Here is a 70601-nt window from a genome sequence, read left to right on the forward strand (position 1 = left end):
ATGACGACTAAATAAAAAAATGGCGGACTTCCTATTGAGTTGACTTCATGGTGCACTGGAACTTTTTTGTACATGTGATACACCTGTCCGAATTTCATGCATGGAGGTAAATGTAGCCGCCGGGGCCTCTGTTTAGGGGGCGATCAGTTTTTGAATATGATAAAGCCTCCAAAAATGCAGTTGTTTACGGAGAATAATAATAACGCTTAATAATAATTCCTTGAAAAGCAACAGGGCTTTCGCACCATCGGTGCTTGGGCCCTAATTACTTTCTGAATGTACAAATGTGTGTCTATAAATAACATTAGTATGGATAGAGTATTTCTGTGAAATAATATTGAATATATAGTAGATTTGTAGAATTTGTAGATGCATTTTTAAACACTGATTTAAAAAGAAAATGTATTTGTGGGGATGTAGCCTTAGTTATAGCCCATACCCTGGTCAGAAAAGGTCTTATGTTGGCTGCACCAGATTGAAGGGAATGACTGCTCAGCAGGAAGTAACTTCTGTTTCTTAGACCAGGATTACAGACAAAAAGTACATCCAGACTGACACAAATATACAACATGTAATTCACTTTAAGTAAAGGTTTCATCCTTGACAATGACTTTAAGGTCATTTTCTGAGTTATAAATATGTGGAATATGATTTCTGTGTTTGGCCCCTCACTGATCTGCTTTCTGTACAATGTCTATAAAAAAAAGTTTCAACCTCCATTTTCCTTCATGGATTGTTGTTTTATGTCTCTGTGGACACATTGAGAATTTCCTGGCAGTGATTATGGTGGTGTCAGACCAGGAGGGAAAGTGTTTGAGCTACTGACCACCACTAGATCTATGTATTGATCAGAGTAAAAATGATCTGTGCATATTGAGCTGATAATTGGTACAGTTTTAATGGCTGGGCTGCCTTCTTGAGTGACACAAATGTTAACCTGAACAGAATGAGGCAGAACTGGTTTGTGTAAAACTTGTGTACAGTCTCGGATCAAATTTCACATCTTCAGAACATTTATGAAAAAACATATTCATGAGGTTTATCCATTTTCCTGAATTTTTTTAGGCCCACCCCTGAAGATTATGAACAACAGTACATTGCCTTGACTCTGAAAACACAGCAATAATAAAACACAATAGGCTATAATTTAATCTACATGCTGCATTTTTTTTTTGTATTCTTTTGTCTTATGAAACTTGGACACAGTTAAAACCTGAAAACAGTAAAAACAAATCAAAACTGTCATATGGCTGTGATCTTAATCTGGGTACCAGGTTAATATTAGATGAATGGTCTCTCTAGGAGTAGGTCAGGTACAAAACCCAGTTCGGCCTGTAAAGCATTACTCCTGTGGATTAGACCACAGCCATAAATCTGAGGCGCTCCATATTTGACTTTACAGTAAGGTGGCAACTGTTAAAAGTTCTGGTAGTTGAGGAAAAATTCTTTTTCTTTTTGTTAAGAAGAATATACCGTTTGGATATTGGTTCGCACCCTTCACCTCTTTTTAAAGAAGCAATTAGTCTCTTGGTCATTAAATTGTCGCTATCTTTCTAATTTGGTGGTATGGTATTTACTTTATTAATCCCCGAGGGGAATATTTTTTTTAAATTTAATTTAATCTAGTCCATAAAACATGACTTCAGCTGCTTGTTGACGTAGAGATCAGTTTGCTCTCATCAAAAGACAACAGTACCAGAATTACTTTCCAGGACGACTCGGGACATTTCCCTCATTTTCCAGAGGGTATTTCCAGTTATGTTAATTCCAGGTTTTCCAGGAAGCGTGGGATCCCTGAGTGGCTCTCTATTCATGACGTCGCTGAATCCAGCTATACCACAAACCCAGCCGGTTTCTACGGCTGGGTTTTTATGAAGACGAAATTAGACCGAAGAAGTGAGACCTCTTCGCTGCTCTCGCGATCTTTGACTGCGATCAGGGTGGCCAAGTCGTGACGACAACAAAGCTCCACCCACTGATGATGCAGAGCATACCTCTCTTCCTCATGTCCGGTCATACCTGCAGCGTCAGGTGTGAGAAAGAGTCACCACTGAGGAAAGGTGCTTCGTCCTCTGTGAATGTCATCGTCAATTAAATGTAGATCACTCAGAAAGGTCCTGAACAGGTGAGTTCAACTACTCCTGCTTTTCTCTTTTGTTTTTGTGACACTTTTGGTTGTGATGTCCCGTTGACATAAATGCATCGCAGACTAGTTATTACATGAATCAATTTGTAAGGGATTCATTTGTTGTTGGGAGTTTCATGTTAAAGCACATGTATATGAAATGACATGTATGAAGGAGGTCTATCCTTGAGCAACTTGGCATATAATGTTTCATTTATAAAGGGTGTTTAGGCGCATTGTAAGCATTTTGTGTGGACATATGAACATTTTTATTTTATTGTAAAGTTTTTCTATTATTTTGTCCACAAGAACAGAAAAAAATTACCTAAAAAGGAAACTAATTTTTAGGCATCAATTTATTTTTCTGATAACAATTCAATAAAACTGTACAGAATAATTTACACTAAAAAGGTTGATTATTATCGCTTTGCTTTGTTGTGTGCTCACCTAAGCTATATTGCAGTGATATATTGCAGTGATGTATTATACAGCCAGACAACTTAACAGTAATTCAGCATGTGACAAAATCCTATTAGGCATGTCTTTTTCTGGTTTTGGACAAATCCTAATAATGTAGGATTAGCAGTTCAATGTTTTTCTCGGTATTAGATTTCAAGTTTAGTCAGCTTCACCCGTTCAGATATGTAATTTTCCTGTAAAACAATATTAAATATATAATGTAATACATATAAAATAGGTTAAGCTGCAGTAAATTGTATGTGTAGAGCTGAATATTTATAATGAGGTTTTGTTTTTGACGTGTAGTCCTGAATTTTCTTTTGCCAGAATTGAGGAATCAGCTCCATGTTCGAGTCAGTGATCCTGTTAAAACTCAGAGCGAATGTAGCAGTCTGAAACTGAGCTGCCCGTCATTTTGTTTTCTGTCCAAAATAGGAAAAACAAAAGTACAAAAAGGTGTTTAAGCCATTTATGGCATCCTGTAAATGACAGGCTGAAGGACGTTTCTTTACACCTTCCTCTGGTGACTAAACGCAGCAGACATTTCAAGGTTGTTACGCAGCAACTCACTACTGGAGTCTGAACAGGGGAGCATAAATCTACAGTGTTCACTCTCAACCAAGCGTAAGTCAATTTCCAGCGAGTCCTCAAACTTGCAGAAAACTGTCGGGGTAGAAGCTGTGTTTCCTTTAAACTCAGACATCCAACATAAATGCCGTTGTTTCAGAAGTCTTTGTGTGCGTAATCTTTGTCTGAGTCGGTGGATCTTAACTAAGATGATCTCCCTGGAGGCAGAAAATATACATAAACATAATGTGTTTGCCTTCGAAGAGACCAGTAAACCTTTCATAAACTATTTGAACGATGCTGCAATCCAACCAGTGGACTATCAGACGCAACCTCTCCCCTCCCCTCCCCTCACTCCTCTATTTTTTTTCTTTGTTTGTTGTTGTTTTGGGGATTTTTTTTTTTTGTGTCTTTGTTTGAACCTATCTTTACACCACACCTCTTCAGGGTGACTTGTTTGTTTGTTTGTTATATTTGTAATTTCTGCATTCAGTGGCAGTTTGTCACAGTGACATGACCTCCAAGTGACACAGCTGAATGTAATGTTTTGTATATCCCAACTTCCTAGGGGTAGTCCTGTTCTCTTTTTCTGTCTAAAGTATTTGCAAAATCAATAATGTGTTTGGTTCAGTCAGATGAATTAAAAAATGTCATGTTATAAAGTTTTTATCCCGAACAATGGAGATTTATGACTGAATTTAACAGAATTCCAACAGCCCAGTTATCCGGCTATAATTCCAGTAAATCCTATTTGAAAACAGAAACCTGTATAACTTCTCACCTTTGATGTGCTTTTTTTTTACACTAACTTTTAACTCTCACAGAATGTTTGTCAGATCCTTCCTCTGATGTCAAATGAGGATTTCATCAGTCAGATCATGAATTTCATATTACTTCTAACATATTTCTAATCTGACTCTCATGTTTCATCAACACGTGATAATCGTAGGTGGCCTGTTTGTGTCGACTTAAACATGAATGTAAAGCTGTTGGCTGTTCTCGCTGTTTTCCCTCCATAACTAATTGTTTTAAGTAAAAACACGACAGGCAGCCGAACCACGGGTTTATATATCGCCTCATTAACTGCATGCGGGTGATATAATTTCTTTATCAGGGCACAGAGTGCGAGAGAGAGTGCGTGCCAGGATGAGGAGAGGTCTTGGGTTGGCAGTGCTGTTGTTGCTGTCTGCAGCCAGAGAGTGCAACAGTAAGTTGACGTGCTTGATGAATTGATCTCTGACCTATGAGGGTAAATTCACTCCAGAGATTCACTTTCCTCAAAAGGTAGCGGTTTAAACCCACAGACATTAACACGCGGATAGTTTTGGCTTCATTTGTTCAGGTTTGGGAGATTTTTCCGTGCTCAGATTGTTGAAAAATGACTTTTTAAGAAAAGGTAGTATCTATCTCCAGAAACACCATCTCTGGTATGTTAAGGATTTATGTGACGTCTGAGAGAACGGAAAACAGCGGAGATAGTAAACACTGAATCCAGAACATGAAAGTTAATGTGCTGACTATATTCTCCCAGTAAGACATTGCTATTTTTGTAGTCTGTAGTAAAAGAAACTAAGTCGTCCATCCACTACCTTTATCCACTTTATCCTGAACACGGGGGGAGGGGGGCTGGAGCTTATCCCAGCTGACTTTGGGCGAAGGCAGGGTTCACTCTGGACAGGTCGCCAGTCCATCGCAGGGCCAACACAGAAAGACAGACAGAAACAGACATGCACGCTCGCATTCATACCTACTCATCCATCAGACTTCATGAGCTTTGTCTCATAAAAGGTGAAAAAAGAGAATACTGGAGGAAGAGATGCTGTTGGGTTTTGAGATCACATATTATAACACACTGTCATGCATTTGTAGCGAGCTAACATCTGTGCATCACTGACTGCCTTGTTTAAAGAATCTGAAATCATTTTAGCAAACCAAAAAGTTTGAGTGAAGAGTGAAGGAAACTCAAGACACATAACTCAAAATCTGAGCAAAACAATATGACCAAAAATGTCTGCATGGCTAGATACAGGTAGATAGTGTGTATTTTAAATCGCTGCCTCACCACAGTTTGTATTGTGTTAGCGCTACAGTAGGAACTGGGAGCTGATGCTTGCTTGTCATCGGTGTTGTCAGGTGAGTCTCTTCCAGGGAAACCAGCCCTGCTCGGCTGCAGGTCCCCTGAGAAGGAGACGTTTACGTGCTGGTGGACGTCAGGCTCAGATGGAGGGCTGCCGACCGAGCACCACTTCTACTACGAGACAGAACTGTAGGTCCGATCACCGGTTTGGTTTTACTCAACACTCATTTCAAGACTGTTTTGGACATTTTGCTTTTATTCAGCGGCCCATTACGTTTCAGATAAGTTAATCACCCACACTGAGAGCTTGTAAGAGTAAAAGTGTTGTGTTTAGTTGTGTTGTGCTCTAGACGAGCAAATGGAAAGCTACCAAACACCGTGTTCACACCCTCGCTCAGTCAACTGAGCACAAGCCTGCGGACTTCAAACACTTAGGTCAGCTGCAAGACCCTCAGTTGGCCTGGCCTCTGGGTAAGATGCCAACACTAGTAGTTCAGGACTCCTCAAGGATGAACTGCTACAGATCTAAGTGATGATCCCCAGAGGATGAATCCTAACAACACTGATGATGACTGATTTGACAGTCCGATCAGCTTCAGCTGTACTTTGTTACCTTATATACAGCGTTGTGAAGGCTATTTTTTAAATGCAATTAAAGATTACTATTTACCCTGTTAAAAATGATATATGTAACTTAAATAATTTAATTTGATAACTTTTTTTGACAAATGTTTTAAACTCGGCAATAAAGATGAAAAGTCCTAAAAAAAATGAAAGTAAACCAGCCAGAACTCCACACTGATTACTGTCAAACTTTTATTAAAAGTTCTTCAGTATAACTTGAATTAAGAATGATTTTTTATTTGTTTTTATTTTAAAGTACAACCACCAAAATAAATTACAAGTATTTAGATCACAACAGACAGCAGAAAAGGAAAAATGTTCCCAGAACCTCAAACCAAGTCTACATTCGGGTTGACGATACAATCAACCGGGCTGGAAATGGTTCACAACTCTTTCACTGTGGTTCCTGAATGATGTGTCTGATTATCAGTCCTGTGCTTCATTATTGAGCGCTAATATGTATTTACTGCCACCAGCTCAGTTTTAATTTACATTGCTGACTTAAGAAAACTATACTGATGAGTGTTCAAACATATCTGAGTCAGTAAACGTCTTTTTTTTTGGCTGTGCACAGATTGGAGGGAACGCACGAGTGTCCGGACTACCGCTCGGCAGGAAATAACTCCTGTTTCTTTGACAAGAACCACACTTCCATCTGGGTGGACTACTACATGACGGTGGTGGCCTCCAACGCCCTCGGGAACGCCTCCTCAGATCCGTTAAAGATCGACGTGATGGAAATCGGTAAGTTGTTACTCTCAAAGAAATGAGATGAATGAATCAAACTTCCCAAAGAAGTTGAGTGAGTATGTTCTCATTCTTGTTGACTGACACACACAAATATGTGTAAAATAAATTCTGTACTTAAATGAAAGCAAGTTAGAAAACAAAATGGCAGAAAACAGGTTATGATGATGAACATGGAGAATATACTTCCTGTGTTTGGGCCTTCACTGTTCTGCTTACTGTACAACATCTATAAAAAGTACTAACCTCCCTTTGCCTTCATGTATTGAACCACAGTGGATATAATTAGGATAATTTGGCCATAATTAACTGTGACTTTAAATTACTTACTCACACAGAACTAAAATTACTACTGTGTCAGACCTGGAAGGAAACTGTTTGAACTACTGACCACTTCCAGATGTGTATTCATCAGAGTAAAAGGTGATCTGTGCAGATTGACCTGATGATTGGTGCAGTTTTACTGGCTCGGCTGCCTTCTCGAGCTCCTCGAGGATACGTGGAAAAATACACAATGACACGAACGTAAACCTGAACAGAACGAGGCAGAACTGGTTTGTGCCCGCTGTAAAACTCGTGTACAGTCTTGGATCAAATTTCACATTTAGGCAAATTTAGGCAGTTGAGTGAGCCTTGTCCCACATAAGCAAACTTCAACACCACTGCATTCATCTTGTCCCAACGATCTAACCCTATTACTTACTGAAACATACAGTATTTTATTGAAATGAGATATTTTCTACGTTTTCTGTGGCCTCTAAAGACATATCGGTGTACAAGGACCCACTTTACGAGCCCCCATGTGTGAGACTAAGACCAACATGCAGGTTTCTGCCGATGGCACTCGTTGCTTAAAATATGGCAGTACTGGTCTGTTGAATGGTCGCGTCACTACTTTGCTTGAGAGCAAATGATATCAACTACTGTTGGATGGACGGAAGCAGACATCCATCCTCAGATATGAGCCCTAATGGCTTTTGAGACCCTCCATGCTTTTCTCTTGCACAACCAACAGGTCAGTTTACTCTCAAGTTGAGGAGTTTCTCAGGTACTGGATGGATCGCTGGGAAACTTGGTACCAACATCCATGTCGTCTTCAGGAAGAATTGTATTGACTTTAGGGGTGTTCAGGTAGCCTAATAGTTAAAGCACATACCATGGTTCAAGTCCAGACCCTTTTTTTCATATCATTACAAATCCTCCTACTCATTTCCTGTCTGTATCTACACTGATCCTATCAAATTAAGTCAAAACGATTTTGGTCATCCTCTAAATTTTCACCAATTGCCACCATTGGGTTGAAATTTTAACTTGTCCAATTAATTGATTTATGATCAAACACCTACAGAACTAATGCCATTCCCATCATCATCATCAGACCAAGAAAATAAACCAAGAAATTAAACATGGCAAACATTGTACCTGGAAAACATTATACATTTCGCTCAAAGCACCATTGTTCCATAATGTAGCCTCACAGACACACAGTGTGGCTGTAGACGTTTTAAGTCTTCTTCTATCTGTGCTCAACAGTGAAGCCCAATGCTCCTGAAAACGTTACACTGCTGGTGGAGAAGAGGAAGGACATTCCATATCTCCATGTCCGATGGGAGCGTCCCTCTAACACAGACACCAAGTCCGGCTGGGTCACCATCAAATATCAACTGAGAGTCAAACAAGAACACAACGACTGGAAGGTGAGTGGAGGGGCTGCCTCCAATCACTTTGACTCACACAACAGTATGCAGTATATAACAAAAAGCCTTTTTCAGGGTACTGTGTTTGCAGTTTGCATACATTAAAGGTCCTATTTTGTTTTCGTTCAGATTTCAGATATAAATACTCTGAAAGTGTCATAAAGCTCAGCCCACAGAGAAATGCACACAGCCTGGATTCAGGAACTGTGTCGTTTGGACTTCTGCGAATTTGTAATGTCACAAATGTTAGTTTACAGCTCTTCAGAAAAGAGTCAGCCAATCAGAGGACAGGATCACTGATATCACTGTTCCTTTAAGACGGTCACAAAACAGCCTGTCCTTTGCGCTACAGAGAAAAGCTTGACAAAAAATATCTCTTAATGGATATCTAGACTGCAAATGAAACACTGGAAAAGTGTCAAATACAGGATCTGTAAGTCTGAATATCAGTGTACTACAATGTAATCAGGATTATCAGATTCATGAATTCAGCTGGAACACATGCATTTTCAACAGCTGTTTGACCTAAAGGTCTCTCTCTCCCACTAGGATTATACATCCGGTACACAAACGTATTTCAGCCTGTACAGCATCACTCCTGGGGTGGTGTGCATGGTTCAAGTGCGCTGTAGACTCGACCACGGCTCCTGGAGCGAGTGGACCAACACCACCTACGTGAAAATCCCTGACTGTAAGTCTTTGAGGCGCTCTGCTCCCCCTTTGGCTTCTGTACAAGGCAGCAACTGAATAGTTGATACAAAAATGCTTTTTTTGTTTTTAGATGTTCAGAATGAGAGACTCTTTTGGATACTGGTTTTCATCCTCTCTGCTCTTTCACTCATTGCAGCATTATGTATCGTGGTCACGAAGAGGAAAGAGTATGTATCCGATATAAAACTCTCTTTATGACGGCAAAATGTTAAGAATAATCTGACTCGTGTCTGTTTCTATTGTGGTTCAGTGTGAAGCAGTGTATTCTGCCCCCTGTTCCTGGTCCAAAGATAAGAGGAGTCGATGTTCAGCGTCTCAAGGTAGAGCTGCAGCCGCATTGTATTTCCAGAATATCCAAAACGTTGCATTGACGCTGATAACAGTGTATTAAATCAACCCTTCCAGAGTGGGCAATCTGAAGATGTCGTTAAAGCCTTGATCGTCAACCAGACTTTTCCTCCCCTGATGGCCTGGAAGGACCAGATGGAGGAGTACCTCATCGTGTCCGACCACGACGACTCGCTTTTGCCAGATCCCTCCAGTTCTCAAAAAAGGAAAAGAAGCTTGATCATTCCCGCCGGATTCCACTTTGAGTCGGACATGAAATGCAAGGAGTCGATCCCAAGCCAAAGAGACTCGGAGAAGTTTGAGGAGCATGACATCGATCACTTTGTAAATAGCAGTGCGTCTCACCAAGAGAAGAACCCATCGAACATGGAGTCATCTCAGCGGCTTACTCAGAGACAACAGTGTCCAAGATTCCAACCGCTCGCCAACAACGGGTACGTGGACATTCATGGACACGAGGAGGTGGATGTGACACAGGTGGACTACAGCAGAGTGAAAGAGGTGAACGGGGACGGCGTTCTCGTCCTCAAGACAGAAAACGCCCCGCGTAGGTCAGACGTTCAGAGGCTAAAGGAGAACATGCCCGAGGACTACAGCAGGGTGGAAGAGGTGAATAGTGACAATGTGGTTTTCCTGCAGAAAGAAAGCGACTCAGTTGACTCTTCCTGTAAGGAGAAGGGTAATCAGTACACACACTTCACCAATCAAAAGCCAAGACATCCTCATGTGAGCGGACCAAGTAAAGTGGGAGTGTGTACAGAACTAAATGAGACAGGATATGTGGATACTATTCCTGCACCAACTTTAATCTAAAGTTTTTAGTGATATAAACTGTTCATGTATGACAACAGTCAACTGCACAGTTAAAGGATATTCTACATTTTTGCGTTGTTATCGGGTGGATCGCCATTGGAGACGTTCATTGGCACCAGAGGACGAAACCATCTGTGGTCTACAGAGGAATGTCTCAACAGCTGTTGGATTGATTTCCATGAAATTCACTGCAGATACTCAAAAGTCCACTGAGGATAAAATCAAATTACTTTATTCATCCTCCAATGTTTCCTGTAGCACCAACAGCAATTCAAATGTTGTCAACTGTAACTGCATTTAGCTCAAAGCACGATGTGTTGAAGTACAATCTCACTGCTTGCAAGTCCACTTTTAATTCTTGTTTGACAATAGTCGAGCTCTGACATTACCTATATCACGCTGTGATTTGTTGACTTCCAAGAAAAACTTTTCAAGTTTCATCCTTTAAAGGGCTGTTGGCAATGAAATGATTACGTAATGTTTTCTGCTGTTAATTTCTGAGGCTAAGGTCAATTTTGGTTTGTCTGGTTTACCTGGATCTGCAAGACAGAGACTTCACACGACAGCAGACGATCAGGAGTACAAACATTACAATGTGGTGACATAATCTAGTGTAAGAAAATCTGTATCTTATTCATTACACTGTTTTATTGTTGTTGCCTCAGGTTACAGATAATACCAATTAAAAGAGCTTGAAGAGTACACTTTCATATATTTTGTAGTGTTTTTTTTTTTTATCTCTGGACCATCTGTGAATTATACTTTGAAGTTATCTCATAGAAGACATTTCTTCTTTCTGAAACAAAGTGCTAAATTGTTGTTAGAAATGAACCTCATTTGATAAAAATGTCACTGTTATTCACTGCTGTATATTGTCAAATGGTAGTTGTTGAAAAATGACAAAAAAAAAAAAGTAAAATATTTTCTCAATTCATGTTTATTTGAGCAGATCCCAGGGGGTCAGATTTAGTCCCATCTGTAATATTGTGGTGCCTCAGGGAAGTATACTCGGTCCAGTACTTTTGTACATTAATGATTCCCTCAATTCAAGTGAACACTGCACTTGTCTTCTTTATTCAAATGAAACTTTAAATTGATATTTTACTTGAAGAAAATTAATTCACTCAAAACTGTCCTGATTGCAGTTAACTATTTTACGAGTCAACTAGTAGTGTATATCTATCAAAACAAAACAAAAAATCATGTATTATTGTTCACTCCATTGTTTTAGGCAGTTTCCCTTACACATGGTATCAGTATTCAAGGATTTATAAAAGAGCGGAATCAAAAAAATATATATATATCTGTACGACAACATCAGGACATCTCAACTTCTTCTGTGTCAAATACATACTTTATCCTAAAGCACTTCTAAATGACTATTAAACTTTCACAGTTTGGTCTCTCAGTACCACAGACATGACTGAACCACTTCAGAAGAGCATTTAAAGGAACAATTAGACATTTTGGGAAATATTTTGTTTGCTGTCCTGCAGAGGATTAGCAAATATAAGGCTACAGCTAGCAATTAGTCAGCTTAGCACACAAACAGGAAACAGGGAAAGCGTTTTATCTGTCTCTGTCCAAAGGGCAAATCTGCTGACTAAACAAAACGTTTTAAATCTTTTTTTTTTTTTTTAGAACTGAAGTATAAAAACGACCATTTGCATTTTACAGGGTGTTAAACTAATGTACAGAGCAAGTCTAAGTGTTTCCCCGTTTCCTGTCTTTGTGCTAATCAAAGCTCATTAACTGATATAAGACATGATATACAAGAGTTTCTCTTGACCGGTAAGTGAATTGGAATATTTCCTAAAATCTAGAACTTTTGCTCCAAGATTTGTAGAAAACTTAAGACTTTTTTTTTCCAAAACACATTTTGCCCAAGTGCTTCTGTAAAGATTAGCATTAATGACGTTTTCTTACCAATAAATGTCCCAATGTGCAGATGTGCAGACCCCCCCCCCCCGAGCTAAACATTCATCCTGTTAGTGATGCGTGCCTTTCAAAATATCTGCCATGAAAACTGAATATTTTTGTATCATCCCCATAAATCAATCACTTGATAATATTATTAGAGCCATCTTTCATGAACTGCAAACCAACATCCAACTATAACAGGATTCCCTGTGGCACCTTTTCTGCATTTAAGGTTTTCAATTATTTCTTAAACAACATTAGACATGACACGTCCGTATCATGAACTAAAATGTTCCTATTCATAATCTGATCTTCAAAATGTTAACTTCCAATTTTTGTATCGGTCATAATCTCTCCCCTAACAGATTTCACATATAATTTGTTGCTTCTTTTAACACGTGATTATCAACATAGACCTCAGATTACTGAAATTGATCCTGATTTATTATCTTGCTTTATTAACTTTATCCTTGCAATGTAGAACAACAGAAAACTGAGTCAGTTACCAGCTGTTGGTGTTTCTTAACATTAATTTACCCCATTTAAAAAAAAAAAAAAAAAGAAAGAAAAACCCAAGGCTACAATAACATGTAGCGCAATCAGACTCCTCTAACTTGAAAACAAGAAATATCTGAGCTCAATTTTTAACTATAAACTAAAGTGTGGGGCTCAAATGAGGCTCAATATTATTTGGATTACTTGGTTGTTAAATTTAGGTGAAATGTCACACCCTGTAGTTGTGTATCACCCAAAGTAAACCTGTAAAAAGTGAAGATTTGTAGCTGTAGAAAAAAAAATGGGGAATGTGTCAATACCATTTGAGCCCAAATTATATTAAGGTTACACAAATATTAGAAAATAAATGTGCTTTTGGAACATTTGATCACAGACTGAAAGTGGAAAACGTTGTGAAGCTCAGAGCTCGTTCTACATAGCGGCTCCGAGCTGTACGTCGCGCACCGAGTCTGGAAAAGTAACCAAAGAAAGCATTACAAAAAAAACCAACAGATTTATGACTGTGCTCTGTGCAAAGTATGTTCCTACTATGGAGTGAGTTTTTTTCTACAACAACAAATCTTTTGAACATAATCTTTTCCCCACACTTCACAACGGGTGATCTACAACTATTTCTTTAAGCTATAAATCATATTTTTTGTTAAAGTCTGTACATCCTGGGCTTTAAATCCTATCAGGGAATGTTGCTGCATGTCATCCCTTCTCTCGCACCTCACTTCCTGTCCCTTTCAAACAATAGCAGAAATGCCTGGAAAAACACAAGTAACTGAAGCTAATCAATAAGAGAAAACAAAACGCACTATCATGGTTCCAGATCATCACTGGTAATTTGTTAGCACTTTGAAATTGACTGAAATCAGACAACAACTGAAAATTCATATTGTGGGATCTTTTCAAGTGATTGGTTCATTCCTATTAAGTTAGTGAATACCCTCACCAAAGGAAATCATGATTCATTATCCGACAGTCCTGGGTGGTTGCGAGCCCCAGTTTGTAAACCACTTGCAGCAGAGCAGCCGTGCACGGCTCTTTTTTTTTTTGCTTGTGGGATGAAGTCCACTCTGTTAATCAGAACAAATGGATTATTATTTTTTTTTTTTTAGGCACGAAAGGCTTTCGCCACTGTCAACTCTTCTCATCTTCATCCATGTTTTGAATACATTCACTGTCCAAGTGCATGGAGCTCAGCTGCTCCTCAAAGTTCAGAAACGAGTGGCTGCATTCCTTCTCCAACATTTTCTTCCAGATTCTTACTGAGAAGGAAATGGAGACAACATGGGGTTATCTGAGTTGACTTTTAAAAGGTGAAATCTGTAAAAAAAAAAAAAAAAAAAAAAAAAATCGTGCTTCTCTAATCTCCATGATGAAATCTAATCTAAATTTGTCCGACTAATCCAGAGAAGAGCAGGTATCTCTGTCTGGTTTGCAGAATTTCAGCAGATCAGTAACTTACTATATTCAGGTTCTTCTGGCTGTGTGCTGTCAGGATCAGACTTCGGTTCCTCGGCCGGGCTGTTGATCTCCTCAGTGTTCGCTTCCTGCTCTTCCTCCGCCTGCCCTCTCTGCTCCAGGCCCAACACCATCTCCTCATATGCTCTCCTGGCCTCAGAGGACAACTCGATCATCTTATGATAGACGTCCTGGGAGTAAGAGAGGGTTTTTTTTTTAGCTCGTTTGAAAAAACCCCTGAAATACAGTACTTGCTGTGCCTGATTTTAGTGTGAACGCCTGCTGAACATAAACCTGACCTGTGCACCATCGTAGTTGAAGATGCCGACCAGGCTGACGGGCACGGCCTTGTTGACGGAGCGGCCCAAAGCTTTCCTGGAGAGTGCAAACACGAACGGCACCCTCTGTTCACGACACGTGTCGATGATGGTGTGGAGGGCCTCATCCAGGCCGCCTGTGACGGTGACATTTCATTAACATCAGTGCAACGTTTTAAAGTATTCTGTGGTTCAGTTGGTACGTGTCTGTATCTCGTAGTGTATTTATGGACAGTTATGACGCACGGTCTTTCTCTGAAAACAAATCTTAAACAAAGTTAATCATATGTCCAGACTAAGCTGCTAGTTTCCCATCCAAAACAGACCGGTTTTAAAATGCTCTCCAAGTTGGATGTAACAGAATCCAAGACTGTCAGTTGTCACGTGCAATTTTGAAAATGCAGTTGTTGCATTTTAATGTTAAAAGACCCACAAACATTCACTGATTCTTGTGTATTAAGTATGAGGATCTGCTGCTTTTTACTTTCTGGGCTTTGTTAAGGGCTCTTTTTACATATTTTGTTGAGCATTTCATCGACTAAACAGTTGAGAAAATAACACTGTCACTATTTAAGGAACAAAGCTTGGCGCAACACTACCTGCCTTGTGAACCATCTCAGAGAAACTACAATCTCTACTTTTGCTATCATGGATTTGTCCTTTGGCCACTTTTGAACTTCACTTGATTTTAAAATAAAAACACAAAACACTCAAACAAAAACTTGCACGTGCATTTGACAAATTATGCAAAGAACTTGGGCACAAATTTTGAGAAAATGATCACAACTCTTTCCCTCCATAAAATGACTTCCCTTATTTCAAACCTACTGAAAGTCATCTCTGACGTCGTACAGTACCTTTGGACTGGATGCGTTCACAGTTGGGTGAGATGATGACGCACTTGACCTTCCTAAGCTTGAGGTGCTTCAGGACCTCTCGGAGGCCCATCACGATGCGTCTCTTCATGCGGGCCTTCATGGGGTCCTTCTGGTACAGGCGGTCCTGGAATCGAACCAGCTCCTTCAGCAGATTCGTCACACACTCATCCACGTCTTTGCTCAGCATCTGGCTGCAATAGCTGACGTGCAAATTAACAGAAACGTGAGAAGAACGGTGATTTAATTCCGTGGCTGGTTTCTTATTTCTCACAGAAGAACATTGGACACAGAGCCGTCAACTCACGAGTCGCTCATGATTCAGTGAAACACGCAATCTTACTCTCTGAACTTCCTGCTGTGGATTTTAGGTGCATTGGGTGGGTTGGGCTCAGGTGAGGTGGTTTGTTGCTGTATGGTCTCATCTTTGTCAGTCTCTTCATCAGCCTCTCCCGCTATCTGGTCCGAGCTGTTTAACTCTGGCTGATCATCGGATCCCTCCGTCGGACTGACAAACTCATCTGAGGGTTGAGAAGCCAAACGTTTCCCTTCATAAAGCTGATCATCGCTCAGTAAAACAGGATTGGTTCTATTGTTTCACATGCTCGCTCTGACCTGTGGCATCTACATCAGCATCAGCATCAGCATCTACATCTGCATCTACATCAGCATCAGCATCAGCATCACCCTGCTCTTCTTCTTCTGTGGCCTCGTTGGCGAGTGTGGACTCGTCTTCAGGCAGCAGTCCTCGCTCCTCCAGCAAACGTCTCTGTTTCCTCTCCTCTCTTTCTTTCAAAATGACCTGAGGACGTGACGGATATAAAGTCCTAAAAACAAGGCCGCACTGCTGAGATGCATTTTTCATGAAACTCTTCCAGACTAAGCGGACTTGCCTTCTTGAGAGGAGTGGGTTTCTTGGCTTTGGGCACCTCTCTCTGCTTGCCCTTCTTCACCAGAGGGCTGGTGGAGTCCAGGGGATTGTGGGCGATTTTATCCTGCTGCCAGGGCGGCTTCTTCTGGAGCGCCGGTTGCTTCTGGCCGACAGGCAGTCCTCCACCAACTACAACAAACAAGGAGGACGTATTCTTGATCAGGTTTTGAAAGCCTGCACCAACAGGTTTGGATCACAAGGCAAGTCCTTATTAAATTAGTATTATTGTTCAAAATATGTTTTCAAATTAAATGTATGGAGTTGAGTGAGGACAAAGGCCGAGATGTCGACACAACCAACCTGAGAGGATGAGCGGCTTGGCGTCCTGCTTGGCTTTCTGAGACTGTTGCTTCTTTTCCAGGGCAGCCAACATGTTTCCGATGTCCAGCTGGACGGGAGCTTTGCTCTTCTTCCCAGACACTTTCTCAGCTTTCTAGAAATCAGGTGACCAAAAACATGGCTACTTATTCAAAACATACAGTCTTGATAGATCCCGTTTTGTTCAGGATAATTTCAACAGAGGAAAAACACAAACCTGTCCTTTCTTAGTGGTTTCAGTGGGCTGCGTTTTTGCTGATGATGATCTTTCCTTGTTCTGATCAGCACACTGATGCTGACTTCTTTCTCTTTGGTTTTCCTTCAAAATGAAACGTGATTTTCACATAAACCTCACTGTCAATTTAATTTGTGTTTCACTACACACGACACTCTAACGACATATACCTGATTGCATAGCTTTGTACTGCTGCTGGTTATCAACCTGTCTGTCCCAGTGAAAGATGGAGTCAAGCCGGGGAACTCCTCTTCATCCTTGAACAAAAGCAGACGACGACGTCATCCATCCTGCCGTGTTTCTAAAACCATGTGTTGAATGACAAAACGTAACCCAGACTTTGTTCACCTCAAATTTCGGAGGCTGTTGAACAATCGCCGGTTCCTCTGACTCAGCTTCTGCATCTTCTCCGGTGCCTTTAGCCTTCTTCTTTTTCTTTCGTTTTTTCTTGCCTGGGGCTCCTTCTTCCTGCCGTGCAGTCATGTCCTCCAACTGGTAACGTGTACAAATCACAAAATACAATGTTGAAAGAGTCCTGCAGAGCCCAGAGCTTCACCTGAACACTTTACTACTTTAGACAGTAGCTGATTTCACTTATCAACATTTGACTGATGGTCGAGGGTTAATAATGTAAAGACTATTACAATTAAATTTGTTGATTGAATGCATACAATCTATACAGATCTGAGAATGTGGTCAAGTTATTAATTGCTGGTTAATTAATTTAATAAATTCATGGTAAAAATGGTATAACATTGACAGAGATAGATTTATCAAATTCATATACCAGCAAAACTGTCCATGGCTATGCTATACTATACTATACTACTGTTCTAAATGCATTTTCAGCCAGAGAACTCAGCTCACCCTTTTGTTCATCTTGGTTTGATTTGAATAAAGAGCAGATTTCTACGGCTCTCCTCTGAAACTCTCCCATGTTACAAGTTAAAAAATAATTCATTAATTTATGAACTTTCAAGACCTGCAGATTCCCTACAGAAAATGAAGTATCTTTGTTGAAAATCAAAATCAAACCCTCATCACACCTGCATGTGGTTGCTGTTGATCATCTTTTCTTTTGGGGCAGGTTTCTTGGGAGGCTGAGAGGCGATGTTAGCCCACGAGGCCACCGGTGGCTGACCTGTCTCACACACACACACACACACACACACACACATACACACACACACACACACACACACACACACAGAAAAAAAAAAAACACAAACACAAACACACACAATAAAAGGATGATCAGTGTGTGATTTATTATTGATGTTGCCTTCTCGTCTTTGAAAGACTGACAACAGGAAGTGTCCCCCTACCTGCTGGGATAACAGGGGTGTCTGGCTTAGCCTCAGTGACACGCTGTTGGGCGTCGAGTCGTGTCGGGGATCCTCTCCTTCCAGACTACTCAACAGAAAAAACACACACCGCAACAGATTCACGAGAGTAACTTTGTGTTATTGAAGTACAAAAATAAAAAGCAGCCCCAACTTTTACATGATCATCACATCTGATAGTTTCATGAGCTGACCTTCCAGGAAGATGCCAGTTTTGGAGTTTGGGGGTCTGTAGATGGAGGACTTGGACCCCAGCACTCTTTCTGAGCGACAGGAGGAGCTGCTTTTCTCAGAGAAATACCAGCTAACTCCGGGAAATCAGCCATCTTCACTTCAAATGGCACCAAGTTTGTCGGTGCTGGTTTAGACTTCCCTGCGGAGTTTGGGGCAGACCTGGTACCTCTAAAACCTGTGGATGAATTCAAGTTCAAACAGGTATTTACCTCAAGTATGTAACAAAATGCACGTCCAATGACTGAAGTAAGGAAAACTAGGTCTGCGCTGAAAATGATAGGATCCACTGGCTGTAGTATCGGGGCATCAGTTCATGTAAAAGTTAATAATGCCACGTATGATAATTACCTTTTTTCTGTGTATCCATTGAGTTCTTGCCCATGAGTCTGCCTTGAGAGTCATTGTTGCTTTTTGATGTCTGTGAGAAAACAAATCATTGAACTGAATACATGAATAGAGTTTGTTCATATCTTGTTTTTGGCTGCTCAAAATGTAACCAACCTTTGCTTGTGGGTCCCTTGCAGACTTGTCTCTCTGTGGGAAATCATCCCTGCTCTCTCTAACATGCCGGCTGCTGCTGTAACCATGATTCCTCGACACATCTCCTGCTTTTCCAGCTGGCTTTGGGCTCAGATCTGACAGGTTCCTTAAAAAAAGTCCAGACAGAGATTAGCAGTTGAATATTTCAGGTGAAGGGTCCAGTGACTGACTTAAAGTGAATATCCCTGTTGTTCTCTTCCTACCTTCTTGAACTCTGGTCTGACACATATGGATTTGGTAACACAAGAGGTGCTGTGAGGGCTGCGTCAGGCTCGGCAGTTCTCCGTCTCCTCCGGTGCTGATGGTCCAAAGCCTGGACAGCAGATGACTGTTTGCTCTCCTGCAGAAAGTAAAGACCGTCATCAACAGTGTTGTGTTTGTGTTTGACCTTCAACAACCGTCTTATTGACTCCACTTCAAGTAAACCAACCATATTTATCTCAACACTAATCACCACCACCATTACTACTACTACCACTATACTACTATCACTATACTACTACTACTATACTACTACTGCACTACTACTACTACTAGTACTAACACCACCACCACCATTACTACTACTACTACTACTACTACTACTACTACTACTACTACACTAATACTAGTACTACCACTACAGCTACTGTTACTACTAAAGTACTACTACCACTATACTACTATATATTACTATACTGGTAATATACTACTACTATTACTATACTAGCACAACTATACTACAATACAATTATACTACAACTGCTACAATACTACTACTACTATACTAATATAGTACTACTATAATACTACTACTATAGTACTAGTACTACTACTACTATAGTACTACTATAATACTAGTACTATACTATAATACTACTACCACTACTACTATAGTACTACTATAATACTACTACTATACTACTACAGCTACTGTTACTACTACCATAGTACTAGTACTACTATACTACTAATACACTACTACAGCTACTGTTACTACTATAGTACTACTATAATACCACTACTATAGTACTAGTGCTACTATAATACTACTATAGAACTACTACTATAGTACTAGTACTACTATAATACTCCTACTATAGTACTACTATAATACTACTACTACTACTATAATACTACTATAGTACTACTACTAGTACTACTGCTATAGTACTAGTACTACTGCTATAGTACTAGTACTACTAATACTCCTACTATACTACTACAGCTACTGTTACTACTATAGTACTACTACTACTAATACTCCTACTATACTACTACAGCTACTGTTACTACTAGTACTATTAATACTCCTACTATACTACTACAGCTACTGTTACTACTAGTACTATTAATACTCCTACTATACTACTACAGCTACTGTTACTACTAGTACTAGTACTACTAATACTCCTACTATACTACTACAGCTACTGTTACTACTACAGTACTAATACTACTACTAATACTCCTACTATACTACTACAGCTACTGTTACTACTACAGTACTAATACTACTACTAATATTCCTACAGCTACTGTTACTACTACAGTACTAATACTACTATAATACTCCTACAATACTCCTACAGCTACTGTTACTACTACAGTACTAATACTACTATAATACTCCTACTATACTACTACAGCTACTGTTACTACTACAGTACTAATACTACTACTAATACTCCTACAGTACTAATACTACTACTAATACTCCTACAGCTACTGTTACTACTACAGTACTAATACTACTATAATACTCCTACTATACTACTACAGCTACTGTTACTACTAGTACTAGTACTACTAATACTCCTACTATACTACTACAGCTACTGTTACTACTACTACAGTACTAATACTACTACTAATACTCCTACTATACTACTACAGCTACTGTTACTACTACAGTACTAATACTACTACTAATATTCCTACAGCTACTGTTACTACTACAGTACTAATACTACTATAATACTCCTACAATACTCCTACAGCTACTGTTACTACTACAGTACTAATACTACTATAATACTCCTACTATACTACTACAGCTACTGTTACTACTACAGTACTAATACTACTATAATACTCCTACTATACTACTACAGCTACTGTTACTACTAGTACTACTAATACTCCTACTATACTACTACAGCTACTGTTACTACTACAGTACTAATACTACTACTAATACTCCTACAGCTACTGTTACTACTACAGTACTAATACTACTATAATACTCCTACTATACTACTACAGCTACTGTTACTACTACAGTACTAATACTACTATAATACTCCTACTATACTACTACAGCTACTGTTACTACTAGTACTAGTACTACTAATACTCCTACTATACTACTACAGCTACTGTTACTACTACAGTACTAATAGTACTATAATACTCCTACTATACTACTACAGCTACTGTTACTACTAGTACTAGTACTACTAATACTCCTACTATACTACTACAGCTACTGTTACTACTACAGTACTAATACTACTATAATACTCCTACTATACTACTACAGCTACTGTTACTACTACAGTACTAATACTACTATAATACTCCTACTATACTACTACAGCTACTGTTACTACTAGTACTAGTACTACTAATACTCCTACTATACTACTACAGCTACTGTTACTACTACAGTACTAATAGTACTATAATACTCCTACTATACTACTACAGCTACTGTTACTACTAGTACTAGTACTACTAATACTCCTACTATACTACTACAGCTACTGTTACTACTACAGTACTAATAGTACTATAATACTCCTACTATACTACTACAGCTACTGTTACTACTACAGTACTAATACTACTATAATACTCCTACTATACTACTACAGCTACTGTTACTACTAGTACTAGTACTACTAATACTCCTACTATACTACTACAGCTACTGTTACTACTACAGTACTAATACTACTATAATACTCCTACTATACTACTACAGCTACTGTTACTACTACAGTACTAATACTACTATAATACTCCTACTATACTACTACAGCTACTGTTACTACTAGTACTACTAATACTCCTACTATACTACTACAGCTACTGTTACTACTACAGTACTAATACTACTACTAATACTCCTACAGCTACTGTTACTACTACAGTACTAATACTACTATAATACTCCTACTATACTACTACAGCTACTGTTACTACTAGTACTAGTACTACTAATACTCCTACTATACTACTACAGCTACTGTTACTACTACTACAGTACTAATACTACTACTAATACTCCTACTATACTACTACAGCTACTGTTACTACTACAGTACTAATACTACTACTAATATTCCTACAGCTACTGTTACTACTACAGTACTAATACTACTATAATACTCCTACAATACTCCTACAGCTACTGTTACTACTACAGTACTAATACTACTATAATACTCCTACTATACTACTACAGCTACTGTTACTACTACAGTACTAATACTACTATAATACTCCTACTATACTACTACAGCTACTGTTACTACTAGTACTACTAATACTCCTACTATACTACTACAGCTACTGTTACTACTACAGTACTAATACTACTACTAATACTCCTACAGCTACTGTTACTACTACAGTACTAATACTACTATAATACTCCTACTATACTACTACAGCTACTGTTACTACTACAGTACTAATACTACTATAATACTCCTACTATACTACTACAGCTACTGTTACTACTAGTACTAGTACTACTAATACTCCTACTATACTACTACAGCTACTGTTACTACTACAGTACTAATAGTACTATAATACTCCTACTATACTACTACAGCTACTGTTACTACTAGTACTAGTACTACTAATACTCCTACTATACTACTACAGCTACTGTTACTACTACAGTACTAATACTACTATAATACTCCTACTATACTACTACAGCTACTGTTACTACTACAGTACTAATACTACTATAATACTCCTACTATACTACTACAGCTACTGTTACTACTAGTACTAGTACTACTAATACTCCTACTATACTACTACAGCTACTGTTACTACTACAGTACTAATAGTACTATAATACTCCTACTATACTACTACAGCTACTGTTACTACTAGTACTAGTACTACTAATACTCCTACTATACTACTACAGCTACTGTTACTACTACAGTACTAATAGTACTATAATACTCCTACTATACTACTACAGCTACTGTTACTACTACAGTACTAATACTACTATAATACTCCTACTATACTACTACAGCTACTGTTACTACTAGTACTAGTACTACTAATACTCCTACTATACTACTACAGCTACTGTTACTACTACAGTACTAATACTACTACTAATACTCCTACTATACTACTACAGCTACTGTTACTACTTCTCATTCGAGGGTAGCTTGTGTAGCTTGTGTAGCTCGAAGTTAGCTGAAACTGACAACTCGCTAACGTTTCCTAATTGTAACTTTTGGGGAGCCACTCAAAACTAATGTCTTAATATACGAGTTAACTAACAATTTATTAGTACAGCCACACCAGCCGTTCACTTATTAGCATGTTCTGCACTTGTTTTTAAACGGATAAAGTTCGCTAAAAGTTAGCCTAAGCTCAAACACATGCTGGCTAGCGAGCTAAAAACAACCGTAACGCTACTTTTCATCAAATACCTTGTCCATCTTTGGGTTTTCCTAGATGCAGTCACATCTTCGCATGTTCACTCGAGCCACCATCAGTGGTCAAACTCCTTCCTCGTTACAGCGGTGCCACATGTATCAGCGCCAACAGGCTAACCCAGTTTAGCAACCTGTTTGATAGCATCAGCAGGAGCAGCTAGTTGATTGAAACAGCTGATGATGACGTCAGAGGACCGACAGCGACCTCTGCTGGCACCTCTGACTAGTGACACCCGTAAACTGGATATAAACACGAGATTTATTCTTTAAATTTAAAAAAAAAAAAAAATCAGTTTAACAAGCATCTCTAAAAAAAAAGTCACAGAATAAAACAATGATGTAAACCTGTCTGGATCCTGATGTTCGCTCTGTCATGTCACTTTTGATCATTTGAATAACTGAACTTTACTGCACACTTTGCATTATTGAGGTGGTGAGACTATGCATGGGCACGCTGCCAACATCTACCAGCACTTTCAACACGACCAACATATTTCTGCTCATTTTGTGCTCCCTTATTGAGCACTCCTAAATTAATTTGTGTGTAGCCCATGCGAAGCCCCGGCAGCAGTGTTTTGTCCAGTAAAGTCATTGGAAAAGATAGTTTATGTTAAATTAAAAAAGAATTATCAGAAAATTAAAAGTAAAACTTTGTCATTATTATCAATGATGCACTAATATGCAATCAATATTTCAGGGCTTGTTAAACCTAAGTTACCATTTACTTATTTGTATACTGTTGTGGTTTAATGTATAAAAATCACAACTCTACAATACCTTATTCTAGAGATGGATGGCATGTTTTTATGTAACATCCAAAAAAAAAAAAAAAAAAAAAAATGTTGTGTAGGAAAATGTATGTATTGGAGTAAGAGTATTATGGAGCATAACTAATACAACAGTACAAGTACCTCCAATACAAGCTGAGTACATTACTTAAATTGAAAAGTTTACTGCAAACCTTTTTGAACAATTATACTAATTACTTTTATGTAAGATTGTTATTTATTTGCATAGACACATGCTGTAGTGTTTGTTTGTTCTTTTTAATTAGAAGAAAATAGAATCTCAAAATGTATTGAAGTTAGTGAAAATAAAATGCTACTTTGTGAAATACAAAATCGGATTGATTGATAACAAAATACTGCACTATAAAATTATACAAATGATGTTTGAACACCACCGTATACCATGGAGTCTATAACATGCACAGGTCCGTGCAAATAAACAACATTATATCCATTTATTAACACAATAAAAAAAAAAAACTATATTCCCTCTGTTTGGCGAGCACATCGTCTTCTCGCATTGTTCTGTTTCATGTGATGATCTTTGGCCGACAGCACAGAAAGCAAATATGTCATCGTTATTGTAGAATGTGGCAAAGTAATACATCCGTGGTTGCTCACCCAGAAGATGTAAACATCATAACATTCATTGAGGCAACACAGTTATCAGCCTTTTAAAAGTCTTTTCAAGTCTCCGTGCTGCTCCTTTATTCCTCCTTTAGCCTTGTGGCTCTGCCCAGGAGCACTAGTGGTATCACGAAAGCGGCTGATGTGAGGAGAAAACAGGTCTGTGCACCCGCAATCCAGTAAACTGTGGAGCAAACACGAGAGTGGAAACAAAATGAATGGAGATATGCAACTGATTCAAATGGTATTGTTTCAGAAGGATCGACTGTTGGCTAACATTTCAAAATTCAACACATTTTAAGTCTACAAAGTTCAACTGGTCGTCGTGACACCGTTCTCTCCTATTCCCACAGCTCCCTCACCTGAGGAAGACACCACTGGTCCCAGTGCTCTTGCCAGGGCGCCCAGACTTCGCAGGATCCCCATCACTGTGCCTTTCTGACTGGCAGAACCTGGAGGAACAGCCACGGTGGACAATCAGCGACCAGTCTGCACATTATAGCATCATTAAAATGGTTTCATCGGTGAGCATTAACAAGAGGCTCACCGTGGTCAGAAACAAGTGTGGACAGGCAGGGAACGACTACTGCAGCCGCTGGAAGAACAGGAAGGACATAAATAATCAGTAAATCTTTTACATGATGTGTTTCACTTCATGTACATTTTCACGTCATACATCATAGCATATTATCCTGCTGTATACCAACTGTGATTTACATCTGTGTGATTGGTGATTTTTGTATTTTTATGTAACCTTCATTTAATCAGAAAAGTCACATTTATAAATTAATTTATTGGACCTCAGAGGTATAAAACAGAGTGCTTAGATATTTAAAACAGTTAGATAGTCAAGCTCTCAACTTTATTTATCTTGATTTGATCTTGTTCTGGTTTATTCCAAAATATATATTTCCAAATCCTCTGTGCAGATGCCTTTTCTAAATCTGTTCCACACCAATATTTCATAATGCAGGCAATGTTTTATCTTCTTAATTTCAAGGTTTAAATTCATCAGAATTTATATTAAATTATAAAACATGTTTAAGAAGCAAATAATAAACTCAATTTGCAGTACAAATAGTATGCAATTTAACCACTTATTATTTTTCTAATTAATCTTGAGAGACCCTGGCTCATGTGAAACAGTACAGCGATTCCTCTCCTGAGCTCTTGAAGGAGGGTGTTTGCAAAGCAAGATATGCAGTGTTCAGGATATTATTTGCATCATTTATAATGCAGAGTAGATAAATAAGTAAGATTTGCAATCTGATTTGTTACTAAAGTACAGTATTATCGTCCTGCTTGTTCATCTTGGAAATGTTCTCCTATTTAATCAGTTTAATTTGTATTTTCTTGGTTGTTTATCTTTTAATCCATTTGCACAGTCTGGAGATAAAATATGATAAAAGAATTTAGGCCTACTGTTATTTCATTTGGTTATTGTTCAAACACAGTAAATGTAAATATGACTCACCAAAGGAGTATAACGCCAAGCCGATGTACAGCATTGTTAAATTCCATGATAAACCAATGAGAATAAAGGCTGGGATCAATAGTATGATTGCCTAAAATCAAAGAAAGACGTTTCAGTATTTCTGCAGTTCATCTGGTCCCATCAGCACTGAACACATGTTATTGTGTCGTTATCTATCCAACATAAGCAGATGGTGCTTTTACCATTCGAACAGCCTTGATATGGTGCCCAGGTTTGATTCTGCGAGCGTAACCCCCCTGGATTAAAGCCATGATGACACCAATGAAGAAGAACATCTTTCCTTGCTGCATGCTGTTGAGAGGAAAATGGTAGGTTGCTGTTTGAGTTTTCTGACTACGTCTGTCTGACGGAGACACAATGCCTTATCTCTGAGTGCATACCTTGTAAACTGGAAGCGCTGGTGAGTCAGAAAACTCAGTGTGAATTCCAGACCGGAGAACAGGAAGAGGTAGCAGAAATAAACCACGCCCAACACTTGGAGCTTTTGCATTCCTATAAAAGACCAACCCACTTCATATCAGCATGCCATTTAAGTTCATTCAGCTTTATATTTGGGTCAATAGGGTATAAGCTGCTGCCTCACACTGCACTCACTTTCTTTTGAAGGCGGCTCTTTGGTCCTGGAAACAGCAGCAAAATGGAACAAAGATAACGGGTTGAGGAGGTCGCTAGAGTCCCCACACCCTGGAGATAAGGCCTAGGATCAAACCAGATATATATATATATATATATATATATATATATATATATAGATATATATATATATATAGATAGATAGATAGATAGATAGATAGATAGATAGATAGATAGATAGATAGATAGATAGATAGATAGATAGATAGATAGATAGATAGATAGATAGATAGATAGATAGATAGATAGATAGATAGATAGATAGATAGATAGATAGATAGATAGATAGATAGATAGATAGATAGATAGATAGATAGATAGATAGATAGATAGATAGATAGATAGATAGATAGATAGATAGATAGATAGATAGATACTTTATTAATACTTTATTAATACCCAAGGGGAAATTGTTTAAATCAGATAAATTATCTGCATTTCTGATAGATGATTATATCATAGAAAAAAAGGTTTGCTGTCATTGATGTACACTCTATTTTCTGGGAACTTGTGTGATGGCCATAGGAAGTGAAAACACCTGCGTAAGTGGACATATTTAATGTATCTGATGTTCAAGTGTGTTTTTGATTTCCCTGCTTGGAAAACTCCCTCCAGAACTTCTTTAAGTCAAATAAAAAATACTCGCTTTTATATATTATGGTGTGTCTGGTGTGGTTTTTCCACAAACAAATTAAATGACCATGTTCTTCTAAACATGCAATAAAAAATATGCAGGTATTGATAGTTATATCTGTATCAATGTAAACTGAAGTATTTCTATTCAATGCTACTTTTTACTTCCACTCCACTACACTGCATTTTACTCCCATAACTGTATTTTACAGCCATAGTTATCAGTTAGTTTTCAGATGAAGACAGCATATCATCAGCGTATAAAATATGATGAACTGCTACAGACTAAACAACAAAACAGTATGTAACATTTTTACATTTAAGTAGCCAGACTATTGCTCAGAGCTTCAGTTTTCTTTGCTGTGATTAAACTCTGAAGGGCAGACCAATCAGCAACCAGTGTGGAAGTGCGATGACATTTAATCCTAATGTTGCTGCTCCAATAGTTAACCTAAGATCTATTCACACAGTGAATTTGGATCTGTTAATACCAGGCTTACATTTTAGTGCCACTTTGATAATATTAAAATATGAATATAAGATTAATCTGAATCTCTGAATGGGGCCGTCCTGCATAACACGTTCTTTTATTTATGCTGCTAATGCTTATTCTTTTCTAGAAAATATTTAATGTGGATGTTTCACTTTTAATTAAGTATTACTACTTTTACTTAAGTAAAAGATCTGGATTGTTCTTTTAGGAGAGCTGCACAAGCACTACTGCCTGCTTCTTTAAAACTATGTGATTCAGTTCATCACGGAGGGAGTGCCTCCATAAACTAACCTTGACGTCCGGCGTTAGCGTCTCTGGTAGCATGAGCCAGATAAAGAGCAGATCGGCAGTACTGAAGGCCAAGGCGAGCAGAGCTGGAGTTTGGTAGAAAACATTTCCTGTTGTTCTGGAGCTGATGGCAAAGTAGGCCCCCATCAGAGGCCCCACAGTGAAGCCCAGGGAGAAGGCAATGCCGATCATAGCCTGGTCACAATGAAATCCGGCTGATTTTTTTTCCACACTTAAGACAGTCAGCTTACAATAACAAAGGCATAAACTGCTTGAATTATGTACAATTAAAAAACACGAGGGTGAGAGCCACAGAGTTATTATAATATATTTCCCTGTGATCCTCCAGTCTCTGCATCTGATCATATTAACATTTATTTAAGGTGTTTAACTTCAACTTTTCCTGTGCCTACCATTCCTCGGTTCCGTGTTTTTGGACAAGGCAGGTCGGCCACGATGGCGGTGCAGAGGCTGACGTTGCCCTTACAAATGCCCCCAATCATCCGAAACAAAAGGAACATGCTGAAGCTCTGGGAAACAGCCCAGACTGCGTAGGAGGCCATCAGCCCCATCTGAAACACAAAGCACCCGATCAGACCTGAATGAATCAGCGCTGGCGGCAGGACTGTACGGTTTCTAATGTGAGAGAACACTAAGGTTTACACTGTAAAGATGTAGTGTAGTATTTACTCACTGTGGTCAGTATGAGCAGAGGTCTTCTGCCATGACGGTCTGACAGAACCCCGGTTACAGGCGACGACAGGAACTGCAGCAGAGAGAACAGCGACCCAATCAGACCTGAAATTAAAAATGAAGGAGCATTAAACCAAAAAACCTGGAATTATCTCAGCTTGTCTGCATTATTAAAGTTACGTGTTTCAATAATCATAATGTCATGCAAAAGACAAAGCTCCAGATCAGCTGTATACAACCGGATATGAATCCAATGTACCTCCAAACAGCACACTGTTGTATTTCTTCTCCATAGGAATCCCAACAGCCTCCCTGAACCAGTCCACAACGCTCTGCAGAGACTGATACACCACATCCTGCACGGCAAGAACACACAGAGATACGACCTCAGACAGAGACGACAGTGAAGAGGCCACTTCAGCATGAGTCAGCATTCAGCCTCCATCGCCTACTGATCCAATCACTCATGGTTTTCATGGAACAGATTCTTCACACAAAACCCGTCTTTGTTTGAGGGAGCATCACAGGCTGCACAGAAGCTGTCCAGGAATTCACATAAAAATTCACCTTTTTTAACAGCTGAGGAATCATTTTATTCTTCTGGTAACGAACTAGCTCACTGTTTGATCAAAAAACACATTTCAAAACCGTGTGGTGAGAGTTTTCGAATTGCCAGGAAAAATACACTTTATCAGCTACCTAGTTTTCTAAATGTGTTGACTTGTATGATGCACCTGCTTTTCGCTCTGTGTCCATATATGACAATAATTCATTTCAAAAGTGCATTTAAGTCATTGTGCTGCTCTTATAGAAAGTAGTTTAAAAAAAAAAAAAAATCCAAAATCCAAAACCAACCCCTGTTTGTGCATAATGGTCCAAAATGGAGGGCAGCAGAGGGAGAATCAGAGTGAATCCCAGCAGGTCCAGCAGCAGGATGACAAACACGATCCTGATGACCGTCGATGAGAAGGAGCCTCTGTCCTCTGCAGCTTTGTTTACATCAGACATTCCTCCTGCTGAGTACGGTGTCTCCTCTGTTACTGTTCAGAAACATACAGCAGATGATTGAAGGGCGACACTGGCACGGAAATAAATGTGGGACGTTTTATGTACAGTGTAATAAAAGTGTCAGGCAATATGCTTGACCTCTTATCTTCAGGAAGAGCAACAAGTAATGCCCTAGTGCTACAGTTACAGGTCTGTATTTCCTTTCCAGTTTCCTGGAAAGAAATGTTCCAGTGATGACTAACTGTAAGATATTCAAGGTCAAAGTCTGCAGGCTTTGTTGGTAGTCACATACTTCCTCATTCATTCAAAAGATCTGCTCTTCTTAAACACCACACCCCAACATATTCCTTTATTATTAATGGAGTTTATGCTTCTAATTTATTGGAATTAACTGAACTGAGTTGTGTCTCCATTTTTCATTGTAATAATGCCACATACACATTCCAGTTACATCCTTGTTACTTTCTAGAAAGTTATAACAAAAAACACAAAAAACACCTGTTAACTAAAAGTTAGTAATCTGCAGGTTAATGGGCAAAGCTTTGTAGAAACATTAAATATAGGCGAGTATTTTAATGACACCTGCAGCTCAGTTAGTTGAAAATTTATTTCCACTGGGGAGAATTGGGAAAAGTAAAAGTGCTGAAACAACCATGTAATTATATTCAATTACAATTAAAACCTGCATTCAAAATTTTACTTGAATAAAAGTAAAGAACTATTGGCAACAAAATGTGCGTTAATTATCAATCATACGATATTCTTTTGCAAGAAATGAGTGATTATACGTGACATTGTCAGATTGCTAATACTTGGGTGTGTTGGCTCGTTTTAAATACTGAATGTACAGTAAAGTTTTCTTTATTACTCTGTGCTCTTCCAAAAGGGTTTCAAGATAAATCTAAGAGCTTGTAAATATACAAAGTTTGATTCATCTTTTGCACTTTTTGGGACTTTTCAACAGTTATATCATCTGACATTTAAAAGACGACAAGCAGACAACCCAATTATTCACTGCTTATATTTAATATACTCCAACTTATTTAAGAATTTGTCGTATTTTGTGTTATTGGTTCATCCTCTAAAATCTTAATTTCAACACTATGTTGTAACTGAGTGTTGCATACACGTAGCAGAGTGTGGTCAAACTAAAGTACGTCCCTTTGCAATGTACTGGAGTAGAAATATTAAGTAGCATTTAATGGTAAATACTCTAATAAGTACCTCAAAAGTGAGAAAATGTACTTTTTGCTACTGTAAAAATGTGAAAGTTATGGATTTGGAAAGATGCCTCTCCACCACAGGACAGATCTAAGCAAATAAAAACCAGATGTGTGTACTGTATTTTTTACCACATCTTCTGACAGTAAGACATCAGGAAGGAGAGAGAAAATGTGTCGTTCAAGGAAGGACGAAACAGTTCCTCTATGAACTCATTTCAGCAAATACACCCACATGACACCATTTCGGGATTACTTTTAAAACACGTCTCTCTAATAATAAAACACATTCCCTACAAATAGCCTAAATGCTTCAGAAGAGTCTATTATCGATCCAGTGAGACTGATCAATAGCACCTCTCAGCATCACCCCTTTTCGTTTGTTTTTTTTTGCTACTAAGTGAACAGAAACACTGGAAGACGTTTTACTTACACTGTTTCCGCAGAGTGTTGAAATCAGAGCAGCCGATCACACCGAGGTTTGATCACTTTTACCTTCTCCTCCTCCTCATCAGCCCATAATTATTGGTCCACACAAGGAAGCGGTGTCCTCTTACATTCAATGACAAGAATGTGGCGCAACCAACCAACACGCACACTAGAAAACGCTGCCTTCAGGTGATCCGCGGAAGCTCGTATTTTCGTGTTTCACCTTGTGCAGGTTTAATCGTCATATTTTTCGATTCAGGGTGACATTATCATCTCCATCGTCAATATTTCAGAGTTGTGATTTCTCATAAAACCGTTTAGAAATCGTGGAAGGTGCCTGTTAACCATCGGGTTTTTAAGTTTGCGTTGGTGTTAAAGTAATTTATAGATAGTTGTCAATACCGTAGTTCATAGAAAACGGGAACTACTGATAAATAATTCGGAGTGGTAAATTTCCTAAAATGTAGACTAAATATTGGCTAATGCTAGGCAAAATAAACCATAACAAACAAAACATAACGGACATCACTATGGAAACATTTGACTTAAGTGTATAGAAAAAAAAACATTTATTCATTGATATTTGCTGATATTTAAACACATACGCAAAGAGAAAGGATGCATCACTGCCCATTTGTGACCTGTTTTTTGCTTCATGATTTGGTCAGATAGCAGCCTGTGAGTAAACAGAGAGAGCAAAACTTAAAAACGTTTTTTTTTTTTTTATACTTGCTATTCAGGAACTGGTTGCATCTGACCCCACAAATGTCTACTATGTGTCAGGAACGATTAAATATCTGTCTGGGACTAAAGTTACTTCTATAGACTTACACTTCGTCCTTCTGTGGTCACTGCGCCAACTACATGCAGCATCAGGTGCATTCAGTGGGAATGATATGTTTAAGTACTGTACATCTGTAAGACCATGAATATCCCAATAAAAGTACAACCAGCCTCTGATTAAATATCAGGTGCTGCAATGACGTTCAATTTCAATTTATTTAAAACGTAGTTAGGTGTGAGTAAAAGGTTGAAACAGAAACAAAAGTTCTTTTACTGACATGAAATACTGACTTAAATATCGTTATTGTACTTGAGAGTAAATACGTGTTCAGCTGCCAAGAGCACAACCATTAAAGTTCAAACAGCTAACAGCACTTGAAGGCAGCACAATCATTTTCCACAGTCAGTGATATCTAGGTTGGTCCAGCTCTCAGGGTTTTGAAACAAAACAAATCTAAATAAGATCTTCATTATCTTCATCTGTCACACATTCCGCAATACAGTCATAATCTTGGCTCTCAAGCTTTATTTACTCAATCGCATCAGTTTAAAATTCTATGTATAACAGCTGTACGATAAAAACATTTAATTAGAAAAGTTTTAAAATCTACAAAAATGAAAAATGTATTTGGAACCGTGTTAGTCAGTAATGCACAGTTAAGTAAGACAGTGGACGGTTCATCAAAACGAACTGTAGCTTCCCAACTTAAGTCAACAATGGAAGTTGCTTCAACCATCCGTCACATTATATTCCATGACGCATGATGTGACGCTTTAGGTCCGAGCTGTTCACGAGGTTTCGCCCACAAAGCTCACAAGTATACCGTTTCTCCTCAGTGAGTGAGGAGTGCAGGGCCTCCGCGGCTCCATCCAGGGCCCTGAACGCACCTGGAAAACAAAAGAAAGTCACATAGGCTGCTGTCACATGCCATTAACCCAATCTGACTAAAGTTTCAGCCAACGATTATTCTAAAATAGTCTATAAAATGTGAGAAAATAATGGCTAACTGTTTCATAAAGCCCAAGATGACATCTTCAACAGACATGAAAACAAAATCCCAAATATTTTCACCTTAGCATGATATCAAAAGTAAAGTAAAGGAGAAAATCCTGACTTTTGAAAATGTGGCATGTTTGCATGACAGAATAAATAAGTGAAGTGACCCCTGCGAGCTCGTTCATGCAGTCAACTCGAGCTGCTCCGCTCTGCGTCATGTGACATGCCTCATGCTCCACAATCATCTGAAATACACACCCTCCAAATACAGCGCCCTATTTAAGCTGGGAAATGTCCCATCTTGTCCTTTATGCCGGCGTCAGATCTGCTGCCTTTATGCCCCCCTCCCACTACCCCCATCACCCCCACCACCCCAGCATCCACCTGCAGGCTCAGGGGGGCTTTAAAATATTTGCTCATCACCCCCCAATATCTCTGTGTTATCTCAACTCTGGTATTGTAATAAACATTTAAAATGTGAGATGTCTGATTGAACTAAATAACTGTTCATCAAAATGATCAAAATGGAGTTAACAGATTTGATTTTAACCACAAGCAGTTCTGATTTTGTCAAACATCTCTTATTTATTTGATGTGGGATGCTGTGGTGTTATGGTGGTGAAAGCCATAAGCCCCGGGCACCGCCACAAAGTACCTACGGTACCTTCTGAAAACAATGTCCAGAAATGAGGAGGATAAAACAGGCAAGGAGAAAATTAAATTCTATCCTCTATTTGAAACGGGAAAGAACAACACACACTGGCGGAGCCCTATTATTTAATAAAGTAGACATGATATACAGACTGTTTCTAGATGCAGAGAGGTAATGTAATCAAATTGCTGCTTTTTGAGGAGTTGAGGACATCATCTGGAGCTAAAATCAACTCTTTTGATAATTGTCTCAGTCATTTTACAATCAAAAAGACAAGGATTGTTCGATACGTTCCTTTTTTTTTATACGTCACAGAATATAATTGAGTTTGTGAGATGAAAACAGGCAATTCTCGTGCTCTAACTCACTACTATGGGGATGGTTTTGGACATTTTGGACATTATACGATTAAGCAAGAATATCATGAAAATAAATGTCCGTTGGAGCCCCATCAGCCAAAAATGCCACATCCTGGCACACATGGATAACGACGAGACATTGGTGCAGTGCACAGAAACCGATGGGTGCAGGCGTTTTGAATGCACATCCGTGCTGCCGTTCAAACTCTTGTTCTGCTCCATTAACATAAAAATCCTTTATTTGAATTCAGTGTGCTCAATTTCGACTCTTACCTTTGTGCCCGTGTGGACTGTCCAGATCGTTGCATCGGTTTTCCGTGTCTTCTTTGATCATCTCCACTTTTTGGTCCTGCGTCTGCTCGAGATGATCATCCTCTTCCTCCTTGCAACATCCAAGACGGTGCATCTCCTCCTTCAGATATTCATTCTCAAGTACGGGCATTTCTCCGTAGGACTCCGTCTCTGCCTCGCAGTTTTTCTCACCGTGCACTGGTTCCTGTTTGCACTTTACAATTGAGACACCCGAGCTGTCCTCGTGTTTTAACTTGAGTTGGGCGCAGTTGGGCGAAAGAGTTAGCAAATGCCTTTGAGCGGTTAAACTCTCCTGAGCCGTGCCGTCGTTTGCCTGTGAATGATTTATCTTTGCTAAGGTTGGAATCGCCTGTATATTAACTTGAGTCTTTGAGTCTTGGGCCAAAGGGATGCTGTTCTCTTCATCTTGAAATAAGATATCCCTCAGATCGTTATCTGCACCCTCAGCCTCAATGCTCCGCTCTATCTTAACCGTTCTCTCCTGACCTGTCTTCTTGTATTTCCTGTGGATGCTTCCGTCCTCATCCAGCTGTAAGATTCGACGTATGATGCTGTCTTCTACCCTCGCCTCGATGTTCAGATTTCGATGCTCAACTTCCTTGATATGTAGCTTATGGAGCTTTGCTTTGTCAGTTATTTTGAAATATGCTTTTGAGCTCCCCTCTGCTGCTTTCTCTTTTGGTGGTGTGTTTGTGATGCTGCTGGGTTTGGGTTGGGCTTCGGTGTCCTTTGTCTGCCTCTCCTCCTCTGGACCACTGCGATCCTTTAACTGTATATCTGCAAGGTTCCCTTCTCCAGTATTTTGCTCTACACTTCCTAACCCCGGTCCTCTGTCTTCAGCTTCGTCCTGCCCTTGTTTCCGATGTTCCTCCGTGATCTGGAGCGCCATTTTCTCCCTGTTGGTATTTTCTGCCGGGTTCTCTGCGTCTGGAGCTTCATCACAGTCTGTATAAAACTCCTCGGTTTCTTCATCCTCACTGTTGTTGCTTTGCCGCTCCAAGTTGGACGAAGGTTCCTCTTCCTTTTCTGGTATCCTATCAATCCTTGTTTGTAGCTGATCGAGGATAACCTGACCCACAAGCTCATGATTCCTCACAACCTACACAAAAGAAAAGGAAAAAAAAAAAAAAAATCTAACTACAAACTTACAAGAACTCGTATAGAGTCCATTTCCACTAAAGGAAACCCTCTTTACTTTTTCATTGGTTATTTCTTCATAAGGAATTCCAGTGAGGCCTCAAAGGGGTTACAGACAAATCCTCACCTGATGCTTATCACTCAGGTGAGCCTCCAAGTCGCTGAGCTGAGTGCAGTCGAAGTAGCACAGCCGACACCTGTAGGGTTTGATGTCATCGTGCCTCGTCATGTGCAAACGCAGGTTTTCCACACAGCCACTTGTGAAGGTGCATTTGTGACAGCGGAAGACAAGACCTTGGAGGTAGCGGGACAGTTTTGGGCGACAAACTTCTATTGGCACAACGCGTTCCTCTGTAAAAATAAGGTAACAAATGAAGAGTGAACATAACACGACCGATGAAGCTTTCAGTCACGAAATCCTGACGAGCATCCAGCCTACCGCGATGCAAGACGATGTGATCGATCATGTTGTTCTTGTTCTTGGTCTGGTAGAGGCAGAACGGGCAGCGGAGGTCCCTTTGGTGAGTAGATTGTGACTGGCAGGTCGAGTGACCCGACTGCATGTGCATTACCAGGGTTTTCCTAATGAAGACAGGAAATCAGTGACGGAAATGCAAATCGCTACAAGTGTTTGGAGACAATTTTTGCTGTCACAAATGCCAGATTAATGATAAATTTCCGATATTTTCCAACCTGTTGCCAAATTATTCATTAACACATGGCTGATGATACTTAAATTACTGCGCCACTCTCATAATAAACAATTCTTGAATAAGAAATTTACATGTAAACATTCACTGTTCAACTTTGCTTGAACATTGAAAATAAAACATACAGGCCATATCCTCATTATTGGATGATCATTCCTAGGTCGCTAAATAATGAGTATTATCGGTCACACCAGAGCATTTTAGATTCTTCAACACATTAAATAAACAATGATTAAAATGTGTTTTAACAGCATTTTAAGTCAGTAACCAAGGTTTCTGTGTGGAACTTGTTTGGACTGTATCACATCTCAATATCATTTGTGTGCATGCTCCTTGTCTTCTAAATCTAATTCAATGATAAAATAGCTGTAACAGCACATCTGTGTTGTAAATTATGTAAAATATGTGAATGTATTAGCTTAACAGCACCGGTATCAGATTTTTGGCAACAGTGTGGCAGCAGTTTACCTGAGACCAGTGAAGAAGTCGCAGTCTTTACACCTGAGGACCTTCTTTCCATGGCGGTTCAGGTAGTGCCGACGTATACTCGACAGGTGTTCAGTGTTGAAATTGCAGAACTCACAGTGAAGCAGACTGTTGTAAGTTAACTTCCTGTCTTGCACATTTGCTCTTGATTTGGTGCTTCTCTGTGACATCAAGCTGTAGTGGTTCAACTGGCGCTGCACATCTGGGGGCTCCGAGTACAGCAATTCTGTCAAAGTACAGGGAACCCAGTCTGTTAGTGTGGCTGCTCAGACAATAATGATGTGTTTAAGATAAATACTGAGAGTTGTATTATATAATTTATAAAAACAGAAGAGGGATGACTTGCTTCCAGTCAGTTCAGGCTCTTCATCGAGTTCAGCCAAACTGTTAACATCATCTGATGAGTAAGGAGGCTCCTTATCGGCCCTCTGAGCGCTCTCGTCATCTTTGTTGTCAGTGTCAGCAGAATCCATGAGGACATCTGGGCAGTCAGCAGCAGGATGACCATGAGACACAGAAAAACTTCACATGAAATCTCTCACAGCAAGTCCTGTGTAATCTGTGTGATGTGCAGTACACTGGCTAGTGTATGTTTGTTTGTAACATTTGTAATCTTTAAAACAGAGAATGTGCTCAAAACCAAGCCAGATTACCTTGACAGAGTAGACACAACAATACTGATAGTCTCTACTACTTTTCTCTGAGCCGCAATATTTACAACACAGAAAACATCCCAGTCTGACCACTTTCAGGCCAAGACATTGTAGGTCTATTTACCTACAATGTGTCTGTGACATATTTAACGCTACTTAACCAGACTGTTCCTGTCGTGCACAAATGGTGAGCAGGAAAGTAATGTGCACGAAGCAGGGGGAAGCTATAACTTTTTACAAGTTACGTCGCTCAATCAACATAACCTCCTGCGTTACATGTGACCACTGGCATGTGGGCATTGTGATTTCACCATGGACTTGAGCACAGGGCACCCATCAAATTGTGTGTCAAACTCAGGAAATCGTCATCAGATACCCTTGAAATGCTTCAGAAAACCTACGGCAATGAAGCAATGATCCTGGCGAGGTGTTTTGAGGGGCAGAACGTCACTGTCCAACACCAAAGAAGGCCCAATTTACAGAGTTGTGCAGCGTGACTTAGTATCCCAGGTTCAGACTGTCAACACAGAGTTGTACTGTGACGTTTTGAGGCGTCTGAGGGAAACCGATCGGTTCAAACCACCTGAACTGTGGCAGGATGTCACTTTGGTCCTCCGATATGACACCGCGACCGCTCACAGCACGTCTTTCAGTTTCCCAAAAGTTTAACACAAAGTTTGACGTGCACACTCTGCTCAAGGTTCAGGTCCATGATGACATCGCAGATGTGCATGTACCAGTGGTCACAAACACGTGTGTAACTCAGGTGCAGATGTTGATCAAGCGAGGTTAACTTGGAATACTAACTCAAAGCTTCTAGCTTCCCCCTGCTCCATGCACAACCTCTAAATATTTACATCAACCCTCGTACACCACCTTGATCAAATCCAGCAAGCAGAAATACACATTTATAATTCTAATGTTGAATAGTCCTTTAGTGTCTCACATACTGATCAAGGCAAACCACAAATCTACTGAATTGTTAGCTATTATATATTTCAGCAGGTCAAAGCAAAGACATTTGACAGATCATGCTGTCATGACACCACTAACAAATTCTCATGGCGAATGAATTTCTCACCTTGATGTTTTTTCATTAAGTGACTCCCAAACAGGGCCAGCACGGGCGTCCGGTAGGAACAGATCCTACATACAAAAGGCCTCATCGTCCCAGGTTTGTGTATGACATATTTGTTAGTCCTGGAAAGATAACAGGGAAAGAAACAATCAGGAAGATACAATCACAATTAGATAATCAATAACCACAAAAAAATAATAACACGAGTATTAACAAAACTGAGATTGTACTAACTAACTTTGTAAAGCCACATGAATACATGCAAAGGACCCTGAAGCCATAACGACAGCTTACATATATGTAGGCTCAGATGAAGTCTTTATAAAAAAATGCTTTCATTTTGTTTTGTGCATGAACAAAAAAAGAGAAATAGCCCTAATTCCTTCTTACTTTTCCTTTAACGCTGAGGGGGGCAGTTTGTCCAGTTTCTTGATGGCTGCCATGGCTGCGTGGCTGCGCTCATGTGAACGCAGACCTTTCAGCGACATGAACGTCCGCCCGCACTGTTCACAAGTGCGCTTGTCGTCTTTCGATTCGAGCTCTGGTTGCTCAACATCGGTGAGTTTTGAAGGTGACGACAGAAGACTTGATGGTACTGGTTTGATGCTCCACTGGGTCATCTCCTCCACAGATTCAAACATAGGCATTTCATCTTTGTAGAGCTGAGAAACAAACACAGTAAGGATGATCAAATTGTAAATGTGTGGCACGGACATGAGGCAAAAGATTAAGAGGGTAGATGATCAGTGTCAACTTACTTGGACGGGTTCGGGCTCCGGTACTGATGATGCCTTTTTCTTCACGGCCTCTTCCTCTCTTGCTCTGTGGTGGTCCAGGTGATGGCAGAGTTTTCGAATCCCATATAACTGTGTCATGCAGTGGGAACACTTGTAACGCCCTGTGCTTTCCTTCTTTTTCCCAAGTGATAACACAGTGAAGTCCAATTTGCAATCTGAGCGGTGAAAAGTACTGTAGTGGTCAATGAGCAGCTGAGGTGAGACAAACATCAAGTCCGTACACTTCTTACATTTGACACTTGCGCTTTGCTCAGATTGCACTTCCTGCAGTTTGTGGCCTCTGTATTTGCGTTGGTTATAATTCTCTAGCAGCTTGTAGGTACTCAGTGCATCCATTTTGTGTGTGTTTCTGTAGTGACAGTGCAGGTATTTTCGATACAATCCTTTATAGCTGCACATTCGGCACTTGTACAACGTTCCTTTGCCCTGCGATGAAAGTGAGCTCGATGACGTCTCAGGAGAGCCCGACTCGGGACTCTGCCCAGTTTCTGCAATGCTTACTTTTGATGTTGTCTTTTCTAAAGAAGCAGTGTTAGCCACCGAGCCCGGAGAGTTGTGAATGGGTTGGTTTTCAGCTTCGGTTTCAGCTGAATGCTCAAAAACTACCGTCTCCATATGTTCCTTGTGGCAGTGAGTTTTCAGTTTTTTCAACGACGCATGGATTTGTGGACATTTTTTACAAATGTAGCCCGATGCATTTGAATTTCTTCCCATTGTACACCGGACCATGTTGGTTTCAGGTATTTCAGTAGTTTGAAGTACGTCTGCCCTGGCTACGAGTGTCGGATGCTTCATTTGGCAGTGAGTGAGAGTTCCGTGGTAGCTTGCGTTCACATATTGACAGCTTGGACAATTGTACACTAATATTTTCATTTCTTCTGTTGTTATGCTCGACTTGGATGACTCAGAGGAATTTTGTGGTTGTTGAGTTAATGGGGCGTCTGCAGATGTTGGTGCTGGCTTCTCGGGAACCTGCTTGAACATGGCTACATAGTATTTTAGGTAAGCACCCTTGCCATGTTTCTTAGCATAATGAATCGCGAGGTGCTTTTTCCTGAAGTAGGCTTTGGAACACACGAGACACTTGTACAAGCTGTCTTTTGAAACTCCACTCTTGTGGATAACACGCAAGTGTCGAGTGAGAGCAATTTTTGTGGTGCACCTAAAAGAACAGTGCTGGCACCTCAACAGAGCATATTTTTTGTTACTTAAAAAGGAAGCCTTTGCTACAGATGCATGAGCACTGTGGGCCTTAGAGGCTTTCATTTTACTTACAGCTGAGGGTTTAGCAGCTGGATTGCTGGTCACAGTATCATTATGGTCCTGTACACAGTGCTTGTTCAGTTTGTCCAGCGTCACACAGATTTGTGGGCAGTGCTCACACATGTACCCAACAAGTTTCATAACATCACCAGGACCTTTTCTTTTCCAGTGGTCTTCCCAGTTTCGTTCCATATCCACGTGAAAGCTGTCCGCCCTGGATGGGAGGGCAGCGTGCTTCATTTGGCAGTGAGTGAGAACTCCTTGATGAATACTATTGACGTAGGTACAATACGGACACTTAAAGACGTGCACGTGGTTTTTGCTCTCCTCTTGTTCTTTTTGCTGTTCTTCTGAATTTTCATTCACATCCTTTTGGTGCTTCATTCCACAGTGAGTGTTGCGGCCCCGCTGGGAATTAAAACCTGCAGGGCAGTAAGGGCACTTGAACTTTTTGGAAGATACTGTTCTTTCATCAGATGACTCGTCACAATCAAGAGGCACTTGGAATGTGTCAAACAACCTGGGCATTTCCTCATGGTCTTCCACCTGGCTGGTTGCGCTTTCCTTCTTGCTCTTGAAGAGATCCAAGCTGTCTTTTTTCGCAGACACATGATGAACAGCACGGTAATGCCGCGCAATGCTTGACATCGAGTTACCTTTGAAGGAGCATTTGCGGCATGAATACATCTTGCTTTTATTTTGTCCCCATCTTTGGAGTGTCAAGCTCCTGGCAGTGCCATCACCATCACTAACACCATCAGTGTGCTTTAGTTTAGCTTTCTTCTTCTTCGGAGTAAACGTGTTGTCACCAACAAATAGCCGAGTGCTTACGTACTCGAGACTTGAATTCAAGTCTGGGTGTTGTTCCCGGTAGTGTTTACAGACTGCTGCCGCTTTTTCGTGAGTGAAAAGACACATCTCACAGTGATAGCCTGACTGTAATACTCCTTGTTTAAAGCACAATCGTAAAAGATCTGTGACTGAGCGTTTTACTCCGTGGGCTTCCCGTATATGCCTCTTCAAACCATACAGAATTTGAGAACTGAATGAGCATTTATAGCACTGAAGCGTCCTCTCTGTTTGTGAGGTTCCTGATGAGGGGGACGGTGTTGGTGAGGAGCTTGATGTGGATAACACTGAAGCTGAGACGGATTTAGCGAGCTTCCTTGTTTTTTTCTTTTTCGTTTCCATTTTCCTCAATGGCTCCTGATTGACCTCTTGTTTTATGCTTGTTTCCAGGTGCAATTTCTTGGTCTGTTTGAGAACCATAGAAGTATATATGTGGATTTGTGAGGCCTTAACCGCGTGTCCACGATGTGTTTTGGAGAGATGTCTCATCACGCCGCTCACAGCACTGTGTCTGTAGTTGCAAATGTGGCAGAAAAACAAATCTTCGTCGCCTTTGTTCAGGAGAGGAAGAGGTAGATTAGTTGAGAAGGAGAAGTTGTTTGCATGACATTTTGAGTTTTTAATTTCATCCCGAATCAAAGCTGTATGTTCGACAACGCATTCAATGTTGGTAATAATGCCGTGGTGCGTTTTAGCTTGATGGTTAACCACTCCTTTTACATTTGGATTTGCAAAGTTGCACCTTTGGCAGAAAAACAAGTTTTCTGCACAGGCATAAGCATCAGTGCGAGTCTTGGAAGCATCTGCTGCATCCCTTTCTTCACACTGAACTGCGGTTTCACTACGTACCTCAACTTGTTTACTGCTTTTAGAATGAGGCGATGGAGAAGTTTGTGAGGTCTTAGCTTCACTCTGAAGTTTATTTTTCTGCATCTCAGCACTATAACAAATGATATCTTCCATACCTATTGGAGCGTGCATGGCGTGCTTTGCATTATGATGACCAACAACACTTTTGATGTTGGTATTTGTGTAACTGCAGAACTGGCAGTAAAACATTTGATCCGGGACACTGGATAACAAACTGTACATTCCAGTAGACTTTTCTCTTCTCTGTTTGCCAGCCAACGCCTTTGTATTGCATTTGTCCTCCAAAGACTCCACTTTTTCAGTTTTGGGAGACTCTTGATAATTCGTCGCATCTTCTGGTGTCTGCTTGGAGTTATTTAAAAACAATAAAATGTTCTTTTGCTGTGACGGCTCCGCTTTGTCTTCTTTCTTCGAAGGACATGAGATGCTCTTTGGATGCGTAACGTTTTCTATTACTGTCCCAGAATTTGGAGTCTTTTCAGGCGTCATCTGCGGCGCGACGCGAGCCAACTGTTTGATTTTATCTATAGTGACCGCCTCATCTGGATGGCTCTTTTGGTAGTGAACGTGCATAACAACAACTGACTTACTACTAAACATACAGTTGTTGCATTTATACAAGGCCACATGTGGTCCTTCGGAGGCGGGATGTTGGGTTGGAGTAATATTTTTCACTTCTTTGCATGGTGTTTGAGCACTTTCAACAGACATCCCTCCAGTTTCTTCCGGACTGGGCAACTTTTCACATTTGTTCTGCTGAGATGATTCCTTCTGGCATCCAGGTACCGAATACCGGCAGTTAAAAAAAGAATTGTCCGCTTCATGTGTTGGGTGTTTTTCCTTGTAATGTTCTTTCAAGGCCATTAATACATTGGTGGTAAACGGGCAAACAAAACATTTGAAAACCAAACTGTGCCCACTTGATTTCATCGTGAATACATCCGGGGCCTCTGGATGATTTTCCACGTAGTGCCTCTTGAGGTCAGCTGTGTTTAAGAACTCCACTGGACACTCCAAGCAGCGAAAGGTGGCACTCTGATCATTCGAGTCCTGAATGTAGGCAGCAGTGTATCTGATGTAAGGGTGGTTGCCCTGGTAATGGGTAGACATGCATCTGATGTCCACATCACTGTGGTCACAGTGCTTACAGAAAATAACTTTTGGACTCTCTGTGTCTCCGTTAACAAGACGGACCTTTTTGTCCTCTTCATCTTCACTTACTTCAAATGAAAACTCAGTGTTGCTTGGTGGTTGTTTGTTTGCGTTTTCTTTCTGTGGCAGCTCTGTCTCTTTGTCCAGTTTAACTGTTTTAGCAGGACGACTTTCAGTGCTTCCATTATTGGTCCTCTTGCTGATGTTGCTAGGAGCCGTTTGTTCCCTGGACTTAGGTGGTCTCAGGTCAGGAATCAAAAGGTGGTCAAAGTTAGACGCAACTTTGGGGATGTCAATAACAGACTTTGCAGTGACTTGAAACACGCCACTACTGTTTGGGCTGGAGCTGGAGGGAGATTCTTGCAAAATTAGAGTTCCTTTGTTGCCATCAGCAGACTTTGCGGGTGGTTTCCCATTTGATTCAGATGTTGGTGCAAAGTACTTGGAGATGGTTTCCTGTGGCCTCTTGTACGTTTTCAGATCCTTCAGTGAGTTAAGTGAGCATTTAGCTTTTGAGGTAGACGTAACGGAAAGGACTGAGGGAATCTCTCGAGCGCCCGCAGCTTCATTGCGTTGGTTTGCAATTATTTGCGTTTCTGGGTTTTCAGCAATGATTAGAGTTCCTATCACATTGGGATTTTTTGAGTCACAGCGCTTCTCGTGTTCGTGTAAAACGTCCCGACTGCAAGCTTTAAAATCACAGTGCTGGCATTTGAAAGTACCTGAACTGCTGATATTCTTGGTCGTTTCTGCGTATTTCAAGCCTGCATATCTGAGAGAAGTGTCAACGTCAAAGCCGTGCCCCTGGTTGAGGTGATCAAAAAGGAACACCTTGGATTTGAAGGTTTGTGTACAATGACCGCACTGGATAGACCAGACTGGGGAATCCTGATTGTTGGCTTGCTTGAGGTGGCCAGAGTTGGAAAATTGCATTGAATCTGAGGGGATAAATGAGAGACACTGATAAATACTCAGATCGATCGGGTACATTGAAGCAGTACTTGTCAAGAGTTGGCTGCTGTACATACCGTTTTGCATCTTGCATTTCTCTCTCGGCAACACACACCTAGAAGAGTGAAAATAGACATTATGCTTAAGGTGTAAAAAAAAAAAACCAGCACCACCCACCACTGTTTTAAAGTTTAACTACACTATTGAGGGTTTCCATGACAGCGCTGCAGATCTCAAGTATTTGGCAGAAAATGAACTGAACAGCAGCAAGACGACAACTCAATCCAGGTCATTTTAACTTTCAGTCTGATGCGTTCAACTGGACGGAGACAACGAGTCCATCTGAATAAGCTGACACGACCGATCTTCACATACAAATGAAAATAAAATAAAAAGTCCACAAATGCGCCTCCTGCTCGGTGCACACGGGTTATGTACTCACGCATGCAGACAAACACAGGATGAGGGTTATGAGGCAGTATTTTGAGTCGCTGGTGTTGATAACATCGGACCGCACATTTCCGCCATTTTTCCCGCGAGTGCCACTCTCTCTGGCTTCTGCTTCCGCTGGAAACAACAAAAATATGAATGGAAAAACTTCACTTCCGTCTAAAGTCAATTGACCTTCAAAATAAAATCAACCAGAGGCGCTCATAATGCTGTGCACAAAGACTGAATCGATTTCACTCTAAATGCCAATCATTGTCTCTGGCTCTGCAGTTTTTTAAAACTTTTCATCCACAGCTTTGAAATCTATGTCCTGACAGCAAACTTAAATGTTACTGTGGAGATAAAAAAAAAAAAACAAAAAAAAAAACCCAAAACGTTTGTTTCTAATTCAAAATTTACATTTTTATTAATTGTAACAAGTTTTACCGATAACAAACTATAACGCATACTCTGCATTATTTATTTATATATTCATTTTGACATTTAATTCAGAATAAAAACGTGCTTTGCGCTGCAATTTTCACAAAGGGTGTATTTGTCCTTATATCGTGTTTAGTTTTGTGGTTTTCATTCTTGGTGCATCTGAATTTTTCAAAAGTAATAAGAAGTCATCAGAGTGGAAAAAGTCATAGTTTAATTGTGAAATTAGAGAGAATTTTGACCGGAAGTACTTGGGTTTAGCTGTTTTTCTTGTTTAAATTTAAGGTCACACTAACCCTTTTTTTCAAAATCCTGTTCCTTTTGTGATATGCACAGGTGGTGTGTCTCGTGTTGTCTCTTTTCCTTCGAAGGTGACATATACGTATTCACATAAATCGTATAACCATAAACTGATTCATCAAACAATTGACCCCAAATTGTAATTTGCACCCAATAGGGGTAACAATTGGCATCATTGTTATTAAAAAAAAAAAAAAAAAAAAAAAAAAAAAAAAAGTGTTTGCCAGCTGATCAGGCCTAATGTTTAATCACCTGTCATAAAAAAAACAGGTGGTTAGAAATAGGGTGGAAAAAAAGCAGTCTTACTTTTGATTTAGATTTGCCAAAATACCATAGTGGTCCCTTGAAGCAGACAGTAATGTTATCCGAATCAGTACAGCACTGTTCATTAGCAGGAGAATAAGTTCAGAAAATTAAATACATAAATGAATTGAATTTCTCATCACGGCGTTGCATCATACGTGTCAATGGTTCCGATCTCTGACATTGTTTCCCCCGGAGTATAATACGGGACGTACTACAACAAGGAAATGTCAGCAGCAGTGACCTGAAAGCACCTGTGTAGTGGTCGGTCTTCTTTAAAATGTATTTTTCTTTACTGTAGCCTATAGTGTACGTTTGTTTCGCCGTTGTACAAAAGTTTTCTCTTCAAGTCCACTTTAGGTTTTCGCTCATTTAAGATCGAGTTAGCAGGCTGGCTGCAAACATTTAGTTCATAAAGTAACTACCTAACCTAAACTAACCTAAACTAACCTAACCTAACCTACACGTGCAGGAGCAGCTGCCGCGTCAGTGTGTGTGATGTGCTCACCACACATCTGTGTCTTTGTGCAGCTGAATCACTGCTGTTGAAAAGGACTGCCTGTTGCAGCACATCGGTCCTCCTCTGTGGAAAGGCCTTTGTTAAACTGCTGTGTGTGTGTGTGTGTGTGTGTGTGTGTGTGTTCAGGAGTGACACTCAGAGTAAAAAAAGGAAAAGGAAATGCTCGTCTGACCTCAGAGAGACGCCATGCTCCGAGCCAAGCTGACCAGCCTGCTGACACTGGGCCCTCTGAGGAGGACTCACCCTGCAGCTTGTCTCCCTTGCTTCTCCACCCTGTCACACTGCTGCCTCCAACCGGAAGGGAGAAGGACTGAAGACGGCCTCCACTCAGGGTGGAGAACAGTGTTTTACAGCCGGGGTGCGACGCGCCCGTCAGTCAACGTGAGATCATTCAGTTTATCAGCTGCTGCTGTTGTGAATTCAGCACCAGCACATGTCCAGCCGTACCTCCGACTGATGAGGATGGACAAACCTATTGGTCAGTAATTCATTCTTCATCAACAACTTCACCTGACATATTATTTCTGTATATATTGTATATAGTTTAATCCACAGGTTGGTGTTGACTTTAACTAGTTTTAACAAACAATATTGATGTCGTCCTATTTTTTTGTCGTCACTCAAACATACATTTTTTTAAATTATATTTTTATTTGGAACAAGGTGTCAACATGTTACACAGTTAAGCATGTTTACTTCATGTTTCCATTTCAACACGAGGCAGAAAACGAATAAAGAAAAATACATTAAAAGTACATACTGTGTGTATATATTAGTTTCGACAACAAAGATACTTATTCAGCAGTAAAACAGTCAGTTGTAACGTTTAGGTTTTAGTAGGAATCTTTTTGGAAAGGTAGCTCACATATTCTTTGTTAAGCAGCTTTGACCTCAAAACACACACAAACAGATGGATGCTTGTTAAGTGCAGCCACCACCGTACCACTATGTTAAACACCTTTTGCTTCAGCTCTCGTTCAGTTGTACCGCTCAGACATCATCAGTCAGACCACAGTTAAGCCCTTAGCTGGGAATTAGTTCCTTTGATGTTAATCCTTTATTTTATTCATTTGCGTTGACTTGTATCTTTTTGTAGGGACCTGGCTGCTGTACCTCCCATGTATGTGGAGCATCGGTCTAGCTGCCGACCCTGGGTGCCTTCCAGATCTGGGCATGCTCACTCTGTTTGGTATAGGTGGTCTGCTGATGAGAGGGGCCGGCTGCACTATCAATGACATGTGGGATAAAGACTTTGACAAAAAGGTATATGAGACTTACTATGGCAAGCAGACATGAAAAAAAAAAATTCTTCAAATGTTAATTGAATTTTATTTATAATTTCAATATAAGATGAAGAAAATACGAAACATTGGCCAGCTTGCGCTCGCCTCAGTCAGTCAGGTTAGTTAGCCCCCGTTTGGTTGATATTGCAACTTGTTTTCAGGAAATTTTGATCATCAAATTTTGATGAAGCCATAATGACCAAAGATGCTGTTTGTGGTATGTCTCAGACTCCAAATGGTCACAAATGTGTATTACATGATCCGCAAATGACAAACAACATTTACATAACGTGATCAACAATTTGTGCATAATTATGGGAATCAGATGCCCCAGTTTTTCACTTGTATTTAAATGCATCTATGTGGCGCTAGAGAGCCTGAAATGAGAGTCAAAAGTTCACAACCAAATGCAACGTGCAGATCCGGCGATGCGTACACACTCATTTAACACTCTGTAAACGTATACAAAAGAATGTAAATACAAGTAGTTTTAGACATTTGTAAACACAGGCAACTTTTTGAAAGTGAAAATGATCAGATCTGTGAAGTTGAAGCAAAAAGTCTGTATGGAAAAATTCATTCAGGCTTTGATGTATGTATTTGTAAAATAGTCATATAAATGTTCAAATTGTTTGGTATTTGTGTGTGGATTGGTATAAATCCTATTTTAGCATTTGTAGATCTTGTAATCTATATTTGTGATAATTTTGAGTTACATTTCTCTCCATAGCATCACAGTAACAGTCAGTAACACTAAGATACTAAATGTACACATTATTAATTCATTTTCAGCGCTGATTGACTGAAGTGTTTCTTTGCAGGTGTCCAGGACAGCCTCTCGACCCATCGCATCAGGAGAGATCTCTCGCATGCAGGCGCTCGTCTTCCTGGGAGGGCAGCTCTCTCTTGCACTCGGGGTTCTTTTGTGTCTCAACTATTACAGGTATCCACAAACAGTCCGTGTTTCATGAGCTCTGTGTAGACATTTGTTGAACTTTGATTTCACTTTATTTGCGAAATGAACGTGAAACAAGGGAAGATTGATCAAATAATGAAGTTTGTAAGTCAAACAAAAACCTCCGTTTGGGGTTCCATATTGGTCATGATTTTATTTTTTGGGCTTTAATTCCCCCACTGAATCAGTCGGTGTCATTTATAGATGTGTTAATTACACTGTGTGAATGTACAAGGAGGCAGATAAAAGTGATCCCCTGTACAAAGTTGTTAATATTTCTTTAGAATTTCACAGTCTTTGACTCAGTGTTCGTAATGCTCCTCACAGCATAGCTCTGGGTGCAGCTTCACTATTGCTCGTCATCACCTACCCGCTGATGAAGAGGATCACTTATTGGCCCCAGTTTATGTTGGGTATGTGCCGTGTTAAACGATCCTTTGGTGTTCTGCATCTAAAGTTGATATTTCTGCCCATCAGCAGAGCTGAAGTTGGCCTTGTGTTCCTTCTGTTCGATCTCTTCAGGGCTCACTTTCAACTGGGGCGCTCTGCTCGGCTGGTCGGCTGTTCAGGGCTCTTGCGATTGGTCCGTGTGCCTGCCGCTGTATTTCTCAGGAGTGATGTGGACGCTGATATACGACACGATATATGCACATCAGGTGAAGCAGGGAGCTTATTTCACATGAAAATGGTCAGGATGTGTAGCCTATAATGAAATACTGTTTCTAATCTTTCATAATGTGGGATAGCACCAGTCAGTAGTGAGTGGGATCCCTCTTTATATTCACCAGGATGATGTTCACCATTTTTTATTTTACAGTGATTTGAACCTACAGTTAATTAATTATAAACAAACCACAACGCTCACTCACTCTGGAAAACACTCAGCAGTCTTAGTGGTTATGTTTTACATTTACAACCACTTTTAAACTGAAACATGGATGTGATAATATAGTGAGAGCACCATGCTTACAGAAAAAAAAACACACGAGTTTCCCATGTTTTCCACATGGGACACATGTGATCACATGTACGACACATGTTTACCACATGTTGCAATATATGATAATGGGGAAAATATGTGGAAACACTTTTTTACATGCTGCTCCATTTTTCCTGCCAATTTATGATGATAGACAGTTGATAAATGTTCTGTATATTTGAATAAAACCTCGATTTCACTGCACCATCAGTGCAGAAAAGTAAAAGTAAATGTAGCACAGCAGCCAAACTCAAAACTCTGGATTGGGCTCTTCTAAATCAATAGATATGTCATTACATACAGAAACCCACCCAGTTAAATCAAATTCAATAATCTGATTATATTCTGTAAATTTTTCAATTATTTGTTAATATCTTTTTTTTTTTTTTTTTTTATCTTTCTATTAAATTCCTTTTTGTAATGTTTTACTGCGGGGAAAAAGGAACTGCTGTAGATGGAAAAGTTCAAGTAAAATACAGTGTTGTCTCTGAGCTCTGTGAAGTTTCTGCCTATTCATCTCTGTGGTTTGCAGGTGAAGCACTGCATTTAAATTTATGAAGGACAGGACCATGAAACTGAAACATGCCCGTTTACTTAATGAGCTGTTTGCACATGTTAGACAGGTTTTCAAGATGGAAACAATCCCATTAACTTCTAACGTTTGCCGGGAGTGTGGTTGACTGTTTTTGTTACTGTTAGTCACTCTGGAGCAGAACTGCCTCACATCTAACAGTAAGGCGTCACTGAGTCTGGGCTCCCTCTGCTTTTTCTTTTTTTTTATATAAAACAGGATAAGGAGGATGACGTCCTGGTTGGGGTCAAATCCACCGCACTGAGGTTCCAGGAGCAAACCAAGCCTTGGCTGACTGGTTTCACAGTGGCCATGATGTCCGGACTGGTTGCAGCTGGGGTCACTGCTGAACAGACTCTGCCTTACTACGCTGTACTGACCACTGTGGCCGTCCACCTCACTCACCAGGTGAGAGAGCCAATGAAGTCCGTGTATATGTGTAAATATATATATATGTTCTTAAGATATATTTCTTTCTTTAAAATATGATATTAGCTTTTCTGTCTTGTAGATTTACACACTGGACATCAACAAACCAGAAGACTGCTGGAAGAAATTTTTGTCAAACAGAAACCTTGGACTGTTGTTGTTTTTAGGTATTGTTACTGGTAATTTGTGGAAGGAACGAAGGGAGACTTTGCTGCAACAGGAGGAAGAACTCGGATAAGTGAGACAGTCAGTGCTCAGTAAATTTGATTACAGGCTTTGTTTTTAAGCCAGGAAGTAAAATTATTTCTTTTCTTACAAAACATCACGTACGGTTATTGATGTTATAAAATCCCATTTATATGTGTTAAATTAAATTAAATGATCATTTCCCTCAACATGAGTGTATAACTTACTTCTGTATTTAAAAAGAACACAAAAGAAAAGCCAAACTGACTGACTCTTGAATAATAGATGAATCTGCAGCAGGTATGGTTATTATTGGTTGACGCACTTTAAACCTGCACTAAGTGATTAATGACCACTAGAGGGCAGTATGCTTAATTTGCCACCTCCTTAATGTCTTGTACACCCAGGCCTTATTGTTTTGTTTTGGGCCACCAACTATTAAAAGTCTTCGGCTCGACTTTCTTCAAGAGTCACTGGTTTACTTTGGCCCTCCGTCTCCATCAGATTAGGCAGCGTACGCCCACTCAAGACCTCTGCCAGTGATTTTATACGAGATGCTGGTGAGAGTGGTCCTGATGCCTCAGTGGTCCAGACATCTGCATCGTTTAGTCTGCCCCATTCTGGAGAGTTTCCTGGTGAATTCACTGGACTCCAACGGCCTCCACAGTCACCAGATCTCAATCCAATAGAAGCTTTGGGATGTGGTGGAACGGGAGATCTGCATCATGGATGTGCAGCCGACAAATCTGCAGCAACTGTGTGATGCTATCATGTCAATATGGACCAAACTCTTTGAGGAGTGTTTCCAGCACCTTGTTGAATCTATGCCACGAAGAATTAAGGCAGTTCTGAAGGCAAAAAGGGTCCAACCCGGTACTAACAAGGTGTACTTAATAAAAGACACATTTATAAATCAGAATGATATCAAATCGTTGGTTCACTAAAACGTGACCCAGGACTTCGAATACAGGGGTCATAGGGCCCAATAGATCACTAAAGAGTTGCATTGAGACTCTGCATTTATAAACGTATGCCGTGAAATCGATCATTTGATTAATTCATGATAATAATAAAAAACTTTATTTGTACAGCACCTTTCATACAAGAAATGGAGCTCAAAGTGTTTTACAGCAAGAAAATACAAGCAGTGCTTCACATAAAAACAAATATCAAGGAACATTAAAAGATGTTAATGTAATTTAGAAATAAAAATAAACACAAGACAACACATTAAAAAAACAAGATCGAGTTAGAATATAGAATAAAACGAAACACATTTTAAAGGCACAGTAGTGCATAAGTACGGGCAGTCATTATTAAATTGTAATGATAGCTACCTGTATGTGAAGGCTAGATGTCGTCATTTGGCAAGAAAATAACACAACATGCAAATGGATTGAAAAGTGTTGCATTAAAAACTGATGTTGTTCTGACAACCAGCTGCACTGTAAAAAAGGATTTTGGAGGGTAGTAGTTACTATCCATGTAAATAATTAAAATTTTACTCAAGTATATTTGTCAGCAAGTGAAAGAAATAAAAATGTGTAAATTCTACCTGCACTACCTAATTGTTAACAGTAACAACTGCTGCATAAAAAAAAAAAAAAAGTATAAAAGTATAAAACCTAAAATGTACCCCCAGATATCAGCACTGCACTGCAACATGCGCATGCGTCAGCATTCAAGCGCCAAGGCTCATTTCATCGGCGGGAATGTGGACTGTCCACGGGTCGATCTTTTTCTGTATCAGTATCATAAATGCAAATATTAACTTATTCGGTGGTTAGATGCAGCGTGCTTCTGCGTCACATTAGGAATTTAAGTTTGGAGCCTCCTTTAGCCACTGCTGGTTGATCATTGGTAAGCTGATAGCTGCAGTGCTGGCGCCACAGGTGAGCTACTTAACCTTAATAATTCTAAAATGTTGTTGTGGGGGGAAAAAAAAAAAGCCTCCACGTGGTGACATTTAACACGGGCATGAATTCAATGCATTGCTGAACCTGCTGAACCTGCTGAACCTGCTGTCAGGCTCGGGAATTCAAGCTACCCAGCCAGCTATCTTGTTGGCAAATGTGAGTAAAAAAAAAAAAAAGTTAAGTTGGTAAATTAAATAAATTAGACCAGCTGCCAGTTGCAGGTTTTGCCCTGAGAAGTCAATAGGCTGTGCCTTTTGATTTTTATTACCCTGACAATTCAAATAACCTGGTGAAATACTCGTAATAAAGTGTGAAACGGGTATTACACGTTTCTTGCCAGAGTGAGTGGATGCTGAGAGCAGACATGTCCAGGCTTGTAAAGTTTACAAGTGGTAGAAAATAGGCAAGTTCAGTTTGTCCATGAATAAAAACTGTCGTACACATAGTATGATTACGTAATTATACTTAGAGGTGTCTGTATTACTATTAAGATGATGATGTACTACATTATGTAAGAGAATATACGGTTGTCCTGCAATGCCTTATATTGAAAGGTGTTTCTAATATTCTGCCCCTCTCATGTATGGTGAGGCCCAAATATTAGAAACCTCAATATAATGCTGTCCAGTTCAACACCACTGCAAATTATGACCTCAATAGTAAACATTATTAAATTAATACCTGTCTGACAGTATAATTAAACACAGAACATTCTTATGACACAAAGTAATGAACTGGTGTGTGTGTGTGTGTGTGTGTGTGTGTTATATAATATATATACAATATATTTATACTAGTTAATGCATAATGTGCTGCATCATTCGTTATTAACACCGACAACTCAATACAATATCATAATACTACTATATTATACACAACAGTATACTGCACAGTACAGTAGGGGCAGAATATTAGACCCTACTCCGGCTCTGCCGTCCTGCGGTCCTGCCCGAGCCCGCCGGGACGCGTCTCCATCCTGCGACATCTCACCAGCCTGGCCCCGGTGACAAGGACATTAGGCTTCCAAGCCCCGTTGGACCTTATTGTCTTTATGCACGTTCTGTGGACATTGATCGACCCGTCCGCTCCACGGAGGAATAAAGCTCCTGTTCTTAAGCCTGCCTGCTGTGAGTGTGCGTTCCACTTTTAAATTGCTATTTTAATTATGCGCTATTTATGCAATGGTAGTGTGTTTTATCAATATGCTGTTTATATGTTAAAATATGCTGTTTATATGTTAATCCAAAATGCTATGATTTCATGTTCAGCCTGAAGGTTAATGTTTTAACACTTTTGAAGTGTCTTGTGTCTGACTTTATTTTTTCTCCCCAGCTGGACTCATGAAAACCCATGACGAGAACATGAGAAGCAGGTGTGTATACCAGTTTTCACAACATAAACAGGAATCAGGTACCTGAACTAAACAGTGACTGAGGACCCTAAACTGAGGAGTGGGTGTGCTGCCATATTGCAAATGAATTGGCTGTGCAAAATATGTAACTTCACAACATCAAAACGATGGGAACTGTTGACACACTATAGATTACAACATGGGCATTTTGGTTGAAACCAGTCCATACCCTGTCTCCATTATGATTCCTTGCACCTTTAGGACATGGGGTGCATTACGGACACATTTGTCCAGGCCAGCTCCTCACCTTCACATGCTTAGTGTGTAATTCATGCTGTTTCCACACAGAACGACTATATTTTGAGCACCTTGGTGGCCACCTTAAAAAGAATGAAACTGTACTTTGTGTTTTCCAAGATTGTGACTACAAGACAAACATATAGACAACTTTTCACAGTCATAAGAGCCTGAAACATAGTCCACATTCGATAGAAGAGTTTAAGACTGCAGTTTTTCATGCATGCCAAAGCCAAATGCTTGAAGAAAGGGAATCTTTTGAAAGTGAAAACTATTGTGACTCAGTCCTTGAGGAGGATGAAGACTTGAAAAAAAACAATTATCAAGAGACTGGGGTTGCTCCTCCTTAAATTGGAATGCATTTTCAATGTGTCTAATACATGTATAGATGAACTAGTAGAGGAACTTAATTTCCTTTCATCATCTGCACCTGGCCCAGTTATTAAAGACTTATTATACTGAGCACTTTGAGGAAGTATGCCTGTACTTTTGAAGATTCAGTGATTTCAGAACTTGTCAAAGATCTTTGCCAGCTGAACCCTTTCAGTGCTGCTTTAGGAGCTGATGGTCCTTTAAGCAAACACTATAGGAGAGACCAGTTTATAAAGGAGCATCTCTCACTCACTGAACCAGTTGAGTATATACTTGACGGCAGTGAGAAGAAAACCTTCCAATATGTACCAATTCTCCCATTATTGTCTCAACTTGTGAACAATGGACACATTCAAGATGCAATAATGCAAAATAGAAGGCCATCTAATATTTCTTCTGGGTACACATCATTGCATGATGGATCTTTCTTCAGAGAAAACAGCTTTTTATCTGGAGTTGAACTTCAATTCCCATTCATTGTTTACATAGATGACTTTGAAGTTTCCATCACGCAAGAAGCACAAAGTCATGGCTGTTTACTGGGTGATTGCAGACATCTCTGCTACCTTGCGATCTACTCTGACTTCCATTTACCTGGCCATCCTTTGTAAGTCAGATGATGTCAACCAATATGGATACCCGAAGGTGTTGAAGCCACTGCTCCAAATCTTCCAAGATTTGAAATGCTTGGAAGATGATGGTATTTAAGAGCAGGAATGTTTCCACTACGAACTAAGTCCAACCATACCGTGCATGTCGAAGCAGCATTGTCTGACACTGTGGAAGCTCATCATTGTGGTGTAAAAAGACAGTTTACCATCTCTGAACGATTGAGTTACTTTCATGCCACGTCAGGTTATCCCCTGACGCTCTGCATGATTTGCTTGAAGGAATCGTACCTTTTGAACTGGCACTGTGTCTCGATGTCGATCAATGAAGAAGAAATACTTTTCTCTTCAGGAGCTTAATTGTTCCATCCGTCAGTTTCCTTACAAGTGGAATGACAAAGGAAACTGTCCACAAGCTATTCCCCTGACTTTTGCATCACGTAAGAGTGTCGGAGGCAATGCACATGAAAACTGGTGTTTATTGCAGATGCTAATTATGATTGGTGACAAAGTACCAGAAGATGACACAGTGTGACAGGTTTTGATGACCTTGAAAGATGTTGAGCTTGTCATGGCTCCTGTCCACACAGTTGAGACACTGGGATACATGGAAAGCAAGATCAGTGAACACCATTACAGGTATTTGGATGTGTTCCCACAGGAGAACAGGCTTACAACTAGTTTTGGACCACTTGTGGCTCTCTGGACCATGTGTTTCAAAGCCAAACACTTATTCTTTAAAAGGATTGCGAGGCATACCGGGTTATTCAGAAACATTCTCTTGACATTGGCAAGAAAACACCAATGAATGATTGCACACCACATCCATGATGCCAACACTCCTTGGCTGAAGCTGAATTATTGTTATCATGCCATATCAATCATTTGTGTATTGCTAGTGAAAAAACATCAAATTTTAACAAACCGCAATCTCTTCTCTCTCTGTCTCCCTACAGCTGATGACGATGTCCGTCCAGTTGCGAGTTATCATAGAAGAACATGATATACGAAAGTTGAAGCTTTCATCTGGAATTCCTAAAACAGTGGAAGGTCTGGTTTCAACAATAGCTGATAGTTGAAAAGCCACACTGACCAACTTATGAAGGTGCTCGTGAGCGATAATCCTCTGGCCGAGGAGAACCCAGCAGTGTCCATTGTCATAGAGGGGAACCAAGTTCTGAAGTGGGAAAACCGAACCAAGACATGTGTGCTGCTGATGGGACTCATCTATGCTCTAAACCTTGAGTATCCGAAGAAGCTCAAGTACACATTTGAAGTGTTCCAGAAACTTTTTTTGGAGCTTGATGGAGCAAAGCTGCTGAAGAAGGTCGGAGGCCCAAAGGCTCTGAAATACACTCATGGATTGAACTGTTTGCACTCAAGATCAGGCACAGACATGATCACTAAAATTATCCATCCTGATCAGACAGGACTCTTCACTGGAAGATAGTATGGCGATAACTTACGACACTTATTAAACAAAACATCCCATCAAAAGAAGAGAAATCAGAGGCAATGATTATGTCCCTAGATGCTCAAAAAGCATTTGACCGTGTATCATGGCAATATTTATTCCAAACACTAAAACGGTTCAGATTTGGCCCTAATTTTTTCAATTGGATACAAACATTATATTCATCATCACAGGCAGCTGTTAAAGTTAATGGATATAGATCACAAAGATTCACATTGGAACAAGGCTGCTCGCAATTAGTATCGAACCCTTGGCCCAGCTCATCCGAGATGATAACAAAATAAAAGGAACTGTAATACATAAAGAAGACCATAAAATATCTCTTCACGCCGATGATGTATTATATCTGACGCAACCTGCATCAACAATACCACATCTAAAGGACCTCATCTCGCAGTACGGATACTACTCAGGATACAAGGTAAACGTGGAAAAAACAGGCTATGGATGTCAACGGTAACATCCCAAGAAGTGTGAAACTCCAAAGTGGATTTAAATGGCCAAAAGACGGTATAAAATACCTTGGCATATACATCCCACCATCCTTACAGAATTTGTATGATGCCAATTATCGTAAAATAGTTCGGTGCACTAGTGGACTAGCGTTATAACCTGTTATTTCCAGTTCTAGTGAAATGAACAAGGTCATACCACCGAATACCTGGGAGGAGATGTGTACAGAGGCACACCTAGTTAAACCCCAAACCTCAAACCCCTGGAGGGAATTTACATGGAAAATACACGGTGTTCAGAACACCAGAAATAGTAGCCAAGATGGGCCGACACGTCCCAACTTATGTTGGCGGAACTGTGGAACACGTGCTGCCAATCACATATATATATATATATTCTGGCTATGCCGGAAGTTAAATGTATCCTGGAGAGAAGTCTTTGATGCCCTGAGATATTCCAACAGGACATCCCACCAGACCCCACAGTAGCACTATTGGGAGCGATACCTGAAGGCCTTCAAAAAAAATACCTTCTAAAGATACTACTCACAGCAGCATTGACGTGTATAACCATCACATGGTTCAAACCGGATCCCCCCACATACAGTATATGGATCCAAAAAGTATGGGACATCTATCAAATGGAGCGAATCACATATTCTTTAAGGTTCCAAAAGTTTATCTTTACTAAACGATGGGGTCGTGTCGCTGCATTATTAATACCATGAGAGTTATTACTATATGTTGCTCGGCCCCCTGGTTGAACTTTCATCTGTTAACTTTCTCCATACACACATTATACACCATCTTCTCTGAAAAGTATATATAGCACCTACGATAATACATTCAGGAGTGGACGATTATTACTTCGTCACCCTCTTTTTAAAATTTTTATTTAATTTAATTATTTATTTGTTTTCTTATTTCCCCAATTTTTCTCTTGGAGTAAGCACTATTTCTTGTTTGTTCTTTCTGTGCGTTGTACCTGAATATCATGTACATGTATGTGTATTCTGGCTTCATTTTCTGTTTTGTATGTTTTTTGAATTTTGGGTTAATTAAAAAGGAACTGACATGATCAACTCCCGGGTCTGACAATCATTTTTCAAGAAAAAAAAAAAAAACATTTCCTGAGTAGCTATTTTTGATTAATTATCATATTGATTAATTCTTAATAAAATCAATTAAGTAGCTGATCCTACTAACAATCAGAATGTTATATTACTCACTTTTTTTTTTTAAACATTAGTTGTATAATGTATTGAGAAATGTTAGGTAGACTTTACCTAATTTCTTTTAGTGTATTAGCTGTTAAATATAGGTGTTTTTTTACTCAAAACAAACAGTGAAATCTGCCTAAAGAAACAGAGTGCAAAATTGTTACATCACTTTTATAGGTTTCTTTTTACAGTGTGATCATCATCAGTTGCGTGCCTGGGGAAGCCTCAGTCCATATTTTTGCAGCAACCAAAAGAAGTCTGTTCTATTTTATTCCCCCAAATCAAACCACAGCTCAAGAGGTCCATCGTCACATAAACCAAAGTGTATTTGGGTAAAATTCCTGCCCCACCTTGACCTTTATTTGTCTTACAGTCCTGGTTCAGCTGTATTTCACTTTTTATCCCGAGCTAACAGGATTTACTGCATGTAAGAAATAACAGGGAGTAGTAGAGCAGTGGTTTATTTGTGTGACACTGTACAGAACAACAATCAGCGTAAACAAAGCAGGAGATAGAAAGGTTGAAGATAAAAAGAGAGTTCAAGCACCAGCACTCTGGTCTGTGACATGTGCACACAATGACCAGCAAACTGAGCAGTAAAGTGATGTAACTAATATTAAAAGTATGAATGTAAGTAGTAGTTCACCAATCTTTTAAGAAAACGTAACATTTAGAGACAAACTGCTTTTTCACTGCCAGATTTACACAACCAGACAAATCTAAGATAAGTACTCAAATAGTGTCAGAGTCACGATCTTGTTTTGTGCAGTTATTTCTCTTCTTTACAAACGCACATCCATTACAAAAGTGCCAACTGTGTCATAATGGTTTCAGTAATGAAGATGATCTTCATTACAATATGTTAAAACTCCAAGTATATTTTTGTAACATATTTTGGAGGGAAATATGTAAATTACAAGGAATGATTTAACGTAAAAGAAGTCAAATAGCAGGTAGGGTGAGCTATCTGGATCAAAGATGACTCACTTTCGACTCGACTTGTCTGATGTGCTACATGAATGAACATGTCTTCTCCCCGACAATTCTTAATGGCTGACTCATGGCTGAAGCAACGACTCGCTCAGGGCACTGAAACATCCCTTTCTTTTCGTCACCTTTGCTTAAGTCATTTATGCTCCCGCCCCATTCAATGTCCCTGATAGTGATGTAAATAATGAGGTCATGAAACATGAACTCTGGACAGTTGATCTTATAATAAAACTGGAATGAATAACGAAACAACAGCATGCACACATTACATGTTCATACACTTTATGGATTTTAATTTGACTGATGAGAATTCATTTAAAAAAAAAAAAAAAGAAGAAGAAGACTCCAGGTCCTCAGCCTCATGAGCAGCATGGTGACATAGAGGAAGAGTGAGATGATGGCCCACATCAGTAGGATTCATGTTTTGGGAACCAAAAAGATTTGATAGAAATCAGTCAAATAGCTGCTGAGGTATTTGAGTCAGGACCGAAGTGGTAACTGACCAACAGTCCTTTGACCCGTGCTGCTAGCGCGCTTAAAACTGACTTCATTTCAGTTCGGCAGAGAAACTGATTTATGCGCGTGGCTGCCACACAGCTAGCTGCTATGTGATGAGCTAAAACACTGTTAGTATTATTGAGTTTAGACAGCTGTATTACTAAAGTAATTTATACACAACAGATTAATATTGCTACTAATCTGATTAAGTCTTTACTGGTTTATTTGTTTTTAATCCTCTGCTAGTCCGTGCGAGCCAAGCATGGATGATAGTAAAGTGTTTTTATCTGGATTTTTGATGAGACATCAATCAGTACAATTCATGTCAACGGGAGTCCTTTTTGTCAAAGTAAAAGTTCCTGAGTTTTTATTAAATATCAGGAAAAGAAAAATCCAGATTTGACCTGTTCCTCAGGTGAACAACGCTGCTTTTTAAATCAGGAATAGTTGGGTTCCTCTCAAATTTGTTTTCATCCACATTTACTGAAAACAGCCATCACAACATCTGGTACCATGATACTCATCAGTGCTGGAAAGTAACTAAGTACATTTACTTAGGTACAAGTGCTGCATCTAAGTACAATTTAGTGGTACTTGTACTTGACTTGAGTATTTCCACTTGATACTTCTACTCCATCACATCTCCAAGATCTTATACTCTGTATTTCACTACATTTATCTGATAGCTTCAGTTACTTTTCAGATACATTTTTTTAAAACAAAAATACATGATCAGTTGCCAAAATATACATTAATATACACAGATTAGATGCTTCAACAGTACCATGTGTTGATATTAGCTCGACCATGACAACATTCAAATTCTGCTCAAATGCACATCGATGATATTGTTCAATGTTCCAGTCATTAATATATGATAAATACAACACTCGTTTTTCCTAGTTAGGTCTTTTACTTTTGGCACTTTAAGTACATTTTGCTGACTTTACTTAAGTTATATTTGAGAACACACTTGTAGTGTGGTATTTCTACTTCTACTTCAGTAAAAGTTCTGAGGACTCCTTCCTCCACTGATGTTTGTGAGATGTGTCTCTACCTTCAACTTGCAAATGTTTTTTTCTTACCAACATACATTTAATTACATTTTTTTTTTGCTGGAAGCTATAACTAGCTCAGAAAAAAAGCAAATACAGTGGGTACGGAAAGTATTCAGACCCCTTTAAATGTTTCACTCTTTGTTTCATTGCAGCCATTTGCTAAAATCGAAAAAGTTCATTTTATTTCTCATTAATGTACACTCAGCACCCCATCTTGACAGAAAAAAACAAATGTAGAAATTTGTGCAAATTTATTAAAAAAGAAAAACTGAAATATCACATGGTCATAAGTATTCAGACCCTTTGCTGTGACACTCATATTTAACTCACATGCTGTCCATTTCTTCTGATCCTCCTTGAGATGGTTCTACTCCTTCATTGGAGTCCAGCTGTGTTTAATTAAACTGATTGGACTTGATTAGGAAAGGCACACACCTGTCTATATAAGACCTTACAGCTCACAGTGCATGTCAGAGCAAATGAGAATCATGAGGTCGAAGGAACTGTCCAAGGAGCTCAGAGACAGAATTGTGGCAAGGCACAGATCTGGCCAAGGTTACAAAATAATTTCTGCAGCACTCAAGGTTCCTAAGAGCACAGTGGCCTCCATAATCCTTAAATGGAAGAAGTTTGGGACGACCAGAACTCTTCCTAGACCTGGCCGTCCAGCCAAACTGAGCAATCGTGGGAGAAGAGCCTTGGTGAGAGAGGTAAAGAAGAACCCAAAGATCACTGTGGTTGAGCTCCAGAGATGCAGTAGGGAGATGGGGGAAAGTTCCACACAGTCAACTATCACTGCAGCCCTCCACCAGTCGGGGCTTTATGGCAGAGTGGCCCGACGGAAGCCTCTCCTCAGTGCAAGACATATGAAAGCCTGCATAGAGTTTGCCAAAAAACACATGAAGGACTCCCAGACTATGAGAAATAAGATTCTCTGGTCTGATGAGACCAAGATTGAACTTTTTGGCGTTAATTCTAAGCGGTATGTGTGGAGAAAACCAGGCACTGCTCATCACCTGCCCAATACAATCCCAACAGTGAAACATGGTGGTGGCAGCATCATGCTATGGTGTTTTTTTTTCAGCTGCAGGGACAGGATGACTGGTTGCAATTGAAGGAAAGATGAATGTGGCCAAGTACAGAGATATCCTGGAAGAAAACCTCTTCCAGAGTGCTCTGGACCTCAGACTGGGCCGAAGGTTCACCTTCCAACAAGACAATGACCCTAAGCACACAGCTAAAATAACAAAGGAGTGGCTTCGGAACAACTCTGTGACCATTGTTGACTGGCCCAGCCAGAGCCCTGACCTAAACCCAACTGAGCATCTCTGGAGAGACCTGAAAATGGCTGTCCACCAACGTTCACCATCCAACCTGACGGAACTGGAGAGGATCCCCAAATCCAGGTGTGAAAAGCTTGTTGCATCATTCCCAAGAAGACTCATGGCTGTACTAGCTCAAAAGGGTGCTTCTACTCAATACTGAGCAAAGGGTCTGAATACTTATGACCATGTGATATTTCAGTTTTTCTTTTTTAATAAATTTGCACAAATTTCTACATTTCTGTTTTTTTCTGTCAAGATGGGGTGCTGAGTGTACATTAATGAGAAATAAAATGAACTTTTTTGATTTTAGCAAATGGCTGCAATGAAACAAAGAGTGAAACATTTAAAGGGGTCTGAATACTTTCCGTACCCACTGTACATCTCCATGTGCCACCATAACAGCATTGTATGAGTTTGATAAACCAATACTACAAATACAGGATCACTCTGTACACTTAAATGTCCCTCCATTCAATATTACCACACACCACTGAAGTTTGACTATCAATGTTTTTGAGTAATTTGATCCCAGTTATTAAGCAACACTTTATTGACAGCTGGATAAATGCCACTAAAATCGGTCTCACAATGTTCTGGCCCAGTTCTCAGACACTTTTTAACCCACACAACAACTGAACACATCCTGATGTTGGTGAAAGTCTGTGAGGCCTCAGTTTTCAGGGTGGACTTTAAAGTTGCCAGCTGAAACCTCTCTGGAGTGATACGTCTGTTATATTCCTCCTCTTGGTGAACGGAAGATGGGCACGTGAGAAAGTTTAGCAGCTGTTTTACCGGGGCTCGTCATTGCGTCACGCAGCATCTCCGCTCTGATTGGTGCGATCTTGTGCAACTGTGCAGTAGTATAAAGTCTGCGGTTTGAAGGAGTTGGCAGTGTCTCCTGCACGGACCGTCAGTCTCAGTGGGGGGAAAACTCTCCTGGAGAAGGGAGATAAACAAAAAAACAAAACAAAAACAAAACACCAGGCTTCACCCACTTTTCTGCACACTTGTTTTGCAAAGTGATTTAGAGATGCAGAGCTGCGCCAAGTCCTGGGGGATCTTCTTGGCCAAGTCGGTGAATCCCAGCGCACCGTGCCGGCGTCTGAGTGACAAGAGCCGCGTGGTTTGGAAACTTCAGTGCAGGAACCGAAACACCTGCGCGTCCCTAACAACAGCAGCCCGGGGTCTGAGGACGTCTGCAGCCCTCTCCTCCAGACAGATAGAGAGAATTTTACCCAGGCACGATGATTTCGCGGAGAGACACATCGGTCCAGGTGAGAGGGAGAAGAGAGAGATGCTGGATGTTCTGGGACTCGAGGTAAGATTTCAAAATGGGCGCAGAAGCATGCTTTTGTTGTTAATATCTTGCATATAACATGTGCACTAAGCAGTATATTGATACTACTTAATATCCACTGACACGGTTCCAGTGTTGGTTATTCATTAAAATGCTTTTTTTTTTTCTTTTTTTTCACAGTCGGTCGACCAGTTGATCGAAAACACTGTTCCAGCCTCCATCCGCATGCTACGGAGTTTGAAAATGGATGATCCAGTCTGTAAGTTTATTTAAATCTATATTTTCTTGCTGAAACAATAACCTTTTGGCGTTACACGTGAAGCCTCGTGCTGGAAGGCTGTGCCATCCCCCTCGATGCGATCGTGCCAAACCCGCTTTAAATCGGTAAATAGCATTTAAAATGCGTGTAAAAACGGGCTGTTTGTCGCGCTCATCTTTTCCCCCACATCCAACGGACGCTGAATGAAGCCAAGTGAGTGGCTGAAATGTAGGTTGCACCTCTATTGTGCGCCGTGGAGCGCGCTCCGCTGTTAAGTCTTCCTTTGAACATATTTGGAGTTGTTTTTGCGAAACTCGGCGAGCGGCACCAATCTCCTGTTGGGAAGCCGATGCTCATAGGATGGCAACTGGAGTGTAAAGTTGAGCCCTGAGCTCCGGGGTCCCAAGTCCAGTTCAATCTGGTTACAGCGTTCACATTACATCACAGCCGAGGGGCTTCCTAATAAGGTGACTTCTGTATGTTTTGCATCACATTAGCCCGGATGCCTTTTTTTTTTCTTCTCCCCACAGCAGCCAGACACAATCCCTCCGTTTTTTTTTGTTGTTTTTTTTGTTTTTTTTTACCACTTATTGTTTTTGGCTTATTTCTGAGAACATATCCACTGGAGACAGAACAATGAGGTGACATTAAGAGCTTTATCCAGTCATTAAAGTAAACAACTTTAACCCTTCTTTAAGATGCATCTCTGTTGATTGTAAAATGAATAAATGATGGCTCGCTACAGAAATAACTCTGCTCCCAAATGCAAATGTGTTTTAGGTTGATTCATTTGTTGAGCTCACAATCCTGAATGTGCTCATGTACAACATTTAAAAGAATAGGCTGAAACCAGCATCTCAAAAAGAGCATACCTCTCTTCTGGTATCAATAAAATGTCATGATATTGCAAATAAGCACTCAACACAGTCTCTTCTTAATATAGGTAGGTTTATTCATTTTTAATCATAGCTAACTGAAATCATCTAGATTTTGTAACATGATGCTTCAGCTAACTATTATTTTCAATATCAATTAATCTGTCAAACATTTGATCAATCCATTTTAATTTTTTTAACAGACTTTAGATGTCCATATCTAATGAAAAATACCTGTCAGAAGGGACCTCAAATAGCTTGTCTGACTAATACCCCAAATTATTAAAATGTATTATGATGTACGATGAAGAAAATCAGAAAAATTCAATAGCAAGGTCCTAAAATATATTTTTGCCTTTTTTTTTTGTTTGTTTTGTTTTGCAATAAACGGGGACAATTAATCCATCATCAAATCAGCTAAATTATTTTTATATTGATGGACTAAAATGTTTTGGCTTCAAATTTAATCATGTCACGTTAGAATAACCCTGAAAGACAATAAATCTGACATTGAAATTGCACTCGATCTAAGCTTGGACTTTCCTACACGTGTAACAAAAGGTGTGTTGCAACACATTATGATTATGTACACTTAATAAATGCTGACACGGGTCTATTGCAGAGTCTTTAATGGCTCTGCAATCATAAACTTGGGTTGTTTGACAGCAGAAATCATTAATCTAACCCCAGGGAGATACTATAGAAAATCTAATGTTTAGAAAAAAAAAAAGTTGAGATAAGAAGTTGCCAGTGCTCAGGTGTGTCTTTTCTGTATCACCTCGTCCCTCTGATCTGCCCTTGTGTCAGCCCCTCCTCTTACTCTGTCAGGTTTCATAATGCAACAAGCCATGCTGAAGGAACAAACTGGAGGCCATGCTGGTTTTCTGCTTGTTCAGCTTTGAAGGGCTTCAGTTTGCAAAGCCAGTGAGGGATTCTCTTTTCAACAATAGACCTCCTGGATGGTTCTGAATCAGGCTTTTTTGTAGAACTCTGGGACCATGGGAAAGCAGTCCTTCCTACTGAAGCCAACTCGCGTATACACACACTAACAACTCAACCTGATCTGACTGATCATCTACTAAAGTTAATTTTTGTTCAGAAATTCACCACCTCTACATCCCTCTTCAGAGTTAAATGTCCCTCGTTTGCCTTTTTACGAAGCTGTAAATATCCACTTGTATACTGGCGAAGGTCCCGCTCACCACCAAGGACTAGAGGTGTCTTTCTTTTCTGAAAACGGGAGTAGTCAGGGCTCTCGGCTCAGACGGGCCGTATTGTCCATTCCTTGGAGTTGCTAGGCAGCTAGGAAGGCCAGAGGAATCTCAGAGGCTGGTTGGGCACTGGCAGAGCTCCCTTACAGCACTGGGGAATGAGGCTAAATAACATCAGCAAACAAACTACATGGGTTTTGTCTTTCCTCTGATGGTTAGAGGGCTTTTTCATATGACGCGTGTATTGTCTGATCTTCAGTTTAACAGGTTTTTTTTTGTTTTTTTTTAAACACCATACTCTTATTATTTTTATATTAAAAACATCCTACACATTTTTAGTGTTCTGTTGTAGTTAGGGCTGCAACTAATTATCTTTTTTTTTTCTTTCAATATCGTGTTGATTTTGATTAGTTTGGTAGATAAAACTTTTAAAGAGAGCCGTGCCCATTACAATATCCTATAGAGTATAAGGTTATGTCACATGCCTCGTTTTATTTCAAGCAATGGACCAAACCCCACAACTTTATTTCCTTTTAACGTCAGACCCAAAATAGTGGTGAATTTTTACATTTGAGAAGTCAGAGTTGCTTTTGAATTGACTCAAATAATAAGTCAACTGTCAAAATGAATGATATTAGTTTTTCTTTTAATAAAGTAATTGTTGCAGTTCTAACTGTATTTAGACCTCCTGACCACCTCTGACTGATTGCATGCAGCACTGATTTTTTTTGATCCTGTTATACAGTCAGTGTCTCACATGAGAGAAGTGGTGCTGCTCATTGAGATATCTTGTTACATTTATAGCAGTTCTATGGACATAAAGTTAAACATCAAGTAGAGTTATTTTGTGTCATGAATGTACAACCCTGTTTCCAAATGAGTTTGGGTGCTGTGTAAAATGTGAATAAAAACAGTGATGGTTTGAAAATCATGTAAACCCATACTTAATTGAAGATTGACCAAAGAAAACGTATCAAATGTTGAATCTGAGAAATGTTGTTATTGTTTTTTTTGTAAAATATATTCTCATTTTTAATTTGATGCCCTGGGTTACATCATTTCTTTTTACAACACTGGAAATGTTTTGGAACTAAAGAGACCAGTTACTGGAGTTTTGAAAGTAAAATATTGTCCCATTGTTGACTTGATATAGGGTTTCAGCTGGTCAACATCTCTGTCATATTTTTAATTTCACGATGTGCCAAAAACATTTTTAAATTGGTGATGGGACTGGACTGGACAAGTGACAATCAGTTGTTGCTGTGTGTTTTACAATTTACAAGTCCTATTATCTTGCATTTGACACTTATCAATATCAAAAGTTAAATGTCCTCGCTCTAAATATTTTACAGGTGAGAATGAGATTCTGGAGTCTCTACAGAAGATTGCATCAAAGAACAAAGTATGGAGGTCCTACATCGGCATGGGCTACTACAACTGCTTCGTACCGCCACCCATCCAGCGCAATCTCCTGGAGAACGCAGGCTGGTGAGTGGCTTCAGGCGACCTTACCCGATGCTGACACGGATAACTAATGACGTTTGGGTTCATGATTTGAAGCTTAATAACTGTGGTGCAGAGTAACATGCCTTTTTAATTGGACGCCTTGTGATTTGAGTTTAATAAAATACTCGTGAGACGTGTGATTTGCTTCTCGCCTGCTTTCTGCCGAACAAGATTTTCTTTCACCCAAATCCAAATCAGCCATTCCTGCCCACGTTTTCTCCAAACTCCCAGGGTCAGAGGAGACGTACAATGCATTCCACTGTCCCATCTCGTTTCCTTGAATACCATCGAGATTGGGCTATTGTCCCTGTGTTCAAACTCACTCTGTGATTCATTGGGCTGGTTTGTCCTCAGGGTGACTCAGTACACGCCTTACCAGCCCGAGGTCGCTCAGGGTCGCCTGGAGTCTCTCCTCAACTACCAGACCATGATCTGTGACATCACAGGCCTGCCTGTGGCCAATGCCTCCCTGCTGGACGAGGGAACGGCTGCTGCTGAGGCCATGCAGCTCTGCCACAGGTATTTATCTCATGTTGTGAATAAAGTCACAGGAAGAAACCAAGGAGCAAATACGTGTTGTATGTTTAACCTATGTCCAAGAGTAACCTGTTGTAGATTCAAGATGTAATTTGTATGTTGTGTTACAAGTCTTGGTTACAGTGTTCTCAAATGGTTGATGTTGTTTACATCTTAGACAGAACAAAAGAAGAACCTTCTACATTGACCCACGCTGCCATCCCCAGACCATTGCTGTGGTGCAGACCAGAGCCAAGTATGTGCTTTTATTTTTTTTAGGTCTACTATTGTATGGCTCCATTCCCTATACAGAGATCAATAAAATCAAGCTTTGACTGTGTTGCAGCTACATTGGTGTAAAAACGATACTGAAGCTGCCTCATGAGATGGACTTCAGTGGGAAGGATGTGAGCGGTCTGCTCTTCCAGTATCCAGACACTGATGGCAGGGTGGAAGACTTCACCGCCCTCATTGACCGGGCACACAAAGCCGGGGTAAGAGAGCTGTAACCACATGAAACAGCAAGTAAACGAATGTTAAGCATGGTTTGGAGCATGTTCGTGGTCGAAAAGAAGTAACTATTTAAATAATTTGATCTTGAACGGATGCAAATGACATCTGATCATCTGGATCTATAGCATGTTAGTGCTGAATTTTCTCTGTAGAGTTTATCTGTTTGCACATGCACAAGTTTTGATCTACCGTTTTGTGTTACGAGTATCAAATCTCATTCTCAAGGTGTCCCAAGAAAACCAATGGATGCCACTTTTCACAGGAGCTCCACTCAAAGTTTTATGCTGATGGCACAAGTGTATATGTAGATAGAAGAATTGGCTTTGGGCACATTTAGCTGAGGGGGTTTGCCAAGTTACATGTTATGAATCTAGCTCGTAGGGAGGAGGGAAGCATAATAAAACCAGATGTAATGGTAACCAAAAGTAATTTATTAATAAGGAGCTCAAAATTTTAACATGCACAAAAAAAGGTGAATTAAAAGGGGGATCAGGGCAATAGGGGCACTGCTCCAATCAGAAAACAGGAATGACCAAAAGAGACTAATCATTCTGCTAAGAATTTAAGCCAGAAGTACAGAGAGCAGCAGCTTTTGTTCTCATATTTCTAAACCCAGCAGCAACCAGCTGTGACATCAACTCATGGTTTGTGAACTGGTGCCACGAGGCCTCAAATTTCGGATATTGGCCGCATTTTAATAGTCCAGAATAGTTGTCTTTTTTTTTTTTTTTATAACCAAACAGAGTTAATGAACAATGATCTAGTTTATTTCAACCGCTCATCCCACTTTGTTTTCCTGTGTCCAGGCCCTGGCTTGCTGTGCCTCTGACCTACTTGCCCTCTGCGTGCTGCGTCCCCCTGGAGAGTTCGGCGTGGACATCGCACTGGGCAGCTCCCAGCGGTTCGGGGTTCCTCTCTGCTATGGCGGTCCACACGCTGCCTTTTTCGCCGTTAAAGACAACTTGGTCCGCATGATGCCTGGCAGAATGGTCGGCGTCACCAGGTGAGAAACAACATTCCCAGATCAAAATTGTATTTCTGAGTAAGTATTATTAAAAGGAAACTCTGAAATGTATTTTAATGTTTTAGGGATGCGGCTGGTAAGGAAGTGTATCGTCTTGCGCTGCAGACCAGAGAGCAGCACATCCGTAGAGACAAGGCAACCAGCAACATTTGCACCGCACAGGTAATAACAGGTTCACATTTTAATTGTGGGGTTAATGAATGTGAGTGTGTTGGAGGAGGAGTTTGATTCAAATCCAAGACTCTCTTAATAACCTTTGCGAGGAAAAAACCCCACTATTTTCACTAATAAATTGTGTTAAAGTTTCTTTTCTTTTTTTATTAATGCAAGTTAACTTTTTCCCTGTCGACCATATTGTTTCTCTTAGGCTCTGCTGGCCAACATGGCTGCTATGTTCACACTGTATCACGGTCCCCAGGGACTGAAACACATTGCTGAGAGGACACACAATGCTGCTCTGATCCTTGCGGAAGGTAAAATTGCTGATTTTGTGTTTGGTTTGATGCAGCGCCACAAGAGATCATTCCCTGAAAGTAGTCACCTCCACAAGTTTGTGCAA

At 39.9% G+C, this 70601-nt stretch overlaps 6 protein-coding genes across 9 annotated transcripts in view; 3 read left to right on the forward strand and 3 right to left on the reverse strand.

The window, feature by feature from the left end:
* The first annotated feature begins 2050 nt into the window (after positions 1-2050).
* On the forward strand, positions 2051-10878 carry prlrb (prolactin receptor b). Of its 2 annotated transcripts, none has more exons than XM_069178304.1 (9): positions 2051-2125; positions 4266-4358; positions 5285-5417; positions 6427-6596; positions 8133-8296; positions 8846-8987; positions 9078-9174; positions 9258-9327; positions 9413-10878. In XM_069178304.1, exons 2-9 carry the CDS (start codon positions 4298-4300, stop codon positions 10166-10168), a joined length of 1593 nt encoding a protein of 530 aa, XP_069034405.1. In that variant the 5' UTR covers positions 2051-2125; positions 4266-4297; the 3' UTR covers positions 10169-10878. The 2 variants fall into 2 exon arrangements, with proteins under 2 accessions (XP_069034405.1, XP_069034406.1); XM_069178305.1 differs by having other exon boundaries at positions 9144-9174.
* Positions 10879-11421: 543 nt separating this feature from the next.
* secisbp2 (SECIS binding protein 2) lies at positions 11422-23686 on the reverse strand. Of its 2 annotated transcripts, none has more exons than XM_069178294.1 (18): positions 23523-23685; positions 19050-19186; positions 18808-18952; positions 18655-18724; positions 18267-18481; positions 18055-18139; positions 17776-17870; positions 17078-17221; positions 16900-16986; positions 16712-16813; positions 16477-16609; positions 16139-16305; positions 15861-16047; positions 15589-15766; positions 15228-15448; positions 14353-14507; positions 14058-14244; positions 11422-13857 (listed from the first exon to the last, which is right to left on the reverse strand). In XM_069178294.1, the coding sequence occupies exons 1-18, from the start codon at positions 23529-23531 to the stop codon at positions 13730-13732; spliced, it is 2445 nt and encodes an 814-aa protein (XP_069034395.1). In that variant the 5' UTR covers positions 23532-23685; the 3' UTR covers positions 11422-13729. The 2 variants fall into 2 exon arrangements, with proteins under 2 accessions (XP_069034395.1, XP_069034396.1); XM_069178295.1 differs by having other exon boundaries at positions 13718-13853; positions 23523-23686.
* Positions 23687-23769: 83 nt separating this feature from the next.
* Positions 23770-31923, reverse strand: mfsd10 (major facilitator superfamily domain containing 10). Its single transcript, XM_069178306.1, has 13 exons — positions 31840-31923; positions 30034-30218; positions 29438-29534; positions 29180-29283; positions 28899-29057; positions 28489-28680; positions 27033-27135; positions 26819-26930; positions 26621-26729; positions 26418-26508; positions 25491-25538; positions 25306-25395; positions 23770-25127 (listed from the first exon to the last, which is right to left on the reverse strand). Exons 2-13 carry the CDS (start codon positions 30184-30186, stop codon positions 25024-25026), a joined length of 1362 nt encoding a protein of 453 aa, XP_069034407.1. The 5' UTR covers positions 30187-30218; positions 31840-31923; the 3' UTR covers positions 23770-25023.
* An 892-nt stretch (positions 31924-32815) lies between these two features.
* LOC138215849 (zinc finger protein 462-like) lies at positions 32816-45426 on the reverse strand. Of its 2 annotated transcripts, XM_069178290.1 has the most exons (11): positions 45327-45426; positions 44962-44999; positions 39761-44871; positions 39393-39664; positions 39006-39124; positions 37618-37752; positions 37254-37497; positions 36515-36657; positions 36203-36426; positions 34900-36037; positions 32816-33506 (listed from the first exon to the last, which is right to left on the reverse strand). In XM_069178290.1, exons 2-11 carry the CDS (start codon positions 44969-44971, stop codon positions 33364-33366), a joined length of 7539 nt encoding a protein of 2512 aa, XP_069034391.1. In that variant the 5' UTR covers positions 44972-44999; positions 45327-45426; the 3' UTR covers positions 32816-33363. The 2 variants fall into 2 exon arrangements, with proteins under 2 accessions (XP_069034391.1, XP_069034392.1); XM_069178291.1 differs by lacking the exon at positions 34900-36037.
* A 1142-nt stretch (positions 45427-46568) lies between these two features.
* On the forward strand, positions 46569-51742 carry coq2 (coenzyme Q2 4-hydroxybenzoate polyprenyltransferase). Its single transcript, XM_069178308.1, has 8 exons — positions 46569-46621; positions 47004-47355; positions 47974-48140; positions 48982-49103; positions 49443-49528; positions 49638-49771; positions 50885-51073; positions 51177-51742. The coding sequence occupies exons 2-8, from the start codon at positions 47064-47066 to the stop codon at positions 51330-51332; spliced, it is 1146 nt and encodes a 381-aa protein (XP_069034409.1). The 5' UTR covers positions 46569-46621; positions 47004-47063; the 3' UTR covers positions 51333-51742.
* An 11991-nt stretch (positions 51743-63733) lies between these two features.
* Positions 63734-70601, forward strand: part of gldc (glycine dehydrogenase (decarboxylating)) — a 19857-nt gene continuing 12989 nt past the window's right edge. The window contains exons 1-9 of the mRNA XM_069138630.1: positions 63734-64159; positions 64319-64397; positions 67836-67971; positions 68344-68508; positions 68684-68761; positions 68852-68999; positions 69825-70021; positions 70108-70204; positions 70410-70515. Coding sequence (XP_068994731.1) covers positions 63872-64159; positions 64319-64397; positions 67836-67971; positions 68344-68508; positions 68684-68761; positions 68852-68999; positions 69825-70021; positions 70108-70204; positions 70410-70515 — 1294 coding nt within the window. The 5' untranslated portion in view covers positions 63734-63871. The remainder of the gene's footprint in view (positions 64160-64318; positions 64398-67835; positions 67972-68343; positions 68509-68683; positions 68762-68851; positions 69000-69824; positions 70022-70107; positions 70205-70409; positions 70516-70601) is intronic.

This window comes from Embiotoca jacksoni, unplaced genomic scaffold (assembly GCF_022577435.1).
Source record: "Embiotoca jacksoni isolate LCO1_2020_lvr unplaced genomic scaffold, fEmbJac1.0.p SCAF_8, whole genome shotgun sequence".
Lineage (NCBI taxonomy): Eukaryota > Metazoa > Chordata > Actinopteri > Embiotocidae > Embiotoca > Embiotoca jacksoni.

Bases quoted from the DNA above. Each gene is read 5' to 3' on its own strand.
- prlrb (XM_069178304.1), top strand. From the start codon at position 4,298: ATGAGGAGAGGTCTTGGGTTGGCAGTGCTGTTGTTGCTGTCTGCAGCC. The intron at 5,418-6,426 runs GTAGGTCCGATC...GGCTGTGCACAG, and splicing joins TTCTACTACGAGACAGAACT to ATTGGAGGGAACGCACGAGT. The intron at 9,328-9,412 runs GTAGAGCTGCAG...CAACCCTTCCAG, and splicing joins TCGATGTTCAGCGTCTCAAG to AGTGGGCAATCTGAAGATGT.
- secisbp2 (XM_069178294.1), bottom strand. The intron at 17,222-17,775 runs GTGTGATGAGGG...ACACGTTACCAG, and splicing joins TCAACAGCAACCACATGCAG to TTGGAGGACATGACTGCACG. The intron at 15,767-15,860 runs GTCAGAGCGAGC...CTCAACCCTCAG, and splicing joins TGCTGATGTAGATGCCACAG to ATGAGTTTGTCAGTCCGACG.
- mfsd10 (XM_069178306.1), bottom strand. From the start codon at position 30,186: ATGTCTGATGTAAACAAAGCTGCAGAGGACAGAGGCTCCTTCTCATCG. The intron at 26,730-26,818 runs GTATGCACTCAG...TCCTCTCAACAG, and splicing joins CAGCGCTTCCAGTTTACAAG to CATGCAGCAAGGAAAGATGT. The intron at 25,539-26,417 runs GTGAGTCATATT...CTGTTCTTCCAG, and splicing joins CTTGGCGTTATACTCCTTTG to CGGCTGCAGTAGTCGTTCCC.
- LOC138215849 (XM_069178290.1), bottom strand. The intron at 39,125-39,392 runs GTAAGAAGGAAT...TTATCTTTCCAG, and splicing joins CCCTCAGCGTTAAAGGAAAA to GACTAACAAATATGTCATAC. The intron at 33,507-34,899 runs GTAAGAGTCGAA...TTTGTTTTCCAG, and splicing joins CAGTCCACACGGGCACAAAG to GTGCGTTCAGGGCCCTGGAT.
- coq2 (XM_069178308.1), top strand. From the start codon at position 47,064: ATGCTCCGAGCCAAGCTGACCAGCCTGCTGACACTGGGCCCTCTGAGG. The intron at 49,529-49,637 runs GTATGTGCCGTG...CGATCTCTTCAG, and splicing joins TTGGCCCCAGTTTATGTTGG to GGCTCACTTTCAACTGGGGC. The intron at 51,074-51,176 runs GTGAGAGAGCCA...TCTGTCTTGTAG, and splicing joins CCGTCCACCTCACTCACCAG to ATTTACACACTGGACATCAA.